Genomic DNA, 71789 nt, shown 5'->3' with positions numbered 1-71789 from the left:
GCTGGAGTGCAGCGTTTTCGGTTTAAGTAAGAAAACGTACACCGATCATGGAACAACAGAGAGCTGAGCTAGTTGGTAACGATTCATAATGCAAAATAGGTAAGGCGTGCAGACACGGACACAAGAGAAGTGGACAACGCAAACGGCGTTTGTGTTCACTTCTCTTGTGTCCGTGTCTGCACGCCGATGTGCTTTTATTTTCACCGATCTTGCTTTCTAATCAATCAATAAAAAAAAGATCAGTGCAAGCAAATATACCACAGAGCTAGCGATCGGCACGAAGCTCCGAACCTAGTTACGCTCCGTCAGTCAGGGGCGTAGCCAGGAATTTTTTTCGGGGGGGGGGGGGGGGGGTCACCGGCCTGACCGGGGGGGGGGGGGGGAGCTTCTGCTTTCCTCTAGGTCACGTGATAAATGTCGGTAGTTTAAGCACACACTCTACAGGTGTATCAAAGACATGGGACCCCCCCCCCCCCCCGCCCTCCTTGCGTGTGCTTGTGAAGAAATTAAGTAAAAAGTAAAGTAAGCTCAGTAAATACACTAAGTACGACAGGTACAGTGGGCGTTTGGAGCAACGGTCTCTCATCGCGCCACTGAATGGACCAGTCTTCGAAAACGCATCATTGAGACGACCCGTGCGATCGGAGAAGACATCATTAATTGTTAATTTCCGTTAAGCGTAGATGGCGTCGTCCTCGTCGGGGCGAAGTGCGTTTCACAAGTCAAGGACGGCTATACGCGTGAAAATGCACGTGTGACCAGGCTATACCTACTCCCATAGCAATAGCTTGTTCGCTGCGTCTTTGCGCTAGAAAACTTAAATACGCGCAAAAACGCGTAAGGCTTTTTTTTTTTTTCGAAGCTTTCGTCGCCCTGCTCCCTCATACGAGAGGGTTGCATTTCCTGCGGCAAGTGCATGGGCCGCTGTGTCTTCCGCTGTGTGCGAGCGTGCAGCCGTCATTTGCCTTTACGTCAACAGATTCAGAATTGTGCAGAATATTTCACCGCACAGCATAGATATGGCATGTGAACGCATTTTAAGTAGTGCGTGCCACTCATTTCTGCTTCACTTACGCCGGTGCAAACAGGAAGCGGCTTTGTACCTCACAGAATCTCGACTGATTGGTGCACTAGTGATGCAGGAATGAACTCCGGTATTGTTCAGTACATAGTGCACATAATCAATTTCTCAGGACGCGTGAACTCCGACGAGAACTGTCAGCGCCTGCAACAAGAGTTTACTTACGCTGTACTGCGCACAGCAGTAATTCATGCTTGTCGGCTGTCTGTTTCGTGCATTCTATTGCGAGTCGGTGGAATTTCACTGCTGTCATCAACCCCTACGTGTGTACATTGCTGGTTTGGGATTCCACAACTGAAACCGCAACTACCAGCCTTCCGTAATTGCTGGTTTGTGATTCAACAACACAACAGTAATTACCAGCCTTCCGTAGGGGCGCAATCGCAAACAAGAGACGTTTCTCGCGCAGACTAAGCCTACGTTCACACTTGGAGAGCGGCAAGCGGGCGGAAAGGCCAAAGCGGCCGGAAAATTTTTTCCACGCCTGTCCAAGTTCACATTTGTTTTGCTACCGCCGCGGCCGCCGCTGCCGTTTTCGTCCAGATCCATCTCGTCTGCGTACGTTTGTCGGCGGTGGTGGTGGTGGAAAACTTTTATTGAGAAGGCCCGAAGTAATGAAAATTAAAAAGCAGCGTTGTGGGCGGCCTTCAGGCTGCCGGTTGTGGCGTCCAGGCCGTGCCTAGTCGCGACGTCCTCTGCCCAGGTCACCAGCCGGAGTTGGAGATCCGGCTCGGTGCTGGACAAAGCAGCCTCCCACTGCTGCGGACTGGTTAGGTGCCAAGAGGCAGGGGGCAAGTGTGCCGGGCAGGAGAATAAGACATGATCGTAATCGGCGCGGGAGCTGTCACATAAGCGGCAGGCCGGCGAGTACGTCCCGGGGTGGAAGAGGGCAAGACGTGCAGGAGTAAGAAAGGTGTGAGCCTGAAGGTGGCGCCACAAGTGTTGGTGGTGCTGGGAAAGGGATTTGTGCGGTGGGGGGAAGGTGAGACGAGATAGGCGGTAGTGCAAGGTGATATCGTGGTACGTGAGGAGCGCATCGCGCGTATCCATTCCCGGCGGGGGCGGGCTTGCTCGGTCAGTCGAATCGCGAGCGATGGAATTGGCCGCCTCGTTGCCAGGATGGGCCGCGTGAGCGGGCACCCAGATGATTTGGATTGGGCGAGAGGGAACAGTGTCGGAACGCAAGATACCGGAGGCCGGGGATGCCACCCGTCCAACCGCGTAGTTGAAGACTGCAGGCTTGGAATCACTGAAAATGTATTCCGCGGAGGTTTGCGTGATGGCAAGGGCAATAGCTGCCTCTTCGGCCTCGACCGAGGTCGAAGTGTATACTGAGGCAGTAAGAGTGGGTCGAAAAGAGTTGTCAGTGACTGCAAGGGCATGGGCTGGGTAGTGGCGGTACGGGGCGGCATCCACGTAAGCCACGGCGGGTTGCCGTTCGTACTGACGCCAGAGCGCGGAGGCTCGCGCTGCTCTACGGGACGGGTGGTGTTCAGGGTGCATATTCTTAGGGAGGGGATTAACGGTTAGCAGGGAGTAGACGTGGGAAGGGATGGGCAGTGAGGTGGGAAGAGGGGTAAGAGGGGAGAGTTTAAGGGTAGAGAGAAGTGCGCGACCAGGCCGAGTGCGGGAGAGACGGAGGAGCTGGGCCGTGCGATGGGCCTCCGTCAGCTCTGTAAGGGAGTTGTGGACGCCCATCGACAGTAACCGAGCCGTTGAAGTAGATGTGGGAAGAGACAGGGCCGACTTATATGCCTGACGAATGAGGCTGTTGACTTTGTCTTCCTCGGTGCGTGAAAGGAAAATATACGGAAGAGAATAGATGAAGCGGCTGAGAACGAAGGCCTGGACTAGGCGGCGGAGGTCGTGTTCGCGCATGCCGTGGTGACGGTTGGCAATGCGGCGTATTAGGCGGATGGTCTGGTGTACAGTGTTTGTGAGTCGAGTGATGAGGGTGGTGTGCTTGCCATTGGACTGAAGAAAGAGTCCGAGAATGCGGAGAGTAGAGACGAGGGGAATGGGTGTGCCGTCAAGGGAGACTGTGAGTGGAGAAGGCGATAGGGGGGCCATCCCCCGAGGCAGAAAGAGCAAAAGCTCCGATTTGGCCGGGGAGCAGCTCAACCCGACAGACCGGGCGTGAGTCGCCACCGCGTCCACGCCCGCCTGGAGAGTGGTCTCCATGTCGCCAAGATTGCCGGTGGTCACCCATAGGGTGATGTCATCGGCGTAGAAAGCATGAGACAGAGCTGGGATAGTGCGTAGTGCACGTGCCAGCGGGAAGAGGGTGACGTTAAATAGAAGAGGGGACAAAACAGAGCCTTGGGGAGTACCCTTGTTGCCAAGGGAGAAAGAAGGAGAAGAAAGTGGGCCGTACGAGATCTCGGCTGTGCGGTGGGCGAGGAAAGCGGTCACGTAAGCATGGACACGGGGTCCGACATGAAGGGAGGAGAGAGCGTCCAAAATGGCGTTGTGGTGTACATTGTCGAATGCTTTGGTAAGGTCCAGCGCCAGGATAGCTCGAGCGCGTTTGTGGTGGGAGGGGTGTAGGACATCCTCGGAAAGCTGGAGCATGACATCCTGGGTGGACAACTGGGGACGAAAGCCGAACATAGAGTCCGGATATAGGTCATGATGATCCAGATAGGTCTGGAGGCGAGCCAGGATGACGTGCTCGAACAGCTTGCCGAGACAGGAGGTGAGAGAGATGGGGCGGAGGTGCTCGAGGGCGATAGGTTTACCGGGTTTGGGGATGAAAGAGACACGTGCATGGGTCCAGGAGGAAGGAAGAGTACCAGCCTGCCAATGCTCATTGAGAAGGTCAGTAAGGGCTTCGAGGGAGGGGGTATCTAGGTTTCGGAGTGCCTTGTTAGTGATGCGGTCCGCCCCCGGGGCCGAAGTGGTGCGGAGCGTGAGTAGCGCCGCACGAACCTCTCCCAGGGAGATGTCCGCCTCAAGGTCAGGGTTGGGAGAACCGGTGTAGGCGGGAAGAGTTGTAGGGGGGTCGGTGCAGAGGTAGCGGTCCCGGAGGGCCGCCAGGAAGTCAGTATCGGTGAGTGGGGAGGAGTGAAGGAGATGGGATATATCCTCGCGCTGGGAAGCTTTGGTGTGTGTAGGGTCTAGCAGCACCCTGAGAAGTGACCACGTGTCGCGGAGACCCAGGTTGCCGGCCATGCGGTCGCATGTCTGGCCCCACTGTTGTCGAAGAAGAGAGGAGCAGTGCTCCTCCATGTCCGACGCGAGCCGGGCCAAACGGAGGCGCAGGCGGCGATTGTGTTTCTGAGCCTGCCACCGGCGGTGGACAGCGTGATAGGCCTCCCAAAGGTGCAGTAGACGGCTGTCTGCCGTGGTGGAGTGTGGTGCTGCAGGGAGTGTGGATGTGGCAGTATGGACGTCTGCCAAAAGGGTCTCAGTCCAGGCAGAGAGATCGATGATAGGAGCAGAGGAGGAAGTAGAAAGACGAGTGGAACGGAAGCGGTCCCAGTCAACTATCTGGGTGAGACGAGTAGAGGTGCGAGCAAGGGAGGGGAGAGGGAAAGTGGTGCAGAGGATGTAGTGATCGCTACCGAAGGAGACTCCCGTATTAGACCAGGTCGGATCGGCTACATTTTGGCGAGGGTAAGGTCCGGATTGGTGTCTCGTTGGACACTGGATCCGATCCTGGTGGGGCGAGCGAAGTCATTAAGGACGGAAAGACATTCATTGTGGATGAAAGTCCAGAGCGAGTGGCCCTTGCGGGTGTTCTGGGGGTAGCCCCAGCTAGTATGAGGTGCGTTGAAATCGCCCAGAACGACCATGGCATTGCGGCCAGCGCAGGAGAGCGCTTTGCGGAGGACGAGGAGTAGAGGGGCTGAAGGGGCTTTGGGAGGGCTGTACACATTGAGAACAAAGAGGCTTGCCTCAGTGCGACGGCGGGGAAGGATTTCGAGGAGGAGATGGGCACAGCCTGAAACGTCCAGCTGGTGCAGCACGGCAGCAAGGTTACGGTGCACCAGGGTGGCAACGTTTGGGTGGGTCTCAGAAGAAGGATGAAAGGAGGTGTAGTCGCGCAGCTTCACGGGAGCTAGGGGTTCCTGGAGTGCTAGGACAGAGGGGAGAGTGTCGGGAGGGATGTTCTGGAGGTGGAGCTGGAGGGTGCTCCGCTTGCCGCGGAACCCCCCACAGTTCCACTGCCAGAGATTAAGGTGCGGGGGGTGTCTGGCCATGATGGATGGCGGGGTCACCGGACGTAGTTGGGGTAGGTGCCGGGGTGAGGGGGGCGGGGAGCGAGAGGTGCGCGAGGGTGGCCTCAGTCACGCTCTGGCGGGCCTGTAGGACCGCAACCCTGGTGTCTAGGGCGGTAAGGTGGGATTCGATGGTGGCCACGCGGTTGTCGACACTGGCGATGCGCTCCTCAAGTCGCACGAAGCGCGCCATGACGCGCTGCTCAAACGCCTCCAAGAAGGAGGTTGTTTTCGTGGTGGCGCTCATTATCGCATTATGTCTAGCGGTATGTTCATCCTTTGACCCACGTACAGTCATCAAAAGTGATCATTTTACGCAACTTCGCGTGTCATCTGCGACCTTCGGTAAATTCCTCGTTTGCGTTCCGTAATTCTCCGCACACGGGCGCGGTAGCGCTGAGTCACAGGTTGGTGCCTAGGCGTGAGAATATTTCTTTAATAGCTTTTATTTACAAGTTGTAATAACATTTCATCATTTGGTATTGTCGGCGCCTCCAGGACACCAAAGGGGCAACGGGAACACCACAGCTGAAACCCGAGCTGGCCCTTATGTTGGGGCTCGCCAAAGCCTGCGCGTCCTACGTGAGACCTACGCTCCCAATCTATCGTCGCGATGAGAAAAGCACCCCGCGACTTCTGCAACATGCCGTACACGTGCGAGGAGAATTATGGAGCGCCAACGAGGAATCTGCCTAACTATTGTCTGCCGTGGAAGTGGAAGAAGAAATGGCTCTTATACTTCTACCTACTTGTTTTCTAGAAATGGACAATGAATAAACGGAAGACGCGGACACCTCGGAAACGGCGGTGGTGGGTTCGCCTGGCTTTGCAAAAGCGCGAGAAGTTGGCTCACGCCAAGGCTTCGTTGCCGCACCTCCGGTCGCGCGACATTGAATACTATCGCGAGTATTGCTGACAGTACGTTTTAGTGCCACTCTTGTCGTAGAGCAAGGGCTGGTTCTTGATCGCGTCGATCAGCATTACAGCCTACACTTCTGGTGCCATGTTCAATTTTACGACCAGTTGTTTACATGCTAGTTTAGCTTGCAGTGAAGCAGAACGACTTTCCGCCGCGTTTCCGCTTCGCCATGGCGAAAAAATCGGCCCGAGACTGATGTGGCTCGCAGCCTGTTTTTCTGCCTGTTTTGCCGCCTAGGCGGGCGGATTTTTGCAAGATTTTGCCGCTTCCTACAGCTTCGAGACCAAGTGTAAACGTAGCCTAGATCCTGCGCGAGCGCGGCCTAACCAGCACCTGAAGGGAAGCGGCGGAAATGTATACCGGAGATTTCGACCACCTGGGGTCTTTAACGTGCACCTAAATCTAAGTAAACGGGCCTCGAGCGTTTTCGCCATCATCTAAAATGCGGTTGCCGCATTTGTTGCTTCATTTGTTGCACATTTGTTGCTTCAGAATGCGTCCGCCACATTCTCGCCCAAAACTTCACAGAGTGTCAAAGCCTTGACAAACACCGTGACAGTTTTTTCCATATGCAGACATGATTCGCTATAAATTACCAACCAAACGGAAGCACCCAGGAATGAAATTGTGATAGTAGCACCGGTTTCATGAATTATGTCAGCGCGAAGCGACGAAAACAAAGGGCGGGTAAGTAGGGGGGGGGGTTGCGGAAAAAATTTCGGGGGGGGGGTTTGAACCCCCCCAACCCCCCCCCCCCTTGGCTACGCCACTGCCGTCAGTTACGCTCGAAAACCAGTCACCAGCTGCCTAAATGGCTCTACAAATAATCAACTGTTGCGGGAGCGTTTGGGCAGCCTTATTTACAAATATTCACCTGTAGTACAGCGCTCGGACGTCGTAAGGCATAGGCGCGAACTTGCTAGCTTGTCTTTTTTCGTGCCGCATTGAACGTGCCGTGCCGTTCGCGTAAGCTACAACTACCCCATCGTAAAAGCGTAATGTTTATGCGTCCGTGAACAATGTCAACGATTAGCATTCTGCTAACCGATGTTGCTCGAGAAGAAGTCTTCGGCGACGAAGTGTTCGCAACAAACTTTCTTTGGCGGAGTTACAGGCTTGCTGATCTGCAGCTTCACCGCCGACTTCGTTTTAAGATGCGCGTCCAGCGGAAACAAATCAAGGCTTATCTCATCCTTCACCGATCGGTTGGTGCACTGAGGTACGCAACACTTTTTTTTTTCTTCCATGGCGTATGCAGAAGCTGCTAGGAAAACAGAACGCGCCCGCGCATAGAGAGCCACACGGTAACACTGTGCCATTGACTGTGCGGATACTCTTTGAAATATTGCTCTCGCTGGCCACTACGCGGCGCGACCGTCTGTGTGCATTGCGAATAGGAGCTTCGCGGATTGCTGTTGACATATATGTTGATCCCTTCTGCTACCAAGTTCGAGTGTGTGGTTTTTGACGAGCAGGATTAGTAGAGGGTGTACACGCGCTCTCTCCCACGTCGGGCCTTTAATTAGCAGACGGTCTCGCGAGCTTTGAGGATGTCGGCGGGTGCTTTCTGCATGAACAGTGACGTGACACGACCATGATTTCGGAGTAAGATCTCCACAGCAATTTTAGGACCAATAAATATATTTCACCACCACCACGAGTTTGCTTACGTCTGTGAGGGAATTCAACTTAAATTTCTCAGGCAATGAACTGGCTAGCGCGACGTTATAAACGCTTTGCGAAAACGTTCTACGCGCTCAGGCTACGAATACACTTTGCTAGCTTCATGGTGTGTCGGCGACCTACGCCTCTGAGACTGCACCATTTCGTAGGCCACGCTAATAAAAACGCTGGGTAGGGGGCTATCTACGAGTAGCAAAGAGCAGACGATGGCAGCCAGTAGAGTGACCTCCGGCCGCGGTGCTTCGACCGAAATCTCGGACAGTCTCCGACAGCTGGATCACGTGACTGTGACGCGCTCTTCTGTCAGGGCTAGTCAGACCGGAAGCCGCGGACGGCACAGAACACCCATACGAACGGTTTGCGGACAGTCCGGGATTGCATAATCGAAGAGGCCCAGTACGCTGGCGCGAAATCTCGCCAAATAATAGCGGCTTGTCAACTTGGCGTGATGATGACGATGCCAGAAAGTAGACACTGCCCTGCCGCTTCTACGTACCGGCTGGAATGACCGCAGGTGCCATCTCGCCGTATACAGATTACGATAGGAATAAACTTTATTTGTCCAACGGTTATGGCTGTTGATGCCCGGGGCTAGGCAGCCAGGGGTCCATCGCCGAAGAAAAATCTTTCGATATCCTCGGCAATGGCCCTGGCCCGCTGGACGGCCCACTCCTGGTCCTCGGGAAATTCGCGCGTTCTGTATTTTATTCTTGCATGGAGAAAGGTGGCGCGTTCCTTCCTTCCTTCATACATGCACTCCCATGTAGAGGGTTTTATTCTGCACACGGTTTAATCTCCACTACTTGCATATTCGGTTGCTTTAAAAACTCAATTCTACCTGTAATGCTGAAGTCAATTGCCTCGTCCGTTTTGTGCTCAAATATATATACATTGCAACTTATTTAAACGTGCTCAGTGGTTCTCGTCTGATTGTACTCGGTCGATGCCTTGCGTCGTCGTCCTGGCATCCCGGTGAAGTGGAAGCTGGTTGGGAGAGACATTTTATGCACGGCTTTTGATATTTTATTGCACAAAAATAAAGGGTAATGCCGAGCAATTAGTATGGGGAAGGGGAGTAGCTTGGGCACCTCGGTATACAAGCTAGTTTCATTCGCATGCACAGAGACCATACTTAATTTATGCGGGTGTCACCTTTGAAGAGTGAACAGGCCGATTTGTCATGTATCCGGAAAAGATTGAAAGATAACCTATGTTTACAGTGCGGAAAAAATTAGGGCAGCTTGCACTAGTGCTGCAAAGCAGAAGAAACACTCCTTCTTGAAGAACAAAGGTTTGACGAGAATTGCTATTCACACCGGCTCATGGAAAGGCTTTAGGAAATTGAAATGCCACAATTACCAGCATTCAGGTCTTAGTTTCATTTAGGTCATTTAGACTCCTCGATGAAGTAGACTGAGGATATACCATCAGTGTGCAATCCACAGTTCCTAGGAGTTTGAATGGAGGAGGGTGGCTGGTGAAGCCATCTCTTGGTTCTTGAAAGAGTGCGGTTTCCACGTGTAATTCCACATATTTTCTATTTTAAACAGTCATGCCGTCATGAAAGTGACACAGCAATTGACACCGATGAGCCAGTGGCACTTTGGGAGTCTGCCATCTGTGGCTCACATGGATGAGCTCTCACCAACCAAAACACAAACGTTACACTATATTTTTTTGCTTTATTGAATTCTACTGTTCATGGGGAGCAATATGAGGTATTTTTTAGCGTTTTCTTGCGCTTGCACAAAAATGCATTGCTTTTGCAAATTCATGGTGTGCAAAAAATTACCAGAATCAGCTATAAAAAAACTAAAGCAGGTTTTAAAAGAAAAGCTCAAACTCTGTAAATGGTGAAAATTTCATGAGCTGTCACAAATATTCAAGAAAAATGTTTTCCGAGTAGCATATCATCTTAAGTAAAAAAATAAGTTTTAGCGCAACGAGAAAGCACATTAGAATGTTGCCAAAGGGCAAGAACGATCCCCGAGGTAATGTTAAAAAATTGCAGTAGGGAACAAAAGGCCGGTCACAAAACTGCTTAAGCACAACCCCATGTTGCAAAGCCTTAGTAGAAGAAGTGCTCTTTAAATGCAGGGGTATGATAAATAATGAGTTAACAATACAACATATTCTTCACTAATGACTATTTTCCTGTATTTCAGTCTGCAGCACATTTCACGACCTAACACAAACAGATGGAACAGGTCTGCACATAAATTGCATGTGTGGAAAAGGGAATCCATTTGCACCATTCCCAAAAACATTCACATTTTATTCGAATCGTACACAGAAACAACCTTGTTGTAAAACAAGGTCATTGGCCTATGGCAGCCAACGCTGTAGGAGCAGCTGTTCCAGGAACGAGATCTGCCAGTCTCTGCCCACTGATGTCACCACAATATAGTTGTTGCCAAAGTCAATCTGGACGTCCTCCTCTCCAGTGCATTAGAAGCTGTCGCACCTGGAAGTGAAAGGAAAAGAAATTGCAGAAATTTTTAAAATACCTCGTACTGAAGTCTCTGTAAGAGATATTGGTAGACCTCAAGCTTCTTCACTGTAGATGCTTGTGTTAATGCTGATTGTGTTGACGTTACGTGATGTTACATTATTGCAGATACCATGCTCATCAGCCTATTTATGTTCAATGCAGGATCAACGCCTGTCCCATTGAACTGCAATGACCCATCTGGTGCACATTTAATGACCAATTGCAGCTCCCAACTGAGATGGTAATGTACTTTAACATCACACTGGACTAATATATGAATACCATTTGCAACATACCAACCAGTGCCACTAAGCAAATATTTTTTGTTTAATCTCCTCCACACGAATGTATAATACGTTCTTTCCTTCCCTCTTCATACCCCAGCTATGTGAGAGACTGCCTACTGTGTCAAGTAAAAACTAAAATTAAATCAAATTATGGAGTTTTATATGCCAAAACCACCATCTGATTATGAGGCACGTCGTAGTGGGGGACCCCGGAATAATATGGACCACCTGGCATTCTTTACCATGCACCTAAATTAAAGTACATGGGTTTTTTCTGCATTTGCCCCCATCGAAATGCGGCCGCCGTGGCCGGGATTTGATCCCGTGGCCTCGTGCTACTGTACAGTAGGCAAGACGCTGAGCCCAGAAAAAGAAGCTAGGCACTGCTACACCTTTGCACGTAAAGCACAAATCTGGATGTAATATGCAGTAATTTACTGGAATGAAAAAATACTGTGAAATTCTATATACATTTCTTTTACGACAGAACATGAGGTTAAAAGGTTAAGTAGACCTCATTGGTGTTCATAAATATTGATGAGGTCACCAGGAGTTGAAAGTGACTTGAGGGTATGTAGCTAACCAAGTGTGCGACATTCATTGGTCAGGAACAGTCATTTTTGGAGGTCATCATCCATGTTGGCTGCTAAAAAATCCCTAGACATGTTTCAAAACCAGACGGAATGACTGGTAAAAAATAGGGAGGTTGTCTGCTGACTGTCACATCACCTGTAAAACATAACCAACTATAATGTGGCACTTGATGAGCACAGCAACGAAAGGTGTTGCAAGCAAAGCGAAATCAATAGTTGTTTATGGCACTTCCCCATCAAATATCACATCAGTTCATATTTTGCATTGCAGTATGAATACAACCATGGTCTTATTTGATAAGACCATGGTTGTTCAGAGAAAATTGTCATTTACCAGAGAGTAACATGAACTACAAATAAAACCCGTTTAAGTATGTGTTTCTCTTTGTCATGGTTGAGGAAACGCAAAGCGAGACAATATTTCCCTTTCATGAAACGCCTTCTACCTTGTGAAATAATGCAGAATTTATTTGTCATATTCTGTGTCTTTGCACTACAAGATGATTAATTAGGCATTGCTCTGTTAGCTTCCTGGTAGAGGTCAGATGGTATAGTAGTGTGAGGAGGATACTTACAGACTTCAGCTCGTAGTCGAACAAGGCCGAGTTGAGGATGTTCTCAGCTTCAGCATGCGAGATCTCCTCTCAAACCACATTTCGCCGCTTGCGCAGAAGTGGCAGGATGTCCCAGACTGGAAAGTCCATGGTGAACCCTGTGTAAGGACAAAGAATTAAACGGTGCTATTTACAGCACCGCTGAAACCATCGTGAAACTGCACAGACAATTGTCAGTATGGCAACACCACCCATTCGGCAAAATACAAAAGCATGGAATTAAGTCATGGTAAGCATGACGAAAATCTGTGCAAAGCATTTTTATTGATGACTGCTTGGCAGAGCAAAAAGAATTGCCATTGTTGTATCAGCCCAAGCGACACTTACCGAAAAAAGGGGACTTGTGGGAAGACACATTTTACACGATGACTTTGCAACATATTGTGCACACAGCAAGAAAATTGACTGACTGACTGATTGACTAGCTGATCGGGTTTACCATTCCAAAGCAACACACGAGCAGTGAGAGACACCGTAGACAAGGCCTGGAAATTCATTTTGACCACCTGGGATTCACTAAAGCACACCTGGCGAGATGGAATACAGTTTCAACTTGCAAGTCTTTGTCTATCACATTAGAGCAGGTTACAAAAAGTAAGCATCCTATAAGTAAGCCCCGTGACAATATTTACGACAGTGCCCATTTAATATAGTAGTAACAACGATGGTAGGATCAAAGATGGAAGTGATATCATATTCGAAAAGCTTGAAACCCTTTTGCAATGCCACAGAACATCAAGTGTACCAGAGGGTTGGAAGAATGCCAGCATCATACTAATACAAAAAAGGGGAGACCTTAATGAATTGAATAATTACAGACCCATTAGCTTGCTTTCGGTATTGCACAAAATATTCTCAGAAATGATTTCCAATAGAACCACGGCAACACTTGACTTCACTAAACACAGAGGACAGACGACCATCTAGAAGGAGTATTTAACAATGGATCACACCCCGTCATCAGCCAGGTAATTAGGATATTGAAAGAGTAGAACCAACTCTACATAAAGTAGAACCTCGTTCATAAGCTTTGTAAAAAAACGAGAGAAAAGAACGTACTAACCAGGACGACATACGAACCGAAGTCACTAAAAATCTGGCACACTGAACTGTAGTTACATCGACACGATGCGAAGCGTTGCACTAATTGTTGCGGCACAAGATGTTGACGCGCTTCGAGTTGATAGGGCCCGATCAGTCCGAGACACACTTTGTCTCCTTCCTGTTGCATCGTGTTTTAAGAGGACCATGGGAAACCAAAAAGAAATAGAGCTGGAATAGGATGCCGCCAGAGCAAAACACGATGCTCACTTCAAGTCTTCTGAAGCTGGGAACGGTGGTGCATTTAATCTGCTATTAAAAGCGTATAGTAGACTTCTAAGAGCACAATGCCACACGGTGTGAAATAGTAAGTAAATATGCTTATCACAAGAGGATTGACGGCGATAGCGGTGAATGCGACTGAAAGAAGAAACTGAGTGCAGCCGGCTTTTTCATGTGACACGGGCGGGCGAGCAGTGCTGAGAAGCGGCCACGGCAAGCACCTACTGCTCTCAATCACGTGAGCCTCGTGCCTTTTCTTGTGCCTATGGGATCAAGTGGCTGAAAAACGTATCACGCAATCGGAGTTAGGCGATGTACTCAATGTTGGTGCCGAAAAATCGTGTTTCTCGGAAACACATTAACCAGTACAAAAGAAGCGTAACTGCATTGGTTCATTTTATTTCTCAATCATGAATGTTGGCACCAGGAAATTGTACGAAACAGGATCAACGGGCTTCTGCTGCCTATAGCTTTCATAGATTACGGAAGTGTGTTGGTTCAGGAGAGATACAAGCACTCGTGAAGGCATTGTAGTGTCAGGAAGTACAGGAAGTATAGGCAAACATCTTAGCAAACACCTATGAAGATTCCACAGCCGCATTATTCTTCACAGGAAGAGCGGCAAAATACCGATCAAGAAAGGTGTCAAACAAATAGGCGCAATCACTCCAATGTTACGCACTGCGTGCTTAAAAGTATTCAAGCCATAAGAGTGGGAAAGACTAGAAGTGAGAATCAATGGCAAACATCTCAACGACCTTTGGTTAGATGGAGATATCGTGCCATATCTTTGTGTGTAGACCTTGGACTACAGAAGCTCGCGAACGGTGTCCAGAAAAGTCGGGAAAACTTTTTGAATGTATTTTTTACTGCAAAAACGCACAAGGATGATATACCGTTCAGATGTATTGTGAGTGAAAGAGATTCCTGGCAAAACAACGTTAGCCGTTACCTTCTCAAGCAGCTTAACACCTTGATTGTAGATGACCCATTCATGGTAAGGAATAGCCTTGACATCATAGCTTTTTTACGTGAGACTAAGTCGCTAGGATGCTTGTTTTCAATAGATGTTGATCTTTTTTACTCTGTTCCGCTAAAAGAACTGTTAGCTGCCGTCCTGAGCTGCATTGAGATGAACGGGCAGGTGTCCTTTCAGAATACCGCGGGAATTTCTGTGGATAACTTCATAACACTCCTGGAGTTTTATCTGTGCTCAACAGCTGTTTGTTTTCAAGGCCAGTTGTATGTGCAAAACAGAGGAATTTGTATTGGCTCGTGTGTGGCTCCCGTACTGTGCAACATTTTCCTTGCGGACATCGACAAAACGCTATCCATGGTGTTTGACGATGGCAAAGTGCTGAAGGTTTTTAGGTACGTTGATGATTTTTTAATTTTACTGACGGAACGTTCTCCCATGACTTACTCGCATGCTGTGCAGGGCATTTTATCTGAATTTAAACAGCACGGCAAAGGCTTAGATTTTACTTTTGAACTAGCCAAGGATAACAGCTTGCAGTTTTTAGATCTTGACATAACCCTTACTGACGAAGGTTCCTGCTGAATGTATCTACCCCGTGCCCGCAAGGAATTGTTGCCGTATGAGTCTACACACTCTAGGACTGTTAAACGTGCGATTGCCACTATGTCCCTCGAATCCGCCCTTAAAAAATCGTGCTGTCATAAGGCACAAGGAAGCTTTGATGAACAGATTTTGAAATTGAGGAAGGCTGGCTTCCCTTGTTCGGTTTTAAGCGCAGTTTTGGAGGCGTTATTGAAAAAGGTGAAAAAAGAAAGAAAAAGAAGCACTGAAGAAGGTCAAACATTCGAAAAGAATGCTAAACCAGTGGTGATTCCGTATTCTCACAAAGTGGCGCACAATCTTAAACATGTCGCCGTGAAATACAAAATTCCTGTGGTTTTTTCCGCACCCCGAAAACTTGCTACTTTGTGCCGCCCGATCGGTTCTGATAACACTAAGAAAGCAGGGTGTGTTCCATTAAACATACGAATCCTTTTTAAAGTGTGAGGAAGGAGTTGTATACCGTATACCGCTGAAGTGTGGGAAAGAGTACGTCGGCCAAACTGGCCGATGTATTAATGATCGCCTGCGGGAGCATAAGCTTTCATTGAAATATGGTTATGGCTCAAACTTGCCTCTTCATTGCAAGGCCTGCGGCAATGAAAATAAACAAGCATGTGAAGCAAGGCTTCAAGATACTACAATCTTGTTTAAAAGTAAAGACTCTGTGGCACGTGAATTGTTGGATAACATTTACGATAACATTGACTCTCACAGTCCATGGGATCGGCATACATTTTTTTGCCAAATATCTGCTTTACAAGGAAACCAAAATGCCTCATTTCATATCACACTTGCTCTGGTTAGCATTCTTGTTACATACCTCTCCATACCGGAGCTTGTCTGTAGTGTCAATCACTGCAAGCATATTGCGGGCACGATCCACGGGCAGCGCTATGGAAGTCCTGTACCAAAGGCCCGCTGAAAATTCAGACAAGACGAGCACTGTTCATCTTGTGCAAGACATGCCAGTACCTTCAGTGTCATGCAGCAACAGCCCATCCCCATTTATGTCCCAGTTTTTGACAACTCTTCCAGCTATCAGCCCCAACATCTGACCTTGCCTCCCTACTTTCATGACAGAGCAGCACGATGTTCTGTTCTTTGGTCATGTGCACACCTTAAAGAAGGACTTGCAATCGGTTCTCGCTGAGAAGAAGGGTGGCTGTGCAGTCATCTTCAAAAAGCATAAACAGGGGACATAGAAAAGCAAGCACCAGTGTGCTTTGCTATGTCCCTTGTCTGCTGGTGCTTTGTTCTGAAGATATATGAACTTGGCAAGGTTACGGTTTCCTGCCTATGCAATGTGGCAGTATGCATGCCAACATATGCATGCCCCTATTTGTGCCAATGTCAACTAGCACTTGGGATTATAATTCTGTACTTGCATAGAAAGTTTATTTAAAATACCAAGGGTATGTGCGTGAATTCCAGTCCTGCATCAAAGACGCAGGAATAGAATGCATGTATAACTGTCTATCTTACCACCCTCCTTAGCATGAATCATGTTGCATAGCAACAAAAGTTGCTTATAAAAGTAAGAAAGCACCAGTTTCCTCCATTCTTCCCTCTAGGCAGCTAGCTTTCTTGACACACTACGCGACACTGCACCACCTGTGCGATTGACCCACCTTGTAAATGAACAGGCTGTAATATTTCTTCACTGGAGTACACAACAAAATGTACGGCATGCCGTCCCCATCATGCTGTTGTCACTGCCATTGACGTCGTGTTGCTGCTGTTGTCACACACATGCACTCACCCCACAATTGCTCATCTTGCATAAATGCATTGATTCACTTGGTAAGAGAATAGCAAACGGTGCTGGATAACCAGCTATGCAGTATAGTGCAGTCCACTTATAACAATATCAAGAATGAAAAATCCAATCGTTATAACCAATCATCTCTATATCTGGACTGCCGAAAAAAAAAGCCTTGCCGAATATACCTTTCTAGTCCCAAAACCAAATTTACCACTTGCGATACAAAATCGACATTGTAGAAAGTAGGCTGTGCAAAATGAAATATTTATACTTCTAAATAGCGTTCCAATCCTTAGGTGCGCCGAAATAATCAGAAATCTGCACTTGCTTTCGCACAAGTTTCAGTTTCACAACCGAGGTGTGCATCGCGTCCAGCTGCTGAGCGAACACTGGCGGCTATAATTTAGCGTGCGTGAAATAAATTAATGAGCGACTCGATCGACGACATTGCACTTTGGTTGAAAATTGGGGTCGGTGTCAAACACGGGCCGTTGTTAATCTCGTCGTCAAAGCCGCTGCTGTTGTCGCCTCCGTTGCACAACGCCATTTGTCGCGTTAACAATCGCCGCCTCTGAGATCTCTTCACAGAACGAGGCAGCACTATCCGCACTCAGAAACTTCTCCATCGAAGCACCACTTATTTCATCGTCAGTAGCAACGTGCTCGTAGAGTTCGCTAATGTGAGCGGCTTCTATCGTGTTGATTTCACCCATGGGGGGTTTTGTGAAGGCGCACAAAGCCCGCCTTTTCCATTGATCGCCATGGCCACTGCTTCTAGCATTCATGTTCGTGGCGAGTCCGGTTTTTATAATCATCGACTCCGCGAGCTCATCATTTGCTGCTTCTTCTCAAGCGACCCAGCTGTGTGCTTTGTCGGCGCACCTCCCGCTTCTTCTGCGGTGCATTTTCGCACTCGCTGAGAGAGGGAGTGCAGGCGCCGCTCGCTTATCGCTTTCCTTCCCCCACCCCTCCTCTTCTGACACTCGCACGACTGCCGGCGACGCAGCCGCGAGGCTGGTGCCATTTTATGCATGCTGCACCAACTAGCGATGCTCTCTGTGGCTTTTGCAATGCGGTGAATAACATATCGTTATATGTTTTTTAAAGCCCTAATGCATAAGTTGATACTCTTAAGTCGACTCATCGTTGTAAGCGATATATCGTTATAAGTGGACTGCACTATACCTGCACAATGCTTCGCTTAATGTCGATCCCCACAGTACGTGAGACCTGCATAACTTTTTTCCACTTTTTTTCCACATTCAGTTGTTGCATTGCTAATGCCCTTTTACAATGCATTAGCTTTTATTATGTTTGTTCCTTTCAGTTCATATTCTTCTCCCAAGATTGTGTTTGCAAACTCAAAAGCAACAATGACTATTACAGCTGCTGCACTGTCATGCACCTGCCATCGGAGCCGTCGGAGTTCCGGGATGGCACAGCGTCCGCGGCATGCGGACTCAGGAGCCTGCGCACCTCTCCAGTCTGGCCGTGCTCGCCGTTGCCGCGTTCCTTCGCTGCACGACAGATGGTGGCACAGGACGTCAAAAACGGGCCAAAAGCGGCCCCTATAACTATCAGCATGTTGTCACGTGGGCCTGGTATCAGCAGCGCTGAGCAGGTTTCACGGGCATTGCGAGTGCACGTTGCTTTGTTGGGCGTCAGTTGTTTGACAGCCCTAACAAAATGATGAGTTCAAAGAGGGCTGTCTACAGTTTGAAGCTCAAGCGAACTACAATTGCGTTTGCCGCAGACAATGGCAACCACAGTGCCACCGCGGAATTCGGCATGAACCGAGCCTGCATCATCAGGTGGAGGAAACAGCGGGACCAGATTATCAAAGGTGCCCTGACGCGCAAAAAGTTCAGGGGACCACCCAAGGGCCGACATACACAAATGGAAGAAGTATGTATGTTTGTTCGCAGCAAACGATGCAGGGGCTTCGCTGTCACTGCCAATAGAATCCCAATGAAAGCGTTGGAGATCGCAACAAGAATGCAGATTCCCCGCTGGTGTTTCGCGCCAGCCAGGGCTGGGGAAACGGATTTTTTTGAGATGCCAGACAACAATATGCCAGAAGCTGCCAGCCGATTTTGAAGAAAAAGTTATCGCTTTTCAGCAGTATGTGATGAAGCTCTGCATGGAACATTGCTACGAGCTTGGCCAGATCAGCAATGCCGATGAGACGCCAGTGTGTTTTGAGATGCCGAGGGCATGCACAGTTAATGAAGTGGGAGCCCGAGAAGTGAAGGTGAGGACGACGGTACGAGAAGCAGCATGTCACAGTGATGCTGTGCATAACAGCCGACGGCCAAAAGCTTCCGCCATGTATCACTCTCAAAAGGGAAAAAAACATGCCAAAAAATGAATGTTTTCCTAAAGATGTCATCGTGAGAGTGTACGAAAAAGGGTGGATGACAGTCAGACTGGATTCGAGTCGCGTGGCAGCAGTGCCCGGGAGCATTGCTCGGTGGACCTGCAGGCACGCGGTCGATGCTTCTGTTTGACGCGTTTTGCAGCCATCTGACCCCGGAGGTAAAGACCAAGCTTTGGAACAGCAAATGCGACTTGGTTGTCATTCCGGGCGGCATGACGCCAGTGCTGCAACCCCTCGACATTTCAGTCAACAAACCTTTCAAAGCCAATCTCCGATAGGAGTACAAAGAGTGGTTGCGGAACCCTGACCAGATGAAGACGCCGACGGGAAAGCTGCAGAAAGCGTCCCCAGGGAGTCAACCATCACAAGGTGGATTTCGGACGAGTGGAAGCGGGTTTAGGTCGACGTTGTGGCCAAATGATTTAAGAAGTGTTCGATCACAAATCACTTCAACGGAACGGAAGACGACTTGCTGTGGGGTACTGAGAGCGGTGCTTCAAGCGGTGCGACGAACTCGAGTGGCAGTGAGAGTGACTGAGCATCCAACACAAGCGGTGGGTTCACTGTCCGCACCTAAATTTCTTTTGAATGTTTGTCAAATAAAATGTTATTTCTCGCACCCATCTCCTCATGATGTCGCAAAGGAAAGAAGAGGGGGACGGGGTCACTTTCAATTTTTTGAATCTAAGCACCCCCTCACTTTGGGCATTGCGATCGTGAAAAAAAGGGGGTGCTTAGAATTGAGTAAGTACGGTAAGTCGACCTTATTTTTTTTTCATGCAAATGTTACCCGAAATGAGCTATCAACTTATATATTCGCAACCAAAACTGGCAAAAGTACCAAGCTAACGAAGCTTCATCACACGCACCGCAGTCAGTCTGTAGATCATCAAGCTAGCTTTAAGAAGTGCTGCATATCCAATGGACTCAACCATACCGAGGACGACGTCGTTTGGGGTGCCGAGGACAGCTGCGGGGCAGCCGATGAGGATGACTTCTCTAGCAGTTCTGATGAGCATGCAGCTTGTGGCGTCGACTAGCGAGATTCAGTAGCCGAGCTTCTGGTAAAGGTGTGTCATGTTCAAAGCGTTTGGTTTTTTAAAGATATTGGTCGACCTATATTCAAATTATTTTATATTCACAGCGAGTTCATTATATACAGATCAACCTATATTCGTGTTCAACCTATAATTGAGTAAATACAGTAACAAGCACCCGAGTATGCGCGTGATGCTTAGTGAAACCTTTTTATAGCGTTGCATTCTTTGGCTAGGTGCTCGGGCTCACTTTCTGCTAAGCACCATCCGTCCTCCTGTTTTGTGTCCCAAAAACCTGAAGCGCCATCTAGTCTCGAACAGGGGAATTTCTGTGAATACACAAACTTCTGTACACTAGCTGCCACCTACACATGGGCGTACTAACCTCAGATGCGATATTTTGTCAGAAAGCTACTAACTGTCGACAACATCTGCCCAAAGCTGTAACTATAGCTGGAATTTTCTTGACACGCAACCAGTGCACTCGACAGTTCATTACTTGTATTACATTTAATATGAAAACTCTGTGACTATGCCGCTCCCAAAGAAACTGCTCAGTGATGAGGAACGGAGACGTCGGAATGCAGCGAGAAAATGTGTACAAAACTCAACCTTCGCAGAGGCACAGTTAAAACACAAGCGAGAGCATGTGCAGGCAAGATACGCACGGAAAATGCAAGCAGTAAGAGAAGCGTCTGAAGAGGATGCGTTAGAAAGCAGGCAAGCGTTTCGATGGGCAAGTTATGTGAGAAAAAATGCACTACTACAACAGACAGCCCTTACAAAGGAGGAGGCTCCAATGCGGTACAGCCTAGTATTGGCACTTTCCGCACATGGTTTGTCTTTCTCGTTGGATTAAAGCCTTATGTCGGATTAGCCGGTGGCGTCTCGTCGCCTATGAAGTGCAGCTTCAACATGCATCAGCAGTGCTTACACGCCGCCTACTGCTTCACCTGCGATGGCACCAACTAAGAAAACTGCTGCGCTAAGCAGTGCAGCACAGCAAGGGCGTCGATGGGCAAATCTCACTTTGGTCTGGTGAGAGACATGCCAGCATGAAGCACAACGCCTTTGCGCGTTCCCGGTGCATGCTGCGAACTCTGCCTCTCACATTCTTGAAGCTGAGCGCATCGCAACTCAACCGGCTGCCCAAGACACTGTAAGTCGGACCAAAATGCTCGTACCATCGCCAAAGCGACTCGACGGCTGGACGCCGCTCGCCAATAGGACTCCGCGCGCCAAGCAAACCTGCACCATGGTCGCCGGCCCTCAAATAGTGCGCCTTTCGCTGCAGCAGGCTATGAGTCATGAAGCAAAGATGCAACAGCTTCTGTGAAGACACATTTCACTTTCGTGTTCTACCAATTTCTATTTAAGAAGGATCAACCAACTTTTTAAAATGTGTCGCGAACATGCTGGAACAGCTCAGTAAACACTTCATTAAAGACTTTTCGTAAAATTTCTTGGAAGGTAAGAAGGTAAATGACTTGAAATGGCAGAGCGTCAGGGTGTTTTGTTTCTGTCAGTATTTTATCGTGTAGCAGCTTCACATCTTTCATTCTATTTCACAGTGTGTTACGTGCAGCACATACTTCAAATGGTTCGATGAGTGCTTTCCAAGTATGTTAGACATGGAATGGCTGTCATATCTGACGTTCTTAGATTGAGCACGGTGTCTACATTTGTGTAAACTTGGCAAAACTCTCAAAGAAAATTCTTAATCCATTCTTTGGCAATACACATCACACGATTCTGAAGATTAAAAAGATGCGGTAAATTTAAAGTTTCAATAGACAGAATTCATTGGCGCCTAAGGGAAACTCGCAACTATCGTATAACGAATCGAATTCTGCTGCATTCAATCAGTCTTCAAATTGAACAGTCGCAATTCGTGAACCAGAATATTTCAAATCACCAACTGTGCACAATAAAGCATAAAATTGGAGCAAGCATGTATAACTGTCATCCCGGTGAACATAGTATGGGTATAAAACACAATGAGTTACGTAGTAAAGCATGTTACATCATTCAGGAAGCCAAACTTTGCCAGCTAAACTGTAATCATTCGCACTCGGCAATGAGTCCCAAATATGCGATTAAACAACTTATTTGCTTCTGATGCTCATTTTGTGCTTTTATTAGACAACGATATATAATGTGCAATATAATGACATCAACTTCCTAACACTGTGAATAAACTAGAATGTGAAGATTGTTTTACAGTATTGGTGATGACAGTTGTTCATTTTCGAAAACTATTTGATTAGATTTGTATTCTGTTTCAAAAATTACTATTTGCACACCCCTTATGCTTAACCTTTTCAATATTAATCGGTAGCCCTCCAGTGCTACGGTGTCTTTCAGAGCCTCAGTGTTGCTTTGTGCCATTAAACTCATGAGACCAAATGACACCAAGATGGACATGACAAGCACTACTAACAGATATCAATGACCACTTGTGCCGTCCGTCACATGTTTTGTGCTTCATCACTGCTTCACCACATGGTTTAAAAGAATACTGATCCGATCAGTCAAAATACGTGGTGCGGAGACTGACCACTTCGAGGTTCTCCGAGCTGCATGCTGGGCCGCAGGCAGATCAGCTTCTTGTTGGGCGGGGCGTGGTTAATGCATAGCACGCGTACCCGGCGCACCGAATTTGGATGGCCGATGGACGGTCCGTCAGCTTCATCACGTCGTACAGCTGTGCACACATTTTGAACCTTTAAGGGGGGACGCGGCTTTCGCATCGCGAAAAATGGCTAAAAAAATCATTTTTGAAAATAAAATTTTCAGTTTCTATAACTCTATCTGATTCCGAAATATCATCACTGAAAACCAAGTAGAAATGCTCTAAAAAAATTGTTGTATCAGCCAAGGTGCCAAAAAATTTCACGGAAATCGCGCAACAACGGCGTTTTTCAAGCCACGATATCTCCGGAACTTGCGCAGCCGAGCGCCGCCATCTTGGTCTCGTTGGAAAGCGCATTTCTCCGTCTTCAAATTTGCTGCTTCAGCTATCTCCTCCATACAGAAACGAGCACACAAAAAGCAAATGATTGAAGGTCGTGCCGGAGCCACTGATTGGCCGCGCCCGCCACGTGACTCCAGCGCGGTTCGCCATTGGTCCGGTGCTCGCTCCGTGATGGCATCGTCTGCACCGCTTGTTGCGGTCTCCTCGCGTTCCGTAATCTCGACGAGTGTTAAAACGGGCGCTATTCGGACATCGCAGTAGCGTGGCCGATCCCGCTTTTTGTGGACGTCTCAGACCCGCCGCTAGGCATTCCGAGCATTGGCGACGCGGACTTCGCGACCAAGCTTCGGGCACGGAATCGTCGGACACGAGGCTAAGCCTTTCGCCCGTAGGCGCCTCCGACTCGGCGATCAAGCACATCGCACGCGGACTTCTCGGATCCTTGCCTAAGCATTTCGTGCATCGGCGCCTCCGCTGCGCGACTAAGCACATCGAGCGTCGACTCCTCGAGCCCGCGGCTACGCATTTCACGCGTCAGCACATCGCTCATTGAGTGTCGACTCCTCGGACCTGCGGCTAGGCATTTCGCGCATCGGCATCGCGAGCGTCGACTCCCCGAGCCCGCGGCTAGGCATTTCGCGCATCGGCACCTCGGACTGCGCGGCTAAGCTAATCGAGCGTCGACTCCTCGAGCCCGCGGCTGGACATTTCGCGTGTTGGCACCTCGGACTGCGCGATTGAGCTCACCGAGCGTCTATTCTTTGGACCCACGACCAGGCATTTCGCACATCAGCACCTCAGACCCGCGACTTGGCACATCGCGCGCCGACTCTATTATCGTATTGCCACGATATCTCGTACCAATACCTATCATACCACCCCTTCATAAAAAGAACCTCATGATGAGCTCTGTTCACTAGGCCACTTGGGCTGGCACAGACACCTGGCTGCAGAAGTGAGGCATCATACAAAAGTACAGGCTAGAAAGCACCTAGCAGCTGCATTGCTGCCTATCTATCAGTGGCTCTCCTAACATCCATAGCCATTGTCAATGGAAGATGATCCAAAACGCTGCCGAGAGCCTTCATTCAGTAACATGGTCGAAAAGAAAACAATGCCTCACTGACTGTACTAGAGACTGCTATCAATGAGGCAGTCTGCAGGTACAACACTAGAACTGCTGTATATTTATGTGTCACCTTTACTTGGGAGTGCGGAGAGTCGCGAGCATGCGCTACTCTCGATGGAGGAGAGAGACGACTGGCGGCACGGCAAACGAAGATTTAATATATACAGGAGAGGTAGAAGCACGCAACACACAACACTGAAACTGAAACTCAATACTAAGGGCACGCCAAACTAAGCACATAACTTCACAAAAATGCTTACTTAATAGGAAATATCAAGCTCCGACTACATGCAAAACTACCAGAAAATATTCGATTTCAGTTTCGGAACCTAGCTCAGCCTTAAAGTCTCTAGGTCAGTCCTAGCCTTTGTTCTTAAAAGTCTGACCACCCTGGCCCCGGCCTAGCTGCGTCGATATCAAAAACGTGCACTCTTACGGGCCGCCGACTTGACGTTCCTCACGTCGGGTCCAAGTCGTGTTCATTCGGGTGTTGTTGCTGCCATAGGTGCCGACGACTTGCGTTGTCTCTTTTTCGGCGGTGAGCTCGTCGGTTCGTCGGTGATGAGCTCGTCAGCGATGACGCTCGGCGTTGCTTAGGCCCACCTGCTAGGCCTAGCGTCGGGATGCGTCGCAACTTCTTCAGGAGTGCCGACGTGTCGTCCCGAGGAGATTCGAACGTGCCGGTCTGCCGCAGAAGGGGGATCCTCTCTGGGGTGCCTGGTCCTGCCGTGAGAAGCTGCAGCTCGTCCAGGAGCCTCGCCCGAACTTGCCGAGGTCGACGGCCACACCTTGGACGGCCAGCGTCGCGGACTCAACCAGACCCCCAAGTCTCCCGTCGCCAGAACATAGCTGGAGATGCGACCTTCCTGACCCGGTGCCACGTTGAAACTCGACGGACAGCGCCGTTAATCCCTCGACTATGCCTCGGTTCGTGCGCCTCGCGCGCTCGCGCCGTTCGGAACGTTCCGCCAACTTCTTCGTCCTCTTCTCTCGCCACGGGTGACCTCTTACATGTGACATTATGGCCACATAGTTCTGCACCTCACTTGGTTTGAAACCCAGGCACCATGCTCTTTGTAGAGCAGCAGTAAAGAATGCCCTACAAACATGAAAAACGCAGAACAAAGGCACAGCAGACCAGAGGCCACATGTCCAAGAAGCTCCACATCACAAAACACATCAAAGATTACCAATTTGGTGCGTTTTAGAGAACTGAAGAGAAGGTGAAACTTAGAGCCGTGTTCTCAAAACTGTTTTTTCGCCTTTCTGCTCAGTTTCTGGAGCTGATTTCTTCGTTACCGTTTAGCCTATTTTGATTGTTTTTTTTGTCACGTTCCTTGGACTACAGTGCAGGTCGAGACAGTCTCACATTTTCATCTTGACTTTTTATAAATTTATGGTGTGGCTATTCGTTCACTCCGAAAGTGTGCTTGGTGTGAAGGTAACTTGAAAAATGACTATCTAAAAAATTTCTGTTGCGAAAAAAAAAGTAAGACCGTCACGACCTCCTGCACGCATTGAGCTATGCATTCAATACTCAACGAGCCTTCCATGATGTTTTATAAGGTCCCCAGGCGCTCCAGAAAGTTCAAGAGAGAAAAATTCTGCTCAATAAAATATTATCAAGGTATAACTCTGAAACTTTTATGGAAGTATCAGGGAGACATTCTAAACATTCGTGCCAATTTTCATGAAAACCCATGAAGAAATCAGGAAGTTGACTTTCAAAGCCACGTCCCCCCTTAAAGGAGCACAGATATATTTTCGAAGTTGGAGGAACTCCACAACATGTTCTCTTAAGCAAAACAGTCACACTTGGCAACGTTGGGATGCACTTGTTTGTTCTTTTTCTAATACAAAAATGAGCTGTCACTCGTTTTTTTTTTCCTTTTATTTATTGTATGTTCAAACATTTTTTTCTGGTCGTTAGTTGCATTTTTTATGTTTTATCATCCTTGTTGTCAGCAATTTGAGGTAGATATCCCTGTTACGCATAGGATTTTATAGTGTGTAAATACAGTTTATTTTTGTATTGCGACTCACTTTGTCCTGCAAAGCTCATTTCAGTATCTGACATGCTGTTTTGCTGTATCTGCCTTGTAGTGGCAACCTGGGCCTTTTGTCAAGCTGTATATAACTTTTACAGCTCAGATAGCCAGCCAGAAGTATCTAGTAAATAAAATGCATTGAATTGAGTTATGCAATATTTGAATTTGATACTAGAGTGAGTAGAAATGACAGACTTTGCATCGACATTGTGATGCTATGAGAGCGAAATTCGCTGAGGTGTAACAATAATGCTAGGTATTATGAAGTTGCTCATTAAAAAACATTATCAGGAGTGCTACAAGTGCTTTAAAAAGTTTTTTTATTCATTTTTATGACTGACTACTCTCAGTCACAACAATCAAATCAACAGAGCGAGCCAGTGCATCTCTGTGTCGTGATACATCTACCTCCTGGGTACTAAAGAAAACAAAATCTGGTCTGTAGACACGTATTATGGTAAATCATTTAACGCACGAACCCTTTCCAGTGTTCTGCCTAGTTTTGCGAGGGTTTAGATAATCATTTAACAAAAAGAAAATAAGTTGGTAGTGTTACGATGGTACTTTTAAAGGGGGGGGGGGCCCACCAGGCCCTATTAGAAATTACGGTTACACAAAGTGTGTTCCAGTGCAAGCAAATTTTCAAATCGATTCATTACTATCAAAGAAAAAAATGTTGTGATGCCATGCCTACTACATGGCAAGTTTCACTGCAAACTCGCGCTCTCTTTGCCTAGACTATGCTCTGTGCCATCGTAACTCGCCAAACATGAAGGCTGCAGTTGCTGTGGGCTAATAGTATTGCGATAGTATTGTGGTAGAATGTCACACGACTCCTCCCAGTTTATCACTCTGCTCGCTGCTGCAGCACGCTGTCTGCTCAAAAAAAAAAGAAAACAGTGCAGACATTCCATACACACATGTCCACACATATGCACCACATGTTCCTGCATATTTGGCACCTCTGCCCCCTTGCCTGTTGGCCCAACCTGGCCTCACTACATCGAGCAGCGAGCGCAGACAGTGCGCGTCGGCCAATTTTAAGGCCATGGCTCCACTTGTTTATAAATTGAAAAGCCAGGTGGCGCTACATGTCAGGAAAAAAGAATGTTTCAAGTGAAGTACTAATTAAAAAATGCCTGATGATGAGTCATGAGAATGACAAAATTTGTTTCCAACAAAGTGCCTCACATTAAAAAAAACAACACGAAAACTATGTCAAGATGCGGATGGCTCTCTGCAGCATGGAGTGCATAGGCCCCGCAGCCATCACTGTTTACCAAGTTGCAGTGAAACAGGCTATAGCATCCGCGGACTGCATTCCTTTCCCTGGCTTCTTGCAACATCAAAGCTGAGGGAGAGCGTCATGCGATGAGCCCTTTCAACTTTTGCTTCTCTTCCTCCTTTTTGCTGTGTCGCAAAGTTCCAGTGCACGCTCTGTGTTGGCCAATTTACCGCACGCCACAAAAGATGACGTTGCGGGCAACAGATGTGACACGGACACATCTTCAATGTGATGCAGTCTCTCTGCTAGGAAGCAAGGAACCCCCAACAGTAAGGGCACACAGGCTGCCATTAGTTTTCAGCTGTTATTGAAGAGTATGTTGTAATACTGTGCAGATACAGTTGTCAGCGAGAGAACACAAGTGCACATGAGCTGAATACATTTTACTTTTTGTCGGCGCTATGTGTATTATTTAAAAGTGTGCACATGTCACACTAGCCTGCCTGCAATGCCCAATCCTAGTGAGGAGCCATTAAGGCTGATTCACACTACGCCGACACGATTTTGGTTGGAAAACTGACGATGCAACCAGTTTACAGGAAGAAAAACACTGTCGCCAACAGTCAGCAGACCAAGATCAGTGCCGTGTTGGCCTAGTTGGAATCAGCCTTTAGAGGCATCAGGGTCTACAAGTCCAGGCTCCTCCTCACCTCTTCAGCAAGTGGCACGAGCATCATGCCAACGCCGTCTGAGAAAATGTATCGTTTCTTCCTGACTGGGTGGCAGCCAGCCACAATGTCAGGGATGTCCAGCACTTGGCTGGCCTGCACACGGACAGACTGCTCAGTGGAGAAGCACTGGCCCATGCGTGCCATGTGCTTGGCCTCGTTGGGGATGCCCTCGAACTGGCCCATCCACTCACGAATCGTCACTGCGCTGTTCTGCTGCTTGTCGGCTGCATACATCCACATCCTGCGTAATGATAGCTGTAAGCCTTTTCTCCTTGTAGAAGATTATGTACGGAAATGGTAAAAATATATCTGAGCCTGTGCTCCGTAACATTTAATTGCATTTTTCGTTCTGATCATGTCGATGTTTAGGGGCATCCCCTTAATTAAAACGGGGCAGCGGCCAATGGTCACACAGCCTGCTTAATCTCGTAAGGTTTGACTACACCCACGGTGGTAGAAAAGGAGAGATGGCCAAACGAGCGCCGCAAACACGTCGCCGCACCTGTCGAGTTTCTACAGCGGTCGCCAGGGGTTTTATCGGCTCAAAGACGTGCATTGCAAGCTTTCGCTGTGCTGTAAGCAGTCGGTTATTATCGCAAATTTTCGTGGCTTTGAAAAGTGTTTTTAATAGCTTGTAGAGGCCGTCTGCCAGCCTGGCCCACAAAATAAGGGTATCAGGCTCTATGGAGCTTAAATGTTTCTGATCGGCGCAGTTAATCTCAACAAGACTGACACAGAGCTCTGATAGCAAGGGACGCGTTTCAGGAAGCGCGAAAATTCCTAATGGCGAGTTCACAGAGTAAAAAAATATTTGGTTCTCACGCCATTGCGGGTAGCATTGGGCTTATGGGCGTACTTGATTTATGATCACCTGGCTGTAACTAAATTTCACTGTTGTGCAGTCACCACTTGTTTAATTATTGTTTAGTTCCCTTCAGGCGCCGTTTAGGCACCTCCACCAGTAGTGTCAGATGGCAAGTGCTAACATGCATGTGCCTACGAAATGCTGGAGACTGCCAAAGACGGGAGTAGATGTCGTTCTGTCCAGACAGAGTGGCGCCGCCGCGCCTTCATGTTTGCGGCCGACCTGGCCGGCCCCTCTGAGCAACAATGAACAGAAACAGTGTGAAACATGCAGTTAAGTGATGCCGCGATGACCGTTGAAGACTTATGCAGTGGACTACACTTGGGATGCATACTGCAGACAGCGCACGCCGAAGCTTCTACAAGGAATATCACGGTGGTGCAGAAAGCATCGATGAACTTTGATTTTTATGTAAGCCAGTTTTCCCAGTGATGTAATCTTTCCATGATGTGCTTGGGAACTAATTTCTCAACCAAATGTTTTTTATTATTAATAACATTAACAACATATATATATATTGTTGTTAATATATATACATATGCATGTGTTATCCGAAATATATATTAGATAACACGCCAACAATAATTTTGGAAAGACAGTAAATACTGTTTCTGCATAGTTGTATATGCTAATAAAGGAGTGTTTATTAATATTGTAATGAGGAAGAAGAAACAAATGAGCTCAATCGTGAGCATATAAAAAATATATTCGTTCAAGCGCGATTCATTTGGCAATGATGCATTCATCACCGTGTAGTTCAGAACCAATCTGTATCCGGCAAATAAAGAAATAATAAAATAAACAAAGAATAAATAACGAGTCTAAAGTCACGCTGCATGCACAAATTCATGCGAAAAGTCCATTTCAGGCGACGGTAACCATTTAGTGGTATTGAAGACCTCCCTGGTGTAAGGCACTATGACGTGAAGCTCTTTCTCAAAAGTCGGAGACATAAGAATACAGTTTGAATGCTCGCAACACCCGCCGACTAGATACTTTCAAGTGCAGCGGAGTGGAGAAATGAGCCCAGACTACCCCTGCTGCCACCTTACGTAAAGCGGCGGCAACTCGAGAGCCCTCGCGTCATGCGTGGCGCATTGGCTGCAACCTCTGGTGTTACGACGGCTTGCGCCACAGCAATTTCCTATACAAGTGTTTTTCCCAGAGCAGTGCTTCCCACCTAAACAGCACTCAGGCCTGATTAAGGCTTCATGCCTCAGCCACTCAACAGGCCTTCAACTTCATAGTTAAAGGGCCCCCAACTAACCCTGCTATAAAATTTATTTATATATTGATAGCTGTTTCCCGCCTAAACAGAACTCCAGTTTAAGGTTTCATGCCCCAGCCACTCTAGTGTCCTTCAACATGATGGCTAAAGGACCCTTTTTCTGGGGTTTAACGTGCCAAAACCAGTTCCGATTACGAGGCACATCGTAGTGGAATGCTCCGGAGTAATTTTGACCACCTGGGGTTGTTTAACGTGCACTACAACGCAAGCACACAGGCATTTTGCATTTCACCTCCATCGAAACGCAGCCGCTGCGGCCGGGATTCGATCCCGCGATCTCGTGCTCAGCAGCGCAACACCTTAGCTGACTAAGCCACCGTGGCAGGTGGGCTAAAGGACCCCAAAGCCACTCTAGGCTACAGAATTTGGTATAGTATACTAGCAGCTGTGTACTAGTCTGCAATGAACATACAGCCACAAAATTGTTTGAAATAAAGCCATAATAGCTAAGCTACAGGTGTTTGATAAATGACTGTCACGGTCACAGTGATGGTCACAAAATCATTTGTCAGCTCACCTTCACGATTTCTCGCTCGTCTTCACTACCCTTTGCACAGGCGTTCTATTCTTGCCACATACCATCACCAGCTCTATGCTGTGCACTGAAAGCTACGGGTCACAACTACACACAAGAAAAAAAGCCGGCAGGTCTCACGCCCTGTGGGAACCAATGTTATGCGAAGCAGTGTGCGGGGAGCCTACCAAGTTAATGAAATGACCATGAGAGCACCAAGACATAGGCGGTTGTTTCATGACCTACATCACACGTCATGATATTCATGTCATGACCACACGTTTGTGTTCGTCATACACTCTTGTCATACTATGCCAATTTTGGTACCCTACCAAGTTACCGAAACAACCATGAGAGCACCAAGATGTAGGCGGTTGTTTCGTGACCTACATGACATTCATGTCGTGACCTGTCATTTACGTTCGTCATACACTCTTGTCATACTATGCCAATTTTGGTATATACCAAATTCACGAAACGACCATAACAGACGCAAGGCGTAGTGGCTAGATAGATACTCTCAAAGTGGAAAATGTTCACCAAGAAATGCTTCGCACTTAAAAAACTCATCCTATCGTGCACCTCTGACCACACTTTGTGATGTGCCAAGCTCAGCAGCACAATACCATAGCCACTGGGCTATCGCGGTGGGTTTTATAAAAGTTTGGCTAATAAATATTCACTACTGGGTCCTTGTGTCAGAACAAATATTGGCCTCAGTATGCAGACCTACAAGGGAGCATATTTCATTTGCCCAGCAAAACTCTGTGTAGCAATGGCTTGCACAATGTGCTTGCTGCCTTTCAGACCTCAGAAGTGTATGCTACGTCAGTTTTCATATGAAAATGGGTAATCTGGCGCTGCTATAGATGGCAGCCGAGGTACCGCTGCGAAATAGGCGAAGCATGTAGAGGGGTAACAAAACGTTGAATGCTGGGGCACAGCAGTTTGCCTTGATCCCTGGCTTCATCTGACATCGACACGTGGAGCCTGGTTCGCATCCTTTTCTAGGGGCCCAGCTCGAGTGTGTGGCACTGCTTGGGTAAACTTTTGAGGCAACCTGAAGAACACAAGTCCAAACACCAAAATAGTCCACCTCAGGACAAATCTAAACTCACCGTCTATGCATAGCAGATAATGAAAACAGGCACAGGTCACCCGACTGAATAAATGTGCAAAAAGTATAAGTAAATGTGAGGAACTGCTAACACGATGGAATACTTGTCATTTTGTATTGTGTGGATCAATAATTCCACCTCAACGTAATGTCAAGTGTACATTACTTGGCCCTCCGTATGCCGTATTTCTGTAAGTAGGCTATTACATGCCAACTGTCCCAACTTGGGGTGCGATCGCGCAAACAGCTCGCTTTTCCGTTCCTTCGCTTGCCTTCTCGTGATCGGGCAGAATTGTGATTGCGTCAGGGGCCGTCAGAGACAGCGGGGCGGTACCGCAGCTTTCCCACTTTGTGACGTAGCAGTCAAACCGAACGTGCGGAAAGCGAGCTGTTTGCGCGATCGCACCCCTGGTGCTTGAGCATTTGGGATTTCCTTTTGAAAAATTGGAGACCCTTCAATATAAGACAAATGGTCATTTCATGAAATACTTCTACGTGAAGCAGTTTTTTTACTCGCATAAGCACTATGTGAATTTTGTTGTAAGCCACCAAAAGGTATAGCCTAGAAACCGGTTCCTTCATTATGACAAAACAAAATAAATTTTTCTCAGGAGAATGACAAGGCCTTAGACCTAAAATAGCATTTCTTGATTATTATCCATTGTTTAAATATTATGATTATTATGGGCCGGTAAAAATGTGCACAATGGCCTATTTTCATTTTCAGATAACTGGCTTCTAGCAAAAGCTGTAAACCTACGTAATCACGCTCACAGTGGTCACAAAGCTCAAGACAACTACTGTGTACAAAAAATGCTTTCAAAACGGTATATTATGCAGAAGTGCACAGAGATGAGGATGAACTTTAAAAAATCTCAGTTTTAGTGTCTGCACGTTTAACATTGAGGCGGTCCTAGTAAAAACATGCCAAATATCACATCTGAGAGCAAACTGTATTGCTTTTAAATTGGTAAAACTTTATCAGAGTAGTTTTCTGTTAAGCAAGAAAAAAAAACTGTATAAGTGGTCTCCCACCAGTCTCAAAATTTGCATTGTGGTTCATCTAATCCACATAGCCTCTTGGCGGTTGAGACAAAATGCATGGTCTTGAGCATTCCTTGACTGATAGAGGGGACTCTAAACTGCTTCTAAGTTAATTCCTTCGTTGCTGAGTGGCTACAAGCTGCTTCAGTCAAGAAGACGCTGCTGGATTACATTTACCTGCATATTGCTGTCTGCCTGCTTGGCATCATCACTAAGGCTGCCAACTCTGTAGTGGACGTAGTTAGGATGGGGTAGTGGCGGGAAGCAGGTGCAGGTGCAGCCAGGTTGTACCTGTAACAAAGTTGCACAAGTGTGCTTAGCCTTACCGTGTCACAATTTACAAGAAAAATGCAGCAGTTGTCTGTGTAACATGGCTATGAATACAAATAAAGGTTAACGGTTAGGGCCTACAACACAACTAGAACCCCGACAAAAATAACCCGCATTTAAGTTTATGAAAATGCAAGCAAAGATGAAAAAGAATGTGCTGCCAAGCTGTGCATGGAAGCTCGGTTGTAACCCGAGGTCATGCCATCAAGTTATCAAGAGTCAACAGCTAGCCTGCCCTCTTAAAATGCCACTGTATATTTGCTTAACCTGTGTTAATTTTAAGCTGCATCAATCCACATTCATCATCTCTCATCATAAGTAAATCACCAAGATAATTCAATTAACGAATTGCCATTAGTGTTAATGCAACAAAGTGCAAGCCGAGAATGAAGCTGGCTAACTGGGAAGTGGAAGATAACAATGTGCTTCTCTATATGTTATTCTAGGTTTTCTGCTCGTTTCTTGTTATGACAACATTCACATTCTTGACATTTCACCCTGCTAATTTTTGTTCCATAATTCACAATACTTCAGCAAGAGCAATAATGCTTCCTTTTAACAGTAAATAGCGGTAGAACAAGGAATGTCGCTGGAGCCCAACGCTTCAACAAGAGGACTTGTCTCCTTGTCGAAATATTGGCTTCAGCAATGATGATGATGATGTGTGGTGTTTTATGGCGCAAGGGCCAGGTATGGCCAAAGAGCGCCATGACAAGTGGTAATGTAATTGATGAGCTGCTATGACGCACGCAATGAGTTTATCATGGTAGATGTGACATGGCTGTAAAGGGGCCTAAAACTGTCGCTGTAAATGGCGTAAAACATATAGGTAGTAAAATAATGATAGTGACTGAAGTGGCGTATGCAATGAGTATGAAATGTGCAACAAGGTTGCGATAACATGTATATAAAAATTAAAAGGTGATGCTTGACAACGAGTAGCACAACAGCCTCACCAGGTACCTTGAGTACAAGGGGCCCGAGGCATGTGCTATAAACAAAGATTGACATCGCAACAGCGGCCTCTCGCAGGAGGCCGTGCTACGAATTTCTTGGGCAGAATACGTTGAGCGTATGGACGTCACTTAAGAATGCTAAAACAGATTTCATGTCGAAAAGCGGTTCTCTGCCTAGAAACAGTGTCAGGTGAAGCGGTATACACTGCCTATATGCTAAAGGGAAGTGTTCTTCCCTCTCAGCTTGTGCTTCGCGACATTCCAGGAAGACATGCTGAACACTGAGGGTGTTCCCACATCTACTACAGATTGGAGGTTCACCGCCAGTCAACAAAAAACTATGTGTACCATAAGTGTGCCCTATTCTGAGACGACAGAATAGGACATCACTTCGTCTCGAGTTGGTCAGTGATGGCCAGTGCCCTAAATGTGGCTTAATCACGTGGAGCTTATTAAGGATTTCAGCGTCCCACTTATGTTGCCAGTACGTTCTCAGTTTTTTCCGCAAATATGGCTTTAGGTCTATAACTGGAACAGCTATGGACAGGTTGCAAGATTTTGTATCTAAGGAAGTTGCCATTCGGTCTGCTAGCACGTTACCTTCAATACCTCTGTGTCCAGGCACCCAGCATACCGTTACATGTTGGCCAGAGGCATAAATAGTACATAGGAGTGAGAAAAGTTCTGTAATTACTGGATTTTTGTGTTTGCAACATGACATCAAAGTTTTAACGACGCTTAACGAGTCTGTATATATGACCGCCTTATGTAGTTTTAACTGCTTGATCTGTTTCGCAGCGCACCATAGTGCATACGCCTCTGCTGTAAAGATGCTTGTATGATGGTGAAGAACATCTGACTCCGAATAGGATGGGCCGACGGCTGCATAAGACACGCCGGCATGCGATTTAGACGCATCTGTGTAGTATTCTGGGCACGAGTACTTAAATTGTAACTCTCGAAAATGCATACGAATGTGGGCCTCTGGAGCATGCTTGCTTACCTCAACAAATGACGTGTCGCAGTCAATGATCTGCCACAACCACGGCGGTAACGGCTTAGCAGGAGCCATTAGGCGATTTTCAAGAAGCGGAACGCCCATATCTTCGCTCATCTTCCTCACACGGAGCGAGAGTGGCTCTCTTACAGCAGGCTTGTTTTGAAAAAGTGTTGCAGAGGTCATATCGCTCATGGTAGGATAACAAGGATGGTCTTTATCAGTGTGTACTTTCAGAAAGTAATTAAAAGTAGAATATGATCGTTGTAGATCAAGGGACCATTCGTTCGATTCAACATAGAGGCTTTGAATAGGGCTTGTCCTGAAGGCACCGGTGGCGAGGCGGATACCAAGATGATGCACAGGGTCCAGCATCTTCAGAGCACTGGGGGTAGCAGAGTTATACACTACTGCGCCGTAGTCTAACCGCGATCGTACAAGGCTCCTGTAGAGGTTCATGAGGCATTTTCTGTCGCTACCCCATGTTGTGTGTGACAGTATTTTCAGGATGTTCATTGTTTTCAGGCACTTAGCTTTGAGGTACTTGATATGAGGAATGAAGGTTAGTTTTGTGTCAAGTATAATGCCTAAAAATTTGTGTTCAGTGTTGATTGGTATGCGTTGTCCATGCAGCATGATATCTGGATCTCGTATTAAGCCTCTCTTTCTAGAGAAGAGTATACAGGAGCTTTTGCGAGGGTTTAGCTTGAAACCATTTTCATTTGCCCATTTTGACACTTTGTTCAGTCCGAGCTGAACCTGACGCTCGCATATTGCAAGGTTACAAGACTTAAATCCGATCTGCACATCATCGACATATATTGAATAAAACATTGAGGATGGAATGACTTTGTGAAGGGAATTCATTTTCACAATGAAAAGGGTGCAACTAAGCACGCCCCCTTGTGGCACACCAGTTTCTTGAATAAATGGGCGGGACAATACGTTACCAACTTTGACTCGAAAAGTACGGTTAGACAGGTAGCTTTCTATAGTGCTAAGCATATTACCTCGAATGCCCATGTGCGACAGGTCTCGTAAGATCCCGTACCGCCATGTCGTATCGTACGCCTTTGCCATATCAAGAAATATAGACAAGAAATACTGCTTGTGTACAAATGCATCACGGATGTTTGCTTCGATGCGCACGAGGTGATCGGTTGTAGATCGGCCTTCCCTAAAGCCACATTGAAATGGGTCAAGCATTTTGTTCAACTCTAAGAAATGTACAAGACGGTGATTGATCATTTTCTCAAAAACCTTACAAAGGCAGCTCGTAAGTGCTATAGGCCGGTAGCTGGTCAGCAATGAAGTATCATTACCGTGCTTCAAAACTGGGATGACAATAGCTTCTTTCCATTTAGATGGAAGATACCCAGCAGCCCAGATGGTATTGAAAAGTGTGAGTAGTGTGATTTGCGTGTCGCAGTGCAAGTGCTTGATCATATCGTACATGATTCTATCCGGACCCGGTGCAGAGCTCTGACAAGCTGACAAGGCGGCTTTAAGTTCGGCAATACCAAAAGGACGGTTATAAAGTTGATTTGGGCTACATTTCCGGTTCAGAGGCTTACGTTCTTCTATTGCTTTATATTTCAGGAAGCTCTCCGAATAGTGGGTGGAACTAGACACGCGCTCGAAGTGTTCACCAAGAGCGTCAGCCTGGTCTTCCAACTTATTTCCTTCTTTATCCACCAGGGGCAATGGATGAATTTGTTGTCCCTTAAGCCTCCTGAGCCCATTCCATACTTTTGCCTCCTGTGTGAATGAATTAATACTCGATAGGAACCTCTCCCAGCTTGCCCTTTTAGCTTGTCGTCGCGTTCGCCTTCCCTGTGATTTTATGTTTTTAAATTCCATCAAATTTTCTGCAGTTGGGGATCGACGGAGTATGCCCCACGCTTTATTTTGTTTTTTCCGCGCCTCCTTGCACTCATCATTCCACCACGGCACTCGTCTTTTGGATGAGCTACCGATTTATTGTGGAATGAACTTGTTTGCTGCGTCGATGATAAAAGCGGTAAAATACGCTACTGCGTCGTCTATGCTAAATTCGCTGATAAAATCTCGTGATATAAATGTCGATTCTTTAAAAAGTTTCCAGTCGGCGGAGGCTAGTTTCCACCTAGGGACATGCGGAAGGGAGTTATGTTGGGCTACTAAGTTTAGTGTGATTGGAAAGTGGTCACTTCCGAATGGGTTTTTGATTACACTCCATTCCAAGTCGGGAAAAAGGGAAGCAGAACCAATCGCCAAGTCTATTGATGAGTATGAATTGTGATGAAGGTTATAATAGGTTGGCTCCTTTTTATTGAAGAGGCATGCACCGGAGTTCACGAGGAATTTTTCTATGAATCTACCTCTCGTATCGCATCGTGAGTCTCCCCACATCGTGTTATGAGCGTTAAAATCTCCCACGAGTATGTAGGGTTCGGGAAGCTGATCAATGAGGTTATGGAAATCTGTTTTCTCGAGATGATGATTCGGGGGTATATAAATGGTGCATACGGTTACCAACTTACTGAAAAGAATTGCCCGAACTGACACTGCCTCTAGGGGCGTCTGAAGGGCGACATATTGACAAGCTACAGACTTGTCGGCAACTATTGCTACACCGCCAGACGAGGCGTTCGCCACGTCACGGTCTTTGCGGTAGATGGTGTATTGACGAAGAAAGTTTGTATTTGTGGGTTTCAGATGCGTCTCTTGAACACACAGCAACTTCGGATTGTGTTTGTGTAGGAGTTCTGTAATATCGTCGAGGTAGTGAAGAAGTCCTCTGACATTCCACTGTAGTATTTGTGTCTCCATAATGACAAATGTGTTTGTGCTGTGTGTTTAAGAGATGAAGATTAGCTCGCGGGGCCCTTTGCAGGCGCCGTGACACGAGATCTTTCTTTGCTGGAGCGGTCGAGAGAATCTCGCCGCTCCTTAGGCGCTGGTGGCGCCGTCTGGCCGGTTGTGTCCATTGCCTCTTGCGGGGCGCTAGACACGCGCTCTTGCGGGCGGTTCGTTTGACGTGAAAGCCTCGTCTCGAGGGACGAGGCCCTGGAGGCCACCAGCCCGGAGGTTGATGGTCCCTTGTTCTGAGATGGCGGAGCAGCGCTAGCCGCAGCCGCCGCGGGGGCGGATGGCGTCACCGCCGACTCACTCTGTGTGGACCGGACAGCCGCCGGGTGCCGCTGCCCCCTGACGTGCCACCTCGGCAAAACTGACTTTAGGCAGGTATGACACCCGCCTGCGAGCCTCTTTGAAAGTTATGTTTTCCTCTACTTTGATCGTGACTATTTCTTTTTCTTTCTTCCAAGACGGGCATGACCGCGAGTATGCGGCATGCTCGCCATCACAAATGACACAGTGTAGAGTGTTTTCACATGTTTCAGAGGCATGGTCACCGGAACTACATTTAGCACATGTCTGTCGGCCTCGGCAGTTCTGGGAACTGTGGCCGAAACGCTGGCACTTGAAGCGACGAAGAGGGTTTGGTACATAGGGTCTAACCCGTAGCTTCACATAGCCTGCCTCGATTGTCTCGGGCAGGATGCTTGAGCCAAAAGTTAGTACTATATGCTTGGTTTTGATCTCTTTGCCGTCCCGTCTTAGCATGATTCGTTTGACAGTGATCACGTTTTGTTCGCTCCAGCCTTCCAACAGTTCAGCTTCTGTCAGTTCCATGAGGTCATCGTCGGAGACTACACCACGGCTGGTGTTCATAGTTCGGTGTGGGGATATTGTCACTGGGATCTCCCCAAATGACACTAGGTTAGGAAGCTTTTCGTGCTGTTTTACGTCGCGGAGTTCCAAAAGGAGGTCGCCGCTAGCCAATTTCGACGCTTTGTAGCCTGCTCCAAGAGCTTCGGTGAGACTTTTCGAAACGAGAAAGGGTGAGATCATTCTCACCGTCTTTTCGGGTTTATCGGAATGGATAACATGAAATCTGGGGAAGTTTTGCAATTTGCTGCCATTGAATTGAAAGATATCTTCGGTGCGCCCTCGTTTGTGAGAGCGATCAGGGAGTCGGGGGAATGACGATAAAGCCATAAGGTAACAATGATTTCGGTAGCTATGCCAGCCGCCCACCACCGAACCCAACAAGGGGACGCTACAAGACCCGAAGGAGATGCAGACGCCAGCTGTACATAGCCACTATAACCTAATATAATAGACCCAAGGATGGATAAACTACACCAGGTTAACCCTTGCTGCCTGGAAAATTGGAAGTAAAGCGAAGTGAAGAGAAGACAGGAGAGATGGAAAGTGAGAGAGAAAGACGAAGGTTGGAGGGAGAGAGAGACAGGAAAAGGCAACTACCGATTTCCCCTGGGTGGGTCAGTCCGGGGGTGCCGTCTACGTGAAGCCGAGGCCAAAGAGGTGTGTTGCCTCCGCCGGGGGGCCATAAAGGTCCAAACTCCCGGCTTCGGCTCAACCTCCAGGATCCCCTTTTCCCCGGACACGGCTAAGCTGCGCACGGTTAGACGCAGGAGGGTTCAACCCCCATGTGCTCGGGTCCGTGGTGTCGCAACACACCAAACGCCTGCTGACGCAGACGCCCCTGCGGGGAGGCTTCAGCAATGCTCCTTGCTGTACGGCTTTTAATCATTTCAAGTCATGCCTTCCGCTGTACATCTGTGTTTTCAACATTGCGTTAATGAAATTGTAATAACTGAGAATTAGTAAACGTAGCTGAAGACAAATTTCGGCTTGTAGGTAGATAACGACAGAGTAACTGCACAACATTGAGACACGGACAAAGGATGCTTGTGTGTCTTGCCTCCTCCAGCCATGTCTCGTCTTTGTGCGATTACTCGGTCTGTATGTAAACGTATTACCCTTTGCACAATATTACTAAAATGAATCAAGGCAGGAACGAGGTCACGCAGTTATTACAAATAGCATCATACTGCTCAGGAGATATGCCAAAGTGCCTGCTACGAGTTGTCTCACCCATAACGTGCTGGATAAGATGGCTACTTCCTGTGGCTGTTGCCGCTTCTTGAATACCCTAAAACAAAATACATATCAAACATTTTTAAGTATGCACGACAACAGCAGTAGAGGAGCAGATGACAGAACACTGTTTCGTCCAAGGTAAACTGATCTCTGATACATGACAGACAAAATTTTTAAAATAATTTAGTAGAATACACCGCACTTAATTATACTTCATTCAACACTGGCAGACTTTCTTGGTACAAGAAAAAACGTATTTGTGCATGGAAGCAGTAAAATAATAAATAGGCTTCTACTTATACAACAAAATTTCCTACAGCGATTAAGCCTACAGCTGTATTTACTTAAAATTCTTATACGCACATTACAATAGCCAAGACGAGATTAACTTGGGTTCATATGCAGCGCACTGAGAGGAACAACTTTGCAATGAACTCAGTTCTGCTTGCCAAATAGAAGCAGTAACATAAAAATAAAAATACCTTTTTTTTCCACAGAACACAGGGCACAAATAGAAAATCCAATAATATTATTTTAAGTTCACCGCAGAACACACCCAGGTTTTTTAAGCCTAGTATGTTTTACTATACAAAGATTGCAGCAAATTCATGCTTTTGAATAGATTATGCGAAAACTAATACATTATATATCGGTTTAGATTGTCAGCTAATGTTTTTCTAACTTGCAGTCATATACCCATTAAACTTAATTTGTTTCAGCGGTTAAAGCATTGTGCCTCATACGTTTGTGCATGCAGTCGCTTTGCCGCTATCAACATTTCTGTGGTACCACATTGCCCGACACTCCATACAGCATTGTTGTGGTTTCATTATTCTAGGTAATATACTTGAAGCACTAGCGAATCTTCAAGATACACGAACTGTATTCAATGTTTTCGACTTCGGCAGCTTATGTCACACTGGTGCTACGATTTTCTTCACACTTCAAGTTACGCAGTACTTGTTATTCTGCGGATATTTTAATGCGACAGGCCGCTCACCACTAGGACCGGTAAGAACGGTGTTTCGCCTGACAGCACAGGGCCGCGATTTTGTAGCAATGCTTTATGACTTCTTATACACTAGTCTTATCATCCACCGCTGACGGCCGGCTGATCCCGTTGATAACGCGAGCGGACCGTTGCTCTGACCACTGAAAAGGGCGATAAGCGCGAAAAGGCATTATTACCGGAAAGGCATCGTTACAAAATACCGGCCCAGCTTTGCTAAAATTTCAGATGCCAGTAGTATTTTCGCACGCATCCGCACGCATGCCTAGGAAACGTCTGTAATGCCAAGAGAAACGTCGCGCAAAATGCAGTCAAACCGGAAGGGCCAAGTACGCGCCGTTTGAAAACTGGAACAAATGCTGATATACTCACCTGACGTTAAGAGAAAAATGGCACAGTCACTCCCTGCTGGTATGCTTTCGCATGCATCTGCCAACCTCAGTGCGTTACGATTCCTCACAACACAATCAAAGACGACGCAGTGCAGACCGCAACACTTCGGGTGCTTGTCACGGTCCGGCGAGCTGCACTTGCCTTATGTCGGCAAAGATGGATGGATAGATGAGGCAGAACCCATAGAGAAAGAAATTCCCTTTAAACCGGGCGGTGGCATACGCCACCTAGCCATGATGACGTCGGCGACACGCTGCTGCCGGCGGTACTTGTCGTTGCAATCACATAGCACCGAAAGAAGTTCCCACCGTATCTTTCCGTAACGTCCGGCTGCAGTCGCCCCCAAACGCAGCGCAATCAGATCCATTCAACAACGACAACGTGCTCGCGCATATTCTAGTACACTAGAGTGTACTAGAATATGGTCGAGTGGGACGAGCCGCTGGGGCGGCGCATGCTTTGCAGTGAGGCGCCCGACGTGGAAAAATACTGTGGCGGCGCTGCGATCGAACTGGATTGGGCCGCATCAAGGTCGCGCCGTTGGAAACTGCTGGCGATACTGCTCGGCAGGGTCATTCGCACTACTTCGCGCGCTGGTATTTGCGTTCAGACCTCTCAAATGGTGTTCATAATCGAATATGACCTGTATATATGTCTTAAGAATAAATGCCTTTCTTTCTCTTCATTTTATTTTTTAATGCCGCTCGGTGATTGCCCGTGCATTGCGGCTGCAGTGTCGGCTTTCATTCTACTATGTTATTGTACGGTTCCCTTTGGAGAACAAATATTTTTCTCGTTCTTCAAGCAGCATGTATCTCTCGTGTGTATTGTTTCGCATATAGTTTTTCATCAGTAGGTCTTGCGAAACGCAAACGGAGAAACACATCCTGCTTTCCTGCTTGCCGCTTCAAACAAGTAAAGCATATCTGCCCCATCCGGCACCTTGCACTCAGATTTATTTCTTCTTTTGGGGTTTTTTACGTGCCAAAACCAGTTCTGATTATAAGGCACGCCGTAGTGGAGGGCTCCAGATTAATTTTGACCACCTGGGGTTCATTAACGTCTACTACAATGGAAGCACACGAGCTTCTTGCATTTCGCCTCCATCGAAATGCGGCCGCCGCGGCCGGGATTCGATTCCGCGAACTCGTCCTCAGCAGCGCAATGCCTTAGCTAACTGAGCCCCCACGGCGGGTACTCAGATTTACGGGAAGCATTGTTATTGAAAAAAAAAAACTGCAGCGCAACATTCTATTCAAGTTTCCGCCTTAGTCGCATAACAGAATGCGGAGTAATTGGTAGGGGGTCATTTATCGCGGTCGGTGTCATTCTGGTGGCATTCTGGAAATTCATTTCAAGTGGATGCGTTTTGCAACGTCACCGGCTACAATTCGTAAATTGCGATATGTGTCGTAAAGTAATTAACTAAGAAGTTCATTAATCAATTTTGTTAATAAGTTGAATAGGTGTTTCGATGCTCGTGCTACTAACGTCCGCCTCTTCGAATAACCCAGCTCATCAATGAGAATTGTGCTAACTGCCAGAGGCGATTTTTAAAAATTCCCTAACCCTTAATTTCGAACACCCGGTATAGTGGATACGGCGTTGCGCTGCTAAACTGGAGCTCGCGGGTTCAATCCGTCGCGGAATTCGATGGGAACAAATGGAAAACACTCGTGTACTTCTATTTAGGTGCACGTTAAAAAGCCCCCGGTGGGGAAATCTAAACCGGGTGCCTCATACTCATATCGTGGTTTTGCCACGTGAAACCCACAAATTTGTTTGAACTAAAAAAAAAGACAGGTGGCTGCGTTCTTCGTCTTTTTTCTAGGAGTGTAAACAAAATAAATTATTCTCGAGTCTGATTTCCGAGAAAAACATGTTACGCTTATCCTATATTTCATGCCTAAATGTAATGCCATTCCCAATTGTCTGTCAGCTCAACTGAGTATAGCTTGTATATTATAAACGGCTGCTTTCAGTTATTCGACGCATTATCATAACGACAATAATGAAGCAATTAGAAAAACGGCGTACCTCACATACACGTACAGATATGTGTAGATCTGCTGCGTTCGTTCAAGAAGATAAGGGTGGTACCACATGGGGCACCCAGTTTTAATGGGTTGCAAAGATGGTGAGACTGTCAAAAAAAGTTTTCCTTGCCTGAATCAAGTTAGCAGATTTACAGGCTGCCCCAAAACGGGGCATTTATATTGAATGACAGCTTATTACACTTATTAGCAGGGCTTATTCGCAGCTTATTAGCCAGACTTATTAACACCTCTGCGTTAATTCTCTCAGGAAGTGCGCCTCTGCGCAACAGCAACAACTCTCCGGCAGCACAATCATTCGGAATAACAGTCCGCACTTGCATCGGTCACTCACCTTTGGGACTGCAATAGTGCGGTTATGCGTTACATTCGTAAGGAAACGACTGTCGTATACAGCATATCAATAACACTTGCATATATATATATATATATATATATATATATATATATATATATATAGTTTTAATTGCCTGCTATGAATATTATTTCTGCGAATGAGAGTGAGTTTTATGTGCAGTATTCACTTATACGTGTGTTTCGTATGCAAACGTGCACGGTCGGGAGTTCTCACTGTACCATTTGTATCATTCTCAATGTACCCTTTGATTTAATTACGTAGAAATACATCGGTCATTCTTCGCGCCACGCAGCTAATAAACCTGGTTTATTTCTCTTTAATATTGTTTTCTTCGATCATTGTTCCTGATCAATATCCACCGACAAGAAGCGCGCGTAAAATTACGCGCTATCAATAATAAAATTTTCGTACGTAGCTTCATATGTTGCAGAGATGCCAGTTGCTTTTAGAAGACAGTGTTAAAAACAATGGTTCACTTGGCTAAAACTACCTTTGGTACCCGCCGTCAAGAGTTATGGGCGCACCAAGGCAACTAAAACATAAAAAAAAATGTACTACACAGATGTTCTACGGGAAAAACTGGGCGCCGCCAGCATCCGCGTAGCGAACGCGCGCTCGCTAGCAGACGACGCACTTGACAACGACAGCAAAACTGAAGGCGACGCGTTGTATAATCCATGCCTCAAATATATATGTGTGGCAAGATGGTGTGAACATAAATTTGCAGTTGAAATAAAGCACTATTTTAAGAGCGTACTATGCGCAATCGGCCTCGGCGCCCGCAGCGAAAGTACGTTGAATATGCCGCGGAGCGCGTCTCCGCCCCAATCCAGTTCGCTCGCAGCGCCCTCGCACAATTTTTCCACACGCGGCGCCTCTACGCGCGGCGCCTCCATACGCGGCGCCTCCAGTGACTCTAAGAGCGCCGTTCGGCCCACTCGACCATTGTCTGGTACGCTCTAGTTACAACACAACTAGAGTGTACTAGTCAATGGTCGAGTGGGCCGAACGGCGCTCTGCCGCTGAGGCGCCGCGTGTGGAAAAATAGTGCGAGGGCGCTGCGAGCGAACTGGATTGGGGCGGAGACGCGCTCCGCGGCATATTCAACGTACTTTCGCTGCGGGCGCCGAGGCCGATTGCGCATAGTACGCTCTTAAAATAGTGCTTTATTTCAACTGCAAATTTATGTTTATACCATTTTGCCAAACATATATATTTGAGGCATGCATTATACAACGCGACGACTTCAATTTTGCTGTCGTTGTCAAGCGCGTCGTCTGCTAGCGAGCGCGTGACGCCCAGTTTTTCTCGCAGAACCTCTGTGCAGTACATTTTTTAACACGAAAGTGTTTTATGCCGGGGTCCACCAAGACTTCACTGACGTATTTCCGTCACGGAAATACGTCATAGAACATAATACAAAGAAAGAAACCAGAAGAAAAAGTTCCACAAACATGCAAAATTTGGAAATCGAACCCACGACCTCTCGGTCCGCGACGATAGATCGCCGAGCGTTTAACCCATTGCGCCACAAACGCATTTGCAGAGAGCTACACAGACGCGCCTTATATATCTAACACTCCTCCGTGTACCCGCGCTCTTGCTCGGGGCGGTGCCGCCGCCTACCAGCAGAAAAGAGAAGTACTGCATTATGACACTAACGCGCACCGACAGTGAACGCTTCGGTGGTCTCAGCACTACGACGCCTCGATGCCAGCATTCGAAGGGACGCTGGCATCAAGAAGCACTACCAACGCCACCTAGGTGGCGTTCACCGTACTCAGCACAGCGGAGCGTGGCCTCCGCAATTAGCTCTGAAAATGTTTCTGAAGTTGATCGCGGAGGCTGCAATTACGACGCGCTGTACGCGCTGATTTGACTCGGTGACGATTCAGTTACGTGCTTTGTCTTGCGCGTTGTATTAGTGTGTCAGTTACGTGCTTCGTCTTTCGCGTTGTGCTAGCGTGTGCAGCGTAGTGCAGCTTCCATATGCACGACGGTTGCTCATGGTCATCGACGTTGGTAGTCGTGATGGAGGAGACGTGCCACCAGGCGTCAGCGTGGGTGCATCAACGCCTAAGGGCGCTTTAGCCACAAAACACCAATAGACATTATATATCAATGTGCAATAAACATTACACTACTTCTGTGAAGACACGTTTCACTTTCGTGTTCTATACCGATTCCTATATAAGAGGGATCAACCACATTTTTTTTAACGTTCTTGTTACTTCGGTGTGCCCATGACTCTTGACGGCCTGTACCAAATGTAGTTTTAGCCAAGTGAACCATTGTTTTTAACACTGTCTTCTAAAAGCAACTGGCATCTCTGCAACATATGAAGCTACGTACGAAAATTTCATTATTGATACCGTGTCATTTTACGCGCGTTTCTTGTTGCTGGATATTGATCAGGGACAATGATCGAAGAAAACAATATTAGAGTGAAATAAACCAGGTTTATTAACTGCGTGGCGTGAAGAATGACCAATGTATTTCTAGGTAATTAAATCAAAGGGTACATAGACATATAGATTCACGATATATATCTAAGGGAAAAAAATAACAAATCTTCTAAATGCAATAATTGAAAAAGTGAGAACTCCCGACCGGAATAAGCGCACGTGTTTGCAGTAACAAACACACTTACTAGTGAATAGTGCAAATAAAACTCGCATTCGCAGAAATAATATTCATAGCAGGCAAAACCATCTTATATATATATATATATATATATATATATATATATATATATATATGTGTGTGTGTGTGTGTGTGTGTATGCGTGTGTGTGTGTGTGTGTGTGTGTGTGTGTGTGTGTGTGTGTGTGTGTGTGTGTGTGTGTTTACGATGCCGAATGGTCGTTTCCTTTCGAATGTAACGCATAACAGCACCATTGAAGTCTCAAAGGTGAGTGACTGCATGCAAGTGAGGACTGTCATTCCGAATGATTGTGCTGCCGGAGAGTCGTGGCTGTTGCGCAGAGGCGCAGTTCCTGGGAGCATTAACGGACGGGTGGTAATAAGTCCTGCTTAACAAGTTCCTAGCTCTCAATCAATATAAACGCCCCGTTTTAGGGCAGCCTGTAAATCTGCTAACTTGATTCAGACAAGGATTTTTGACAGTCTCACCGTGTTTTCAACCCATTAAAACTGAGTGCCCCGTGTGGTGCCACACTTATGTTCTTCAACGAACGCAACAGATCTGCACATACCTCTACGTGTACGTGAGACATGCCGTTCCTTTAAAGCTGCAGAGTTGAGCGGTCATACATTTGGGAACGACATTACATTTACGCATGAAATATAGGATAAGCGTAACATGTATTTCTCGGAAATCAGACTCGAGAATAATTTATGTTGTTTACACCCCAAGAAATAAGCTGAAGAACGCAGCCACCTGCTCTTTTCTTTTTTTAATATAAGCAAATTATTGGGTTTTACCTGGCAAAACCACGATATGATTATGAGGCACCCGGTTTAGTTTTTGCCACCTGGGGTTCTTTAACACGCACCTAAATAGGAGTACACGAGTCTTTTTCCATTTCGTTCCCATCGAATTCCGCGACCTGCATGGATTGAACCCGCGAGATCCAGAATTAGCAGCGCAACGCCGTATTCACGATATAGGCACTAATTAGGCTACCGCGCAGGATTTCTTTCTTTTTTTTCTTTTTGAATTATCAACTGGAAAAAAATTTCCACGTACGGCTTCCGGTCAAATATTAGCATATAGAATGCCTAACTAAACCGTTTTCGGCGCTCGAGGTCCGACTGCAATAAACGACCCCCCACCAATTACTACGCATTCTGTTACGCGAGAAAGGCGGAAACTTGAATGGAATGTTGCACTGCAGTTTACTCTTTTTTTAATCTATACCAATGCTTCCCGTAAATCTAAGTACAAGGTGCCGGATGGGGCAGATATGCTTTACTTGTTTGAAGCGGCAAGCAGGAAGGTTACATATGTTGGTTCGTCTGCGTTTCGCAAGACCTACTGATAGAAAACTATATGCTCAACAATACGCACGAGAGATACATGCTGCTTGAAGAACGAGAAAAATATTTTTTCTGCAAAGGGAACCGTACAATAACATAGTAGAATGAAAGCCAACACTGCGGCCGCAATGCACGCGCAATCACCGAGCGGCATTAGAAAATAATAAAAAAATAAATGAAGAAGACAAAGGAAAGGAATTTATTCTTAAGGCATAAATACATGTCATACCCCATTTGATTAGTCTGAACGCAAACACCAGCGCGCAAAGTAGTACGAATGACCCTGCCGTGCAGCATCGCCAGCAGTTTCCAACGGCGCGACCTTGATGCGGCCCAATCTACTTCGACCGCAGCGCCGCCACAGTATTTTTCCACATCGAGCGCCTCACTGCAAAGTAGAGTGTACTAGACAATGGTTTAGTGGGCCGAACGGCGCTCTGCCGCTGAGGCGCCGCGTGTGGAAAAATAGTGCGAGGGCGCTGCGAGCGAACTGGATTGGGGCGGAGACGCGCTCCGCGGCATATTCAACGTACTTTCGCTGCGGGCGCCGAGGCCGATTGCGCGTAGTACGCTCTTAAAATAGTGCTTTATTTCAACTGCAAATTTATGTTTACACCATTTTGCAAAATATATATATTTGAGGCATGGATTATACAACGCGACGTCTTCAATTCGGCTGTCGTTGTCAAGCGCGTCGTCTGCGAGCGAGCGCGCGACGCCCACTTTTTCTCGCAGAACCTCTGTGCAGTACATTTTTTAAAATGTTTTAGTTGCTTCGGTGTGCCCATGACTCTTGACGGCCGGTCCCAAATGTAGTTTTAGCCAGGTGAACTGCTGTTTTTACCACTGTCCTCTAAAAGTAACTGGTATCTCCGCACCCTGAAGGCTACATTGAAAATTTTATTTTTGATACGGTGTCATTTTACGCGCGCTTCTTGTTGCTGGATATTTATCAGGGACAATGATCGAAGAAAACAATATTAGAGTGAAATAAACCAGGTTTATGAACTGCGTGGCGCGAAGAATGACCAATGTGTTTCTAGGTGATTAAATCAAAGGGTGCATAGACAAATGTATTCACGATATATATGTAAGGGAAAAAATAAAAAAATCTTCTAAATGCAATAATTGAAAAAGTGAGAACTCCCGACCGGAATAAGCGCACGTGTTTGCAGTAACAAACACATTTACTGGTGAATACTGCAAATAAAACTCGCATTCGCAGAAATAATAGTCATAGCAGGCAAAACCATCATATATATATATATATATATATATATATATATATATATATGTCTGTGTGTGTGAGCAAGTGTGTACGACACCGAATAGTCGTTCCCGTTCGAATGTAACGCATAACAGCACTATTGAAGTCTCAAAGGTGAGTGACTGCATGCAAGTGAGGACTGTTAAAAAAAATTATGGGGTTTTACGTGCCAAAACCAGTTCTGATTATGAGGTACACCGTAGTCGGGGACTCCGGAAATTTGGACCACCTCCGTGGTTGCTCAGTGGCTATGGTGTTGGGCTGCTGAGCACGAGGTCACGGGATCGAATCCCGGCCACGGCGGCCTGCATTTCGATGGGGGCGAAATGCGAAAACACCCGTGTACTTAGATTTAGGTGCACGTTAAAGAACCCCAGGTAGTGAGGACTGTTATTTCGAATGATTGTGCTGCCGGAGAGTCGTGGCTGTTGCGCAGAGGCGCAGTTCCTGAGAGAATTAACGGACGGGTGGTAATAAGTCCTGCTTAACAAGTTCCTAGCTCTCGATCAATATAAACGCCCCGTTTTTGGGCAGCCTGTAAATCTGCTAACTTGATTCAGACAAGGTTTTTTGACAGTCTCACCATGTTTTCAACCCATTAAAACTGAGTGCCCCGTGCGGTGCCAAACTTTTCTTCAACGAACGCAACAGATCTGCGCATATCTCTACGTGTATGTGAGACATGCGTTCCTTTAATTGTTTCATTAAGGCCGTTATGATAGTGCACCGAATAACTGAAAGCAGCCGTTTATAATATACAAGCTGCTGAGTTAAGCGGTCATACATTTGGGAACGGCATTACATTTATTCATGAAATGTAGGATAAGCGTACCATGTTTTTCTCGGAAATCAGACTCGAGAATAATTTATGTTGTTGACACCCCCAGAAATAAGCCGAAGAACGTAGCCACCTGCTTTTTTTCTTTTCTTAATATAAGCAAATTCTTCGGTTTTACGTGGCAAAACCATGATATGATTAAGGCGTCCGGTTTATATAGTTTTTGCCACCTGGGGTTCTTTAACGTGCACCTAAATAGAAGTACACGAGTCTTTTTCCATTTCGTTCCCATCGAATTCCGCGACCTGGATTGAACCCGCGAGCTCAAGACCGTATCCACTATACTATATAGCCAATAATTAGGCTACCGCGCAGGCTTTCTTTTCTTTTTCTTTCTTTTTTTTGAAGTATCGACTGGAAAAAAAATTCCACGTACGGTTTACGGCCAAAGATTAGCATATAGAATGGCCGCTTTAGGCTATGGGACCAAATATCTTTGTACGCATTTTTTTATATTATTGTCTAATAAAATTCCCCTTTGATTTGATCTAATTAACTAAAACCGTTTTCGGCGCTCGAGGTCCGACTGCAATAAATGACCCCGTACCAATTACTCCGCATTCTGTTACGCGAGAAAGGCAGAAATTGGAATGAAATGTTGCGCTGCAGCTTTTTTTTTTTTATAACAATACTTCCGTAAATCTGACGACAAGGCGGCGGATGGGGCAGTTATGTTTCGTTTGTTTGAAGCGGCAAGCCGGAAGGTTGCATATGTTTCTCCTGCGTTTCGGAGGACCTACTGATGAAAAACTTTATGCGCAACAATACACACGAGAGATACATGCTGCTTGAAGAACAAGAAAAATATTTTTTTCTCCGAAGGGAACCGTGCAATAACATAGTAGAATGAAAGCCGACACTGCGGCCGCAATGCACGCGCAATGACCGAGCGGTATTAAAAAATAATAAAAAATAAATAAAGAAGAGAAAGAAAGTAATTTATTCTTAAGGCATAAATACATGTCATATGCAATTATGAACCCCATTTGAGTGGTCTGAACGCAAATACCAGCACGCGAAGTAGTACGAATGACCCTGCCGAGCAGTATCGCCAGCAGTTTCCAACGGCGCGACCTTGATGCGGCCCGATCCACTTCGACCGCAGCGCCGCCCCAGTATTTTTCCACGTCGGGCGCCTCACTGCAAAGCATGCGCCGCCCCAGCCGCTCGTCCCGCTCGACCATATTTCTCATTGGAGTGGAGGTTCCCGTAGTACAGGGTAGTCGCGGAGAGACGGCGCTCGCTGCAGACCCTACTTCCTGTTGCGGAGGAAGTGACGATTCCGAGGCTGGCACGCGCTCGACCAATGGCTTGACGAGAAGAGACCGCGGGTCCTGCCTCCGGGATTACAACAGACGCCGTTGTAATCTCGGAGGCAGGGTCACGTGGTTCAGGTTTGGAGCGGCCGCCGCAGCTAGCGCTCGAAACCGACCCCGGTGGAGGAGAGGAAAGAGGAGAGGGGCAGGAACCAGCTTCTCGGCTCACGCGGCAGGCATTGCCCTGAACTACGGGAACCTCCGCTCCAATGGGAAAACCAGCCACGCGGCAGGCATCTAGTAAAGGAGGCATTGGCCCAGCCCTCCGCTCTTTCCACTACCCAATACTTCTAGTTCACTGTAGTACTGTCGCTCGCGGTTCACGCGCAGGGTGCACGTGGATACAGCACGCGATCGCTCCGAAAAAGAAAAGACCGTTCCTCTTCATGCGAGAGCTTCAGAACGAATGCAAGGAACGCAACCAACCGTGCTATCGATCTGGACGCCGTCATAGAAGAAGCTGGAGAGAGGTGGAAGGTATGCCTGCGCCCGAGGTCCCTTCATTTAGCCTCAAATCTTTACATTTTCATGCTGTAATTTTGATCTTATTCGTTATTCGAACATCTGTAGAGCAGTTTTAACCAACACAATGGCGCTGTCGGCGACGCCGCGGTAACGGCATGTCATATATGCGCGTGCACGCGCCGCGTTCATTTCTCTCTCGGCCGGTGTCGGCCCGTTTCTATACGTGAACGGTGGTCACTCGCACTTCCGCATGCGTTGACGCACTTTCTACTACCCGTGCGAATAATCACTTTGGTAGACGTGAAGGCGTTGCACTACACTGCCGTTCATCTCTAGCTGTCGTTCTGTTTTACGAGTAACTGGTCTTACTTTGCAGACGCTATAACCGAGCAGCAAGAGTCGGTATACGAGGCCATGACAAGCGACTTCAAGGAGCGCGGAAAAGGAGCTTTACATAACAAGTTCACTTCAGATGGCCGCAGCATCGCCGTAAGTAAACATCGATACGGTGATTTGTTCTTTCATGAAATAAGGAGTTTTTTCACATATTCGACACCGTCAACTGAGCTAAGTTTTTTTTTCTTTTTAATCAATGGAAACTTTTGCTCGTGAACTGGTGTTTCCGAGCTGTTCTTGTTCCTTGCTGAATTTCTCTTTTATTTTTTTTTTGGTGTCATGGTAGTGACTTCAGCTTGCACATACATTTGTGCGCGACTTAACATACGCGGGGGACAAATGAAGTTCATCAGGGTATCTACATTGACTTGTTGGTAGGGCATCTACTGTGTTATAGCAGAGACATAACAAAAGTTACACAGAAAGGCACGCAGCGCTGTGTGTTTGGCTAATGTGTCATTCTATGTCCCTATCGTTATGCCTGCGCCATAACAAAGTAGATGTTAACAAAACCTTTGCTCACTCGTTATGGCACCCTTGTCATTTTGGGTTCACAAAGCAAGTGCACTGTTTTCAGAGTGTCTTGCAAGAGGAAAACGAAAAAATTCGACAGCTCCTACACATGATAAATGGTATTCATCGATATGTTGACGATATTGGCACGGTCGACGGTATGCATACTTTTGCCATGAATCGCAGCCTTAATGAATGCAATGACAAGTGACAGCATGCTCATTACCCCCCCCCCCCTTATGACCTGCCTCTTTCTTTTTAACACCTAGACATTAAAAGATGGCCATTCTACATCTTGTCCTTCAATATACTCTGTGAGGCAAATGGGATCTACTACCCGCTAGAAATTGGACTCGTAGAGTACTCAATTGCGCAAGGTCTCATACGAGCCTTCCACAAATTCGTCGACCCAGGTATGGGATTGCTTCTTTTAATTCTTTTTTTGATTGTGAGCTTTGTGCATCATAGCTTCTGATTATACTTGCCGCTTACTTGTTCTCAGGTCCAATACCTCTTGGCTTTGCAAGTGCTGCAAAAAACCACAGTAAGTTGCACTGTTGTTTACATTAGCTTGGAGCAGTGACTTGTTCAATGGCACCATGTATATTGGTAATACTATGACTCAAGTTTGAGATTTACGTAGTCTGGTTTGTACTATCACCATCTTTATGAAAGGGAATCACATGGCCAGTAGACTGGTCGACCACATGTTGTGTGGTGCTGCGCCGAAATGGGAAAACAAAATGAGAAGGGCACCCTTCCTTTTTCTGCTTGCATCCCCTTCATAAGCATTTTAAATATATTCTAGTCTTTCTTGTGCATGCCTGCAAACATGAACAGTTTCATGTGAATTTGATATAGAAGCACTGCATCTATCGCAGCTTTGGAAGCGCTCGGAGTTAAAGTGTGAGTATGACGGGCAGCTTCATTGCCCTAACAGATTCTTCCTCTTCTCTCTGCTCACAAGCAGTATCAACATAGAAAGAAGTAAGCGTGGCAGAAGATGTGCAGACTAGAAGGAATGGCACCGCTCTCTCTCCTTTTGTTTTGGCATGTCGCCATGGCACTGCACGACATGTGGCTCGCTAGGCTAGGTGCCATGCACTTGCAGGCTCATTCATAAAGATAACAATAGTACTTTTGTAAGATTACCCCTGTGGGCACCTTGACTTTCGTCAAGCTCATAATCTAATGCTTATCTCACCAAAAAAACAAGAGAAATACTTTGTGAGAACAATTTATGTCCCAGTTAAGGCATTCATGTTTTATTTAAAGGTACGCTAAAGAGAAAAATAATTCAACTGTTAGAATACCAAAGATAGCCTCTCTTATGACAAAATACTGAAGGCCGGTGGTGACATTGCCTTGGAGTTCCCCACACCTGCTCGCTGCGACGTCATAGATTTTTGTGGTGCCTGCTTGGAGTGAAATTTTTTATTTTTAAATATGGTCTACAGTGTGGGGTTCTAAAAAAGCCAAAGGCAACTTGGCAAGTTTCAAGAACATTTACCAAGCCACAATGGAACAAATATGGAACTTGAAATCTGTGATGTCATGGTGATATACTAGTGCTGGGATTTTGGCGGGCAACAATAAAAAAGGAAAGGTGCACATTTGGCTATCTCATTCCTTTCTGTTAACCGTTTTGGTAACAGCTAAAGAGCGTAAGAAAACACTCGCGTGCACAAACGCACGCACGTGTGCGAAAGGACGGTGCTTTTCACTTGTAAAAGGGCTTGCGTGAAAAGCAGGGTTCTTTCTTCGGTTCGTACGTGTTTGTGCGTTTTTTTCCTGCGTTCTTATGCGAAGATGTATTACCAACTAGCCCAGTTACAAGTTACCCTAGAAATGAAGATTTTACTGCCAAATTAAATGAAAACATACTTTGGATGAATTCTTGAGTGTAAAGTGATCTAGTGTTTTTGAGTACGACTCTTTGTGCTGTCACAGTGAAACAGCGCTAGAAAAACACGGATGTGAGAATAACACAAGGACGAGCACTGACTACCAACAAAAGGTGTTATTGTGTGTGCACAAGTATGCAGTCAGCACTCATCGTTGTGTTCTCCTCTTGTCCGTGTTCTTCTGGTACTGTTTCACTATGAAGGTATCGTACCACCTAGCTTGCTCCCAGGCCTTATTAAGTTCTGTGTACCGGTTTGTCTTGGTAGAAATGGCACAAAAGAAGAGACAGACTAGACAGTGTGACATGTGCCCTCACGACCGGTCTCGTGTGTAGTCTTATTTTGTGCCATTTCTGCGAAGAGGGATTTAGCATTTCTTTTTAGGGACCCTTGAATTTCCAATGACTAAAGGCTGCTAGTGAAACTGTTCGCTAAATTTCTACTTATTGTTGCTTGCTTATACTCTTACTTCTCTTTTCTGATTAGGCGAAGCCACGTATGGTGGTGTGCCCATCACGGGCTTTGAAGAAGGCACAACCGACTACAGGAGCGTTGTCCGTGACCTGATGGCATACCTTCGGCTCCCGATTGATGATGCGAACCTTCCACTGCTCTTCTGCATGCAAGACCAAATACCACAGGCCATTGGCTGCCTGCGGTGGCTCGGAAGAACATGGGAGTGAGTTGTTATTTTGTGGTTCACCTGCTTATCACCGTAAAAACCCGCGTATAGCTCGGACCCGCATGTAGTCGGAGGTGTAATTTGGGGTCAGCAAAAATGAAAAAAAAAAGCTTGCGTCCGCATATAGCTAGAGTAAAACGGTCAAACTAAGCATTTATTGCCATTGCACTTCAATCTTTAGTCATCGTCGCACTTTCCTCTGAGAGTCCGTTGTTGGAGATAACATCCCGTAGAAGCTTGTTTTCAGTGCCATGTGCGTTCAATATTGAATATTTCTTGAACGCAAGACAGATGAGCTGTCTGCAGGCCCAATGCAGGCCCAAGTGTTAGCGATCCACGAGCAGAACATTGCTGGAGAGGCCCGGTTCAGCCGTCCGGAAGGAGTCGCTTCAGGCTCGCCTGACCTCATCTACGCCATATAGCAGTGCTTGATGCTGTCTTTGAATGGTTTATTTATGCACACATCAAGTGTTGCTAGTGGGATGTCATCCCGGGAGGATGATGAGCTCAGTGCCGGACTCGCGCAGGAGTCTCTTCGCCAAGTCAGCCAAGTGATCGCGAAAAGCACCCAGGACAAGTAGCTTCAGCAGTGCTCCGGGCCGCCAACACCACACAGACTTTTTTCAATCAAGCGCCAGTGCTTCGTCCATCCACCCTTTCTCTTGACATCGGACGACAACACTTGTTTGAAACTTGTGTCCCCTTTCGGCAGTATCTTCCATTTGAACACCATGTAGGGTGGTTGCTTGCTACCGTCTGCTATGTAGGAAATTATTACGGTGTCCCGTGTCTTCTCGTTTCCACTTCGCCTCACGGAATCTTGCCTGGAGCCTTTCTGCAAGGGCATGACGAGGCATACTGGCGTTTGATCAGCATTGCCGATCTGGTCCAACTGAAAGCTGACCGACTTTCGCAGTGAAATTTTGTGTCGCTTAAGGGCCACAAGCAGCTCTTTGTAGTTTTCTGGCAGCTTCTGCTATATATACATGCTGCGATGTATCGAAAATCCAGCGCGGTGCTATAAACGAGACACCCAGTGCTTACTTGCAAGGAAATCCGTCTGCCAAATGCATTTTTCTCTAGCAATCTCTCTTGCTTTTGCTTGCAGCAGCTCGATGTTGACAGCGAGGTGAGCAGTTTGTTGCTGCTGAAGAAAGTGTGTTAGGTTCAAATCAACTTCTCAGACCGCGGCACCCAAAGGGGCTTTCTTTTTGCTTCCTGAAACCGTGAATGTTGTGCTCATTCACACCGAACTGCAGCTGTCAGTGGTTTCTGCAGCTACGATCACCATTCTTTTAAAAGTAGCCAAATACTCCTTTCACGATCCTGACATTGTGCAGAGTGTTGCCATTGTGTAGTGAACATGTTTACGGTGGCAACTGTTGGTGGCGCAAGAACCTCATGATGATAGAGCGGAGCAATGTCGGTACCGGAACTGTGAAGTGTACCTGAATATTGTTGGGATCCACGTATTGTATGGGGTGGAAAATTCACGTGGTAATTCGGAAAAAATACTCTATCTATACACGGGTTTTTATGATGTGTGTCTTATGTTAGGGCTCATTCAAGCCAGTGACTCGCAGAGGTTAATTGACCAAATTTTTCGTGGCTGCAAATGTCACCAAAGAACACAGGGACAAGCATGCAGATCGAGACAATTGCAAGGCACACTGACAACTGAAAGATTATTTATTGAATGCACTGAGTAAATGCTGGCTGACAAGCAATAGACTGAACGTCATATAAGGGTATAATGAAAAGCAAAAAAAAAAGTTTTCTGCCAGATCCTAATCAGAAACACACATGGTTCTCGAATAGGATAACAGAGGCCATGCTTACACAAGATTCTCCCAGCCTTTTTATCTCTGTAGCTTCCATTATTTCTGAACGCAACCGATCAGTCTCGGTCTCCTTGCTTGGCCTCCTATTCCCTGGCACTGTTTGCAGCAATGATAGACTGACTAGCCCTACAGCACATTTTTTCAAGTTCGTTGGAAATCGTTGGCTGATCCTCATGGGCTTCATATTCCATTCAGCAAAGCGTAGTCAAAGATGAAATAAGTTCCAACAGACAACACAGATACAAGTGATAACTTGAAGCTGGTGATATACATTGGGAACTCTCGCTTTGTCAGACAGTCTCATGTGCATACGTCAAGGCTTTTTCTGTGATTTTTGTTTTGTTTATCATCATTATCAGCCTGTACGTTTTTAAACTGCAGGACGAAGGCCCCTCTTGGAGAGGTCTAATTACCTCTGTTTTCCGCTGACTGCTTCCAAGTCGGGCCTGCAATTTCCTAATTTTATCAGACCACATAATACGATGGTAATTCCATAAGGTTCCGGGCTGACATTTAAAATCTACAGTGATTTCAAAACGGCCGCTTCAGGCAAACAGCGCCATCGCTTAGGAGGCCAGTGTACGCGTTTTGACTTGGCGCGCATGTTCATCAGTAGCATGCACTTGCCTTACAAACACAAGGCATGCTAAGTGGCAATAATGCTAAAATTCGAGCATCGAGCCGTGCTTATGTTCCTCACCAAAAAAGGGGTTTCTGCAAGTGTTATCAATGTTTGTATAGTGTGTACGCAGAAGCTTCCCCTTCTTATTCCACCATGAAGGAGTGGGCAAAACAGTTTCGCCTCGGAAGTGGGAGCATTGAGGATAAGCCCAGCAGTGGTCGGCCCGTAGAGGTGATGACCGAAGGAATTGTCTCTCTCGTTGAGGAGAAAGTGCTCAACGACAGGAGGCTGAAGTTGAAAGAAATTGCGGCACTGGTGGGACTCACTGTAACGACCGTGTTTCGCATAATTTATGAGAAGCTTCACATAGCAAAGGCCAGTGCCAGATGGGTGCCGCATCGTGTGACGTGTTCTCTCAAGTTTTTAGAGCTTTGTCATCTGAATGAGAAAAACGTGCGGGAGTCTATTGTCACTGGGAATGAAACCATGGCCCTTTACCACGATCCTCTTTCCAAAAGAGAATCGATGGAATGGCGCAAACCAGTAGAAGCGCCACTGAGAAAAGCCAAGGTGACGCAGTCGACCAAGAACATCATGGCAACAATCTTTTGGGATTGCCGCGGGATCCTTTTGATCAACTTTGAGGGAAAAAATACCACCATGAACGCACAGAATTACGTGTCACTTCTGCACAAACTGCATGATGCAATAAATGAAGAGGCGAGGGATTTTCCATCATGACGTCCGCCTGCTTCACGACAACGCTCCAGTTAACATGGTGAGCATTGCAAAGGCTGCAGCGAAAGACTATGGCTTAGAGGAAATTGATCACCCTCCCTATAGCCCAAACCTGGCGCCCAGTCACTACTCATCATCCTCATCATCAGCCTGTATTTATGTCCACTGCAGGACGAAGGCCTCTCCCTGCGATTTCCAATTACCCCTGTCTTGCGCTAGCCGATTTCAACTTGCGCCTGCAAATTTCCTAACTTCATCACCCCATCTAGTTTTCTGCCGTCCTCGACTGCGCTTCGCTTCTCTTGGTATCCATTATGTAACTCTAGTAGTCCACTGGTTATCCATCCTACACATTACATGACCTGCCCAGCTCCCTTTCTTTCTCTTAATGTCACTTAGAATATCCGCTATCCCCGTTTGCTCTCTGACGCACGTTGCTCTCTTCCTGTCTCTTAACGTTAGGCCTAACAATTATCGTTCCATCGCTCTTCGTGTGGTTTTTAACTTGTTCTTGAGCTGCTTTGTTAACCTCCAGGTTTCTGCCCCATATGTTAGCACCGGTAGAATGCAATGATTGTGCACTTTTCTTTTCAACGACAGTGGTAAGCTCCCAGTCAGGATTTGGCAAAGCCTGTCGTATGCACTCCAACCTAATTTTATTCTTCTATAAATTTTCTTTTCAGGATCAGAGTCCCTTGTCAGTAATTGACCTAGATAAATGTACTCCTTTACAGGATCTAGAGGCTGACTGGTGATCCTGAATTCTTGTTTTCTTGCCAGGCTACTGAACATTATCTTTGTCTTCTGCATAATAATCTTCAACATAACTCTTATACTTTCTCGGTTAAGGACCTCAATCACTTGTTGTAATTCGTCCCCACTGTTGCTGAATAGGACATTGTCATCTGCAAACCGAAGGTTGCCGAGATATTCGCCATTGATCCTCACTCCTAAGCCAGTGTGTACTACCATTTCTCAAAGCTGAAGATCTTCTAGGCAAGAAATTTGCTGCTGATAACAATGTTAAGAGTGCCGTCCGCACATATTTTGAAGACAAAAGCCAAGACTATTTTTTGAAGGGCATAGAAATGATAGTTCAGAGGTGTGAAAAATATGTGGGAAGTGAAGGGAGATTATGAGTTTGATTTATATCTCCATAAAGGTTGTTGAGGTTAGAAACTTATTGAAATACCCTTGTATCTTTGTTGACCTCGGCTGCGCTTCCCTTTTGTTGACAGCCATTTTGCAACTCTAACATACCACCTACCACCTGTTAAGTACCATAGGAATTACAGTGTCTTCCCAGCTCCATTTTTGTTCTCTTAATTGTCAACTAGAATATCAGCTGCCCCTAATGTCTTTCTAATTCACATTGCTGTCTGCTTGCCTCTTAACGTTAACCCTAACATTTTTCGTGTCTCCTGTGATTCATTAACCTAGATAAACGTTCCCTTGCGCAGTTATCAAATTCTCGTTCTCTTGCCAGGCTATGGAACATTACCTATGTTTTCTGCATATTTATCTGCGGCCGTACTTTTACACTTTCTTGGCCAAGAACCTCAATATGTTGCAGGTCACCTACATCATTGATGAACAGGACATCGTCATGTCCTAACCAAAGGTCGTTGAGATGTTTGCCATTGATTCTTACTCCTAGTCTTTCCCACTCTTATGGCTTGAATACTTTTAAGCACGCAGTGCGTAACATTGAAGTGATTGCGCCTCTTTGTTTGACACCTTTCTTGATCGGTATTTTGCCGCTCTTCCTGTGAAGAATAAGGTGGCTGTGGAATCTTCATAGGTGTTTGCTAAGATGTTTGCCTATACTTCCTGTACTTCCTGACACTACAATGCCTTCACGAGTGCTTGTATCTCTCCTGAACCAACACACTTCCGTAATCTATGAAAGCTATAGGCAGCAGAAGCCCGTTGATCCTGTTTCGTACAATTTCCTGGTGCCAACATTCATGATTGAGAAATAAAATGAACCTATGCAGTTACGCTTCTTTTTTACTGGTTAATGTGTTTCCGAAAAACACGATTTTTCGGCACCAACATTGAGTACATCGCCTAACTCCGATTGCGTGATACGTTTTTCAGCCACTTTATCCCATAGGCACAAGAAAAGGCACGAGGCTCACGTGATTGAGAGCAGTGGGTGCTTGCCGTGGCCGCTTCTCAGCACTGCTCGCCCGCCCGTGTCACATGAAAAAGCCGGCTGCACTCAGTTTCTTCTCTCAGTCGCATGCACCGCTATCGCCGTCAATTCTGTTGTGATAAGCATATTTACTTACTATTTCACACCATGTGGTATTGTGCTGTTAGAAGTCTACTATACGCTTTTAATAGCGGATTAAATGCACCACCGTTCCCAGCTTCAGAAGACTTGAAGTGAGCATCGTGTTTTGCTCTGGCGGCATCCTATTCCAGCTCTATTTCTATTTGGTTTCCCATGGTCCTCTTAAAACACGATGCAACAGGAAGGAGACAAAGTGTGTCTCGGGCTGATCGGGCCCTATCAACTCGAAGCGCGTCAACATCTTGTGCCACTACAATTAGTGCAACGCTTCGCATCGCGTCAATGTAACTACAGTTGAGTGTGCCAGATTTTTTAGTGACTTCGGTTCGTATGTCGTCCTGGTTAGTACGTTCTTTTTTGTCGTTTTTTTTTACAAAGCTTATGAACGAGGTTCTACTTTATGTAGAGTTGGTTGTACTCTTTCAATATCCTAATTACCTGACTGATGACGGGGTGTGATCCATTGTTAAATACTCCTTCTAGATGGTCGTCTGTCCTCTGTGTTTAGTGAAGTCAAGTGTTGCCGTGGTTCTATTGGAAATCATTTCTGAGAATATTTTGTGCAATACCGAAAGCAAGCTAATGGGTCTGTAATTATTCAATTCATTAAGGTCTCCCCTTTTTTGTATTAGTATGATGCTGGCATTCTTCCAACCCTCTGGTACACTTGATGTTCTGTGGCATTGCAAAAGGGTTTCAAGCTTTTCGAATATGATATCACTTCCATGTTTGATCCTACCATCGTTGTTACTACTATATTAAATGGGCACTGTCGTAAGTATTGTCACGTGGCTTACTTATAGGATGCTTACTTTTTGTAACCTGCTCTAATGTGATAGACAAAGACTTGCAAGTTGCAACTGTATTCCATCTCGCCAGGTGTGCTTTAGTGAATCCCAGGTGGTCAAAATGAATTTCCAGGCCTCGTCTACGGTGTCTCTCACTGCTCGTGTGTTGCTTTGGAATGGTAAACCCGATCAGCTAGTCAATCAGTCAGTCAGGTCAGTTTTCTTGCTGTGTGCACAATATGTTGCAATGTCATCGCGTAAAAAGTGTCTTCCCACAAGTCCCCTTTTTTCGGTAAGTGTCGCTTGGGCTGATACAACAATGGCAATTCTTTTTGCTCTGCCAAGCAGTCATCAATAAAAATGCTTTGCACAGATTTTCCTCATGCTTACCACGACTTAATTCCATGCATTTGTATTTTGCCGAATGGGTGGTGTTGCAACACTGACAATTGTCTGTGCAGTTTCACGATGGTTTCAGCGGTGCTGTAAATAGCACTGTTTAATTCTTTATCCTTACACAGGGTTCACCATGGACTTTCCAGTCTGGGACATCCTGCCACTTCTGCGCAAGCGGCGAAATGTGGTTGGAGAGGAGATCTCGCATGCTGAAGCTGAGAACATCCTCAACTCGGCCTTGTTCGACTATGAGCTGAAGTTTGTAAGTATCCTCCTCACACTACTATACCATCTGACCTCTACCAGGAAGCTAACAGAGCAATGCCTAATTAATCATCTTGTAGTGCAAAGACACAGAATATTACAAATCAATTCTGCATTAATTCACAAGGTAGAAGGCGTTTCATGAAAGGGAAATATTGTCTCGCTTTGCGTTTCCTCAACCATGACAAAGAGAAACACATACTTAAACGGGTTTTATTTGTAGTTCATGTTACTCTCTGGTAAATGACAATTTTCTCTGAACAACCATGGTCTTATCAAATAAGACCATGGTTGTATTCATACTGCAATTCAAAATATGAACTGATGTGATACTTGGTGGGGAAGTGCCATAAACAACTATTGATTAAAAATACTCTTTATTTTGCTTTGCTTGCAACACCTTTCGTTGCTGTGCTCAAGTGCCACAATATAGTTGGTTATGTTTTACAGGTGAAGTGACAGTCAGCAGACAACCTCCCTATTTTTCACCAGTCATTCCGTCTGGTTTTGAAACATGTCTAGGGATTTTTTCGCAGCCAACATGAATGATGACCTCCAAAAATGCCTGTTTTTGACCAATGAATGTGGCACACTTGGTTAGCTACATACCCTCAAGTCACTTTCAACTCCTGGTGACACCATCAATATTGTTACGCGCTATGCCGATCATGGCAGAATGCGCCAAAAAGACGGTGAAGACGACGATCTGGGCAGTGCTCGTGTTGTTGTTCTGCCATCTTCCCAGCCGTCTTTCTCTCTGTATATATTGTGTAAATATAATTTTCGTATCCCTTTTGCTACTCTCATCCCCGTGGCAATATTTATGAACACCAATGAGGTCTACTTAACCTTTTAACCTCATGTTCTGTCGTAAAATAAATGTATATAGAATTTCACAGTATTTTTTCATTCCAGCAAATTACTGCATATTACATCCAGATTTGTGCTTTACGTGCAAAGGTGTAGCAGTGCCTAGCTTATTTCTCTGTACTCAGCGTCTTGCCTACTGTACAGTAGCACGAGGCCACGGGATCAAATCCCGGCCACGGCGGCCGCATTTCGATGGGGGTAAATGCAGAAAAAATCCATGTACTTTAATTTAGGTCCATGGTAAAGAATGCCAGGTGGTCCATATTATTCCGGGGTCCCCCACTACGACGTGCCTCATAATCAGATGGTGGTTTTGGCATATAAAACTCCATTATTTGATTTAATTTAAATTTTTACTTGGCACAGTAGGCAGTCTCTCACACAGCTGGGGTACGAAGAGGGAGGGAAAGAACATATTATAGATTCGTGTGGAGGAGCTTAAACAAAAAATATTTGCTTAGTGGCACTGGTAGGCATGTTCCAAATGGTATTCATATATTAGTCCAGTGTGATGTTGAAGTACATTACCATCTCAATTGGGAGCTGCAATTGGTCATTAAATGTGAAACTATGGGGATCATCAATTTTTTTCAAGGAGTAAAGAATTCATTCATGTGTCGCAAGCAACATTTTCGCATGCATGGAGAGCTGGGCAGGCCATGTAATGCATTGCGCAGATACCCGTGGTCTGTTAGTTATGGAATGAGTGCCAAGAGAAAAGAAGCACAGCAGAGAATTATCCGGTCTGATGACATTGGGAAATTTGCACGCATAAGATTGGTCCAACTGGCACCAGATGGGTCATTGCAGATCAATGGGACAGGCGTAGATCCTGCATTGAACATAAATAGGCTGATGACCATGGTATCTGCAATAATGTAACATCACGTAATGTCAACACAATCAGCATTAACACAAGCATCTACAGTGAAGAAGCTTGAGGTCTACCAATATCTCTTACAGAGACTTCAGTACGTGGTATTTTAAAAATTTCTGCAATTTCTTTTCACTTCCAGGTGCGACAGCTTCTAATGCACTGGAGAGGAGGACGTCCAGATTGACTTTGGCAACAACTATATTGTGGTGACATCAATGGGCAGAGACTGGCAGATCTCGTTCCTGGAACAGCTGCTCCTACAGCGTTGGCTGCCATAGGCCAATGACCTTGTTTTACAACAAGGTTGTTTCTGTGTACGATTCGAGTAAAATGTGAATGTTTTTGAGAATGGTGCAAATGGATTCCCTTTTCCACACATGCAATTTATGTGCAGACCTGTTCCATCTGTTTGTGTTAGGTCGTGAAATGTGCTGCAGACTGAAATACAGGAAAATAGTCATTAGTGAAGAATATGTTGTATTGTTAACTCATTATTTATCATACCCCTGCATTTAAAGAGCACTTCTTCTACTAAGGCTTTGCAACATGGGGTTGTGCTTAAGCAGTTTTGTGACCGGTCTTTTGTTCCCTACTGCAATTTTTTAGCATTACCTCAGGGATCGTTCTTCCCTTTGGCAACATTCTAATGTGCTTTCTCTTTGCGTTAAAACTCTTACTTTTATACTTAAGAAGATATGCTACTCGGAAAACATTTTTCTTGAATATTTGTGACAGCTCATGAGCTTTTCACCATTTACAGAGTTTGAGCTTTTCTTTTAAAACCTGCTTTAGTTTCTTTATAGCTGATTTGGGTAATTTTTTGCACACCATGAATTTGTAAAAGCAATGCATTTTTGTGCAAGCACAAGAAAACGCTAAAAAATAGCTCATATTGCTTCCCATGAACAGTAGAATTCAATAAAGCAAAAAATATAGTGTAACGTTTGTGTTTTGGTTGGTGAGAGCTCATCCATGTGAGCCACAGATGGCAGACTCCCAAAGTGTCACTGGCTCATTGGTGTCAATTGCTGTGTCACTTTCATGACAGCATGACTGTTTAAATAGAAAATATGTGAATTACACGTGGAAACCGCGCTCTTACAAAAACCAAGAGATGGCTTCACCAGCCACCCTCCTCCATTCGAACTCCTAGGAACTGTGGAATGCACACTGATGGAATATCCTCAGTCTACTTCATCGAGGATTCTAAATGGCCTAAATGAAACCTGAATGCTGGTACTTGTGAAATTTCAAATTCCTAAAGCCTTTCCATGAGCCGGTGTGAATCACAATTCTCGTCAAACTTTTGTTCTTCAAGAAGGAGTGTTTCTTCAGCTTTGCAGCACTAGTGCAAGCTGCCCTAATTTTTTCCGCACTGTAAACATAGGTTATCTTTCAATCTTTTCCGGATACATGACAAATCGGCCTGTTCACTCTTCAAAGGTGACACCCGCATAAATTAAGTATGGTCTCTGTGCCTGCGAATGAAACTAGCTTGTATACCGAGGTGCCCAAGCTACTCCCCTTGCCCATACTAATTGCTCGGCATTACCCTTTATTTTTGTGCGATAAAATATCGAAAGTCGTGCATAAAATGTCTCTCCCAACCAGCTCCCACTTCACCGGGATGCAAGGACGACGACGCAAGGCATCGACCGAGTACAATCAGACGAGAACCACTGAGCATGTTTAAATAAGTTGCAATGTATATTTGAGCACAAAACGGACGAGGCAATTGACTTCAGCATTACAGGTGGAATTGAGTTTTTAAATTAAGCAACCAAATATGCAAGTAGTGGAGATTAAACCGTGTGCACAATAAAACCCACTACATGGGAGTGCATGTATGAAGGAAGGAAGGAACGCGCCACCTTTCTCCATGCAAGAATAAAATACAGAACACGCGAATTTCCCCAGGACCAGGAGTGGGCCGTCCAGCGGGCCAGGGCCATTGCCGAGGATCACGAAAGATTTTTCTTCGGCGATGGACCCCTGGCTGCCTAGCCCCGGGCATCAACAGCCATAACCGTTGGACAAATAAAGTTTATTCCTATCGTATCCTGTATACGGCGAGATGGCACATGCGGTCATTCCAGCCGGTACGTAGAGGCGGCAGGGCAGTGTCTACTTTCTGGCATCGTCATCATCATCATCACGCCAAGTTGACAAGCCGCTATTATTTGGCGAGATTTCGCGCCAGCGTACTGGGCCTCTTCGATTATGCAATCCCGGACTGTCCGCAAACTGTCCGCGGCTTCCGGTCTGGCTAGCCCTGACAGGAGAGCGCGTCCCAGTCACATGATCCAGCTGTCGGGGACTTGTCCGAGATTTCGGTCGAAGCACCGCGACCGGAAGTCACTCTCCTGGTTGCCGTCGTCTGCTCTTTGCTACTCGTAGATAGCCCCCTACCCAGCGTGTTTATTCGCATGGCCTCCGAAATGGTGCAGTCTCAGAGGCGTACGTCGCCAACACAACCATAAGCTAGCACAGTGTAATTGTAGCCTCGCGCGTAGAACGTTTTCGCAAAGCGCAGTTTATTACGTCGGGCTAGCCAGCTCATTGCCTGAGAAATTGAAGTTGAATTCCCACACGGACGTAAGCAAAATCGCGCTGGTGGTGAAATATATTTATTGGCCCTAAAATTGCTGTAGAGATCTTACTCCGAAATCATGGTCGTGTCACGTCGCTGTTCATGCAGAAAGCACCCGCCTACGTACTCAAAGCTCGCGAGACCGTCTGCTAATTAAATGCCCGATGCGTGAGAGAGCGCGTGTACACCATCTACTAATCCTGCACGTCAAAAATAAAACCCTCGAACTTGGTAGCAGAAGGGATCAACATATATGTCAACAGCAATCCGTGAAGCTGCTATTGTATATACCACCCAAGCTACCGGCGTGAAATAGCCGCATGCAATATATGATTCCTTGCAGGTACGGTAGTTTCACTTACCTGAAAAGCAAAATTTACCTGCTTACTGAGTACGTATATAGAAATCAGCATGACAGATTTCGTGAAACACATTAAGAAAAGCAAGCAGGTGTGCCTGAGCGCTGTGCTTCTTACTTTAAAAAAACACGATGACGAGCCGTCTAATTGCTACAGCAATTAGACCGCTCGTAAAAAACTTGCATGATGGCACACAAAGCACCGATGTAAATGAAGCGATAACTCAATGCACAGTAGTTGTCGTCTGGAGTGCGCAAAGTACGCAGAAGCACACGGAATCTTTCACAACATGGCGTCAAACACCGCGTGCATCTTTTTAAGACAGCCGTCATCTGCTAGCTACTTGCGCTCGTCCGAGCAAGCATCTGACAGCTCCAACAGTGCAGTCCGGAACTTCCGGTCCGTGAAAAAACGAATGTGCTTCTGACAATACTCGGACTAGTGGGCGGAGCTTCGGAAGCTGTCCGAGCAAAATCGAATGTGGCACAGCAGTGCCAAGCAGTCCGGGACTGTCAGGGACTGATAATCGAAGAGGCCCACTGTTTCCAGTCTTGGTACAGTCGCTCGCGGTTCACATGCAGGGTGCACGTGGATACAGCACGCGATCGCTCCGAAAAAGAAAAGACCGTTCCTCTTCATGCGAGAGCTTCAGAACGAATGCAAGGAACGCAACCAACCGTGCAATCGATCTGGACGCCGTCATAGAAGAAGCTGGAGAGAGGTGGAAGGTATGCCGGTGCCCGAGGTCCCTTCATTTAGCCTCAAATCTTTACATTTTCATGCTGTAATTTTGATCTTATTCGTTATTCGAACATCTGTAGAGCAGCTTTGCAGACGCTATAACCGAGGAGCAAGAGGCCATGACAAGCGACTTCAAGGAGTGCGGAAAAGGAGCGTTACATAAGTTCACTTCAGATGGCCGCAGCATCGCTGTCAGTAAACATCGATACGGTGATTTGTTCTTTCATGAAATATGGAGTTTTTTCACATATTCGACACCGTCAGCTGAGCTATTTTTTTTCTTTTTAATCCATGGAAACCTTTGCTCGTGAACTGGTGTTTCCGAGCTCTTCTTGTTCCTTGCTGAATTTCTCTTTTATTGTTTTTTTTGTTGTCACGGTAGTGACTTTACCTTGCACATACATTTGTGCGCGACTTAATGTACGCGGGTGACAAATGAAGTTCATCAGGGTATCTACATTGACTTGTTGGTAGGGCATCTACTGTGTTATAGCAGAGATATAACAAAAGTGAAACAGAAAGGCACACAGCGCTCTGTGTTTGGCTAATGTGTCATTCTATGTCCCTATCGTTATGCCTGCGCCATAACAAAGTAGATGATGTTAACAAAACCTTTGCTCACTCGTTCTGGCACCCTTGTCATTTTGGGTTCACAAAGCAAGTGCACTGTTTTCAGAATGTCTTGCAAGAGGAAAGCGAAAAAATTCAACCGCTCCTACACATGATAAATGGTATTCATCGATATGTTGACGATATTGGCACGGCCGACGGTATGCATACTTTTGCCATGAATCGCAGCCTTAAGGAATGCAATGTCAAGTGACAGCATGCTCATTACCCCCCTATGACCTGCCTCTTTCTTTTTGACACCTAGACATTAAAAGATGGCCATTCTACATCTTGTCCTTCAATATACTCTGTGAGGCAAATGGGATCTACTACCCGCTAGAAATTGGACTCGTAGAGTACTCAATTGAGCAAGGTCTCATACGAGCCTTCCACAAATTCGTCGACCCAGGTATGGGATTGCTTCTTTTACTTTCTTTTTTAATTGTGAGCTTTGTGCATCATAGCTTCTGATTATAATTGCCACTAACTTGTTCTCAGGTCCAATACCTCTTGGCTTTTGCAAGTGCTGCAAAAAGCCACAGTAAGTTGCACTGTTGTTTACATTAGCTTTGAGCAGTGACTTGTTCAATGGTACCATGTATATTGGTAATACTATGACTCAAGTTTGAGATTTACTTAGTCTGGTTTGGACTATCACCATCTTTCTGAAAGGGAATTACATGGCCAGTAGACTGGTCGACCACATGTTGTGTGGTGCTGCGCCGAAATGGGAAAACAAAATGAGAAGGGCACCCTTCCTTTTTCTGCTTGCATCCCCTTCATGAGCATTTTAAATATATTGTAGTCTTTCTTGTGCATGCCTGCAAACATGAACAGTTTCATGTGAATTTGATATAGAAGCACTGCATCTATCGCAACTTTGGAAGCGCTCGGAGTTAAAAGTGTGAGTATGACGGGCAGCTTGATTGCCCTAACAGATTCTTCCTCTTCTCTCCGCTCAAAAGCAGTATCAACACAGAAAGAAGTAAGCGTGGCAGAAGATGTGCAGACTAGAAGGAAGGGCACTGCTCTCTCTCCTTTTGTTTTTGCATGTCGCCATGGCACTGCACGACATGTGGCTCGCTAGGCTAGGTGCCATGCACTTGCAGGCTCATTCATAAAGATAACAATAGTACTTTTGTAAAATTACCCCTGTGGGCACCTTGACTTTCGTCAAGCTCATAATCTAATGCTTATCTTACCAAAAAAACAAGAGAAATACTTTGTGAGAACAATTTATGTCCCAGTTAAGGCATTCATGTTTTATTTAAAGGTACGCTAAAGAGAAAAATAATTCAACTGTTACAATACCAAAGATAGCCTCTCTTATGACAAAAAACTGAAGACCGGTGGTGACATTTCCTTGTAGTAAGAGTCTTATGCAGTCTTAGTGAAACAGTGCTAGAAAAACACGGGTGAGAGAATAACGGAAGGATCAGCACTGACTTCCAACAAAAGGTTTTAATCTGTGTGCACAACTATGCAGTCAGCATTCATCGTTGCGGTATCCTCTCATCCGTGTTTTTCTGGTACTGTTACAATATGAAGGTATCGTACCAACTAGCTCGCTAATGAAGTATTTTGAGTTTAAGTTTCTTTGTGCAGTCAGAGTGAAACAGCGCTAGAAAAACACGGGTGAGATAATAAAGCAAGGATGAGCATTGTCTACCAACAAAAGGTTTTATTCTGTGTGCACAACTATGCAGTCTGCATTCATCGTTGCTGTATCCTCTCATCCGTGGTTTTCTGGTACTGTTACACTATGATGGTATCGTACTAACTAGCTCGCTGATCAAGTATTTTGAGTAAGACTCATGTGCTGTGATTGTGAAACAGCGCTAGAAGAACAAGGCTGAGAGAATAATGAAAGGATTAGCACTGACTACCAACAAAAGGTTTTATTCTGTGTGCAAAACTATGCAGTCAGCACTCATTGTTGCGGTCTCCTCTCATCCGTGTTTTTCTGGTACTGTTACAATATGAAGGTATCGTACCAACTAGCTCGCTAATGAAGAATTTTGAGTAAGACTGTTTGTGCAGTCATAGTGAAACAGTGCTAGAAAAACACGGGTGAGAGAATAATGCAAGGATTAGCACTGACTGCCAACAAAAGGTTTTTTTCTGTGTGCACAACTATGCAGTCAGCATTCATCGTTGCGGTATCCTCTCATCCGTATTTTTCTGGTACTGTTACAATATGAAGCTATCGTACCAACTATCTCGCTAATTAATTATTTTGAGTGTAAGACTCTTTGTGCAGTCACAGTGAAACAGCACTAGAAAAACACAGATGAGAGAATAACGCAAGGGTGAGAACTGACTACCAACAAAAGGTTTTATTCTGTGCGCACAACTATGCAGTCAGCATTCATCGTTGCGGTCTCCTGGGGAGTCAGCACTCATCGTTGTGGTCTCCTCTCATTCATCTTTTTCTTGTACTGTTACACTATGAAGGTATCGTACTAACTACCTCGCTATTCAAGTATTTTGAGTAAGACTCCTATGCAGTCATAGTGAAACAGCGCTAGAAGAACACGGGTGAGAGAATAATGAAAGGATTAGCACTGACTACAAACAAAAGGTTTTATTCTGTATGCACAACTATGCAGTCGGCATTCATCGTTACGGTCTCCTCTCGTCCGTGTCTTTCTGGTACTGTTACACTATGAAGGTATCGCATCGACTAGCTCGCTAATGAAATATTTTGAGTAAGAGTCTTATGCAGCCTTAGTGAAACAGTGCTAGAAAAACACGGGTGAGAGAATAACGCAAGGATCAGCAATGACTACCAACAAAAGGTTTTATTCTGTGTGCACAACTATGCAGTCAGCATTCATCGTTGCGGTATCCTCTCATCCGTGTTTTTCTGGTACTGTTACAATATGAAGGTATCGTACCAACTAGCTCGCTAATGAAGTATTTTGAGTTTAAGACTCTTTGTGCAGTCAGAGTGAAACAGCGCTAGAAAAACACGGGTGAGAAAATAATGCAAATATTAGCGCTGACTACCAACAAAAGGTTTTATTCTGTGTGCATAACTATGCAGTCAGCATTCATCGTTGCGGTCTCCTCTCGTCCGTGTTTTTCTGGTACTGTTACACTATGAAGGTATCGCATCGACTAGCTCGCTAATGAAATATTTTGAGTAAGAGTCTTATGCAGTCTTAGTGAAACAGTGCTAGAAAAACACGGGTGAGAGAATAACGCAAGGATCAGCACTGACTACCAACAAAAGGTTTTATTCTGTGTGCACAACTATGCAGTCAGCATTCATCGTTGCGGTATCCTCTCATCCGTGTTTTTCTGGTACTGTTACAATATGAAGGTATCGTACCAACTAGCTCGCTAATGAAGTATTTTGAGTTTAAGATTCTTTGTGCAGTCAGAGTGAAACAGCGCTAGAAAAACACGGGTGAGATAATAACGCAAGGATGAGATCTGTCTACCAACAAAAGGTTTTATTCT

General features: G+C 46.1%; 2 protein-coding genes and 1 long non-coding RNA gene across 4 annotated transcripts; 2 read left to right on the top strand and 1 right to left on the bottom strand.

Annotated features, from left to right (window-relative positions):
* Positions 1-15612: 15612 nt before the first annotated feature.
* LOC125942278 (uncharacterized) lies at positions 15613-41692 on the bottom strand. Of its 2 annotated transcripts, none has more exons than XR_007464955.1 (7): positions 41519-41692; positions 40132-40189; positions 33082-33195; positions 28056-28317; positions 22527-22673; positions 17961-18072; positions 15613-15711 (listed from the first exon to the last, which is right to left on the bottom strand). XR_007464955.1 is itself a non-coding variant. In XM_049660441.1 (7 exons), the coding sequence occupies exons 3-7, from the start codon at positions 33111-33113 to the stop codon at positions 15642-15644; spliced, it is 642 nt and encodes a 213-aa protein (XP_049516398.1). In that variant the 5' UTR covers positions 33114-33195; positions 40132-40189; positions 41519-41692; the 3' UTR covers positions 15613-15641. The 2 variants fall into 2 exon arrangements, 1 of the variants encoding a protein (XP_049516398.1); XM_049660441.1 differs by having other exon boundaries at positions 22527-22692.
* A 10077-nt stretch (positions 41693-51769) lies between these two features.
* On the top strand, positions 51770-68869 carry LOC119453338 (protein maelstrom-like). The gene is made up of 5 exons (XM_049661905.1): positions 51770-51847; positions 52212-52324; positions 68392-68485; positions 68590-68733; positions 68823-68869. The coding sequence occupies exons 2-5, from the start codon at positions 52250-52252 to the stop codon at positions 68867-68869; spliced, it is 360 nt and encodes a 119-aa protein (XP_049517862.1). The 5' UTR covers positions 51770-51847; positions 52212-52249.
* LOC119453344 (uncharacterized) lies at positions 52759-53884 on the top strand. Its single transcript, XR_005192260.2, has 3 exons — positions 52759-52902; positions 53014-53157; positions 53247-53884. It is a non-coding gene; the product is annotated as an uncharacterized LOC119453344 (long non-coding RNA).
* Positions 68870-71789: the final 2920 nt, after the last annotated feature.

This window comes from Dermacentor silvarum, chromosome 1, assembly GCF_013339745.2.
Source record: "Dermacentor silvarum isolate Dsil-2018 chromosome 1, BIME_Dsil_1.4, whole genome shotgun sequence".
Lineage (NCBI taxonomy): Eukaryota > Metazoa > Arthropoda > Arachnida > Ixodida > Ixodidae > Dermacentor > Dermacentor silvarum.
The sequence above is the reverse complement of the archived record's forward strand: the minus strand, read 5'-3'. Positions and strand labels throughout refer to the sequence as shown.

Bases quoted from the DNA above. Each gene is read 5' to 3' on its own strand.
- LOC125942278 (XM_049660441.1), bottom strand. From the start codon at position 33,113: ATGATGCCAAGCAGGCAGACAGCAATATGCAG. The intron at 28,318-33,081 runs GTAAATGTAATC...ATCATTACGCAG, and splicing joins AGGCAGACAGCAATATGCAG to GATGTGGATGTATGCAGCCG. The intron at 15,712-17,960 runs GTGCATGACAGT...CTGAATTTTCAG, and splicing joins TCCGACGGCTCCGATGGCAG to CGGGCCTTTGGTACAGGACT.
- LOC119453338 (XM_049661905.1), top strand. From the start codon at position 52,250: ATGACAAGCGACTTCAAGGAGCGCGGAAAAGGAGCTTTACATAACAAG. The intron at 52,325-68,391 runs GTAAGTAAACAT...CACTGTTTTCAG, and splicing joins CAGATGGCCGCAGCATCGCC to AATGTCTTGCAAGAGGAAAG. The intron at 68,486-68,589 runs GTATGCATACTT...TTTGACACCTAG, and splicing joins CGATATTGGCACGGCCGACG to ACATTAAAAGATGGCCATTC.